Source organism: Neophocaena asiaeorientalis, unplaced genomic scaffold (genome assembly GCF_003031525.2).
Source record: "Neophocaena asiaeorientalis asiaeorientalis breed wild unplaced genomic scaffold, Neophocaena_asiaeorientalis_V1.1 scaffold244, whole genome shotgun sequence".
In the NCBI taxonomy this organism is placed as follows: domain Eukaryota; kingdom Metazoa; phylum Chordata; class Mammalia; order Artiodactyla; family Phocoenidae; genus Neophocaena; species Neophocaena asiaeorientalis.
The window spans coordinates 1-67,589 of NW_020173763.1; the positions used below are offsets into that span (position 1 = coordinate 1).

General features: G+C 38.6%; 1 protein-coding gene and 1 pseudogene across 1 annotated transcript; both read left to right on the forward strand.

The window, feature by feature from the left end:
* The first annotated feature begins 27,229 nt into the window (after positions 1 to 27,229).
* LOC112403730 (pterin-4-alpha-carbinolamine dehydratase-like) lies at positions 27,230 to 29,487 on the forward strand. The gene is made up of 3 exons (XM_024751342.1): positions 27,230 to 27,395; positions 28,895 to 29,276; positions 29,433 to 29,487. The coding sequence occupies exons 1-3, from the start codon at positions 27,230 to 27,232 to the stop codon at positions 29,485 to 29,487; spliced, it is 603 nt and encodes a 200-aa protein (XP_024607110.1).
* Positions 29,488 to 34,508: 5,021 nt separating this feature from the next.
* On the forward strand, positions 34,509 to 37,264 carry LOC112403732 (lysosome-associated membrane glycoprotein 1 pseudogene; annotated as a pseudogene).
* Positions 37,265 to 67,589: the final 30,325 nt, after the last annotated feature.

Genomic DNA, 67,589 nt, shown 5'->3' on the forward strand with positions numbered 1-67,589 from the left:
CAACCCAAAAAAAAAAAAAAAAAAAAAAAAACAAAAAACTATACAGCAATCAGTATCAAGTTGATTAAATTTAGCTTAAATATTTCTTCAATAAATTCTCAAAGTTAGACTATTTTAAGCATAGCTACAGTCATTTTTATAGAAGATAAGGGAAAGGAGAAGAGATACACAATTATTGGCAAATTATTTATCTAGAACTACCACACCTAGTGACTGGCTTTAACTTAGATATAATAAAAGCTTAGGTGATTTATTCTCATTTTTCAAATATTAGTGTATTAGGCCTGACCCATTGGTAAAGTGAAATTTTAATTTCAAAGTTCTTTCTCGGAGTTTTCAGGAGGAGATGTTTCTGTTTTTGACAAGGTACTCGGCTACAGTCTCCCTACTAGTAATGGTATAAACCAGGAAATCTCTTAGGCTGATCTAGAGATAAAATAGGGGATCAAACTAATCTAGGTGTTAATGTGACTCTCTGTCTTCATCGTGGTTAGGGAAAATCTTTGAAAATAGTATTACCTGAGAAAAAGTGGTTCTCTTCCTTTCTGAGTATCATAGCTATAACACCTCTGAAAATTAATGTTTGTTCTTAGGAGGTGTAGATGTTTGTGTGCGTGTATGTTTGCTTACACCATTGGAAACACCACCAATCCACAAATTTGGATTGTCAACACCACACCTGGCATTTTCCGCTACTGTGAGTACTAAAGATCATCCTAATGACTGAGAACAGCTATGTCGATATGACTTAGTTGTTTTCTTTGGAGGAAGGATGGGGAAGCAAAGGACAACTAAACCAATAAATAATTTTACTACTGGCTTTAAGAAATTCCTACCAATTAATTTATCAGAGATAACACTGCTCACCTGAGTAGAGAATTAGTTTATTAAGCAACAGTTTTGCTTATCACTTCAGAACCCTCACCTCCCTGTGTGCAACAATCCTAAACTGTTGTATCACAAATGTTGTTCAGTCCTAATCACTTCCCTGCCTTCAAAGATCTGCCTACGGACTTCTCTGGCTGCCTAGGGACTTCCCTGGCAGTCCGGCAGTTAAGACTTTGTGCTTCCACTGCAGGAGGTGTGAGTTCTATCCCTGGTCAGGGAACTAAGATCCTGCATGCCGCACGGTACGGCCGAAAAAAGGATCTGCCTAGACCTCAAACCTTCTAGATTTTCTCCTTCTGAGGTACTGCCAAGAAGACTCTGACTAGCTCACTACACTGAGTTGGAGTAAACTTAGTTTGTCTTTACTAACAGGCTGTCTGATGGTACTTTTGGGAATTCAACATCAGGCATTTCTTACCAAAGCCCCAGCCAATGTTCTCTTCTTATTTAACCATATGCATTTCCCTAATAAGGAAAAGCAGAAAAGACCCCAGATGTATCCCGTGTGTGTTGATACTGGTAGTTATTTTTCTAAAGTGATAGGAAAATGTATTCTCTGAATATCTGATAAAGGGGTTCTCTTCTTGAGTGGTGGAACAAGATGAGAGCAGGTCTGTGAACTGGTCCGTGATGTCATGCTTTTCCTTGGACTCTGGCAACAGTCATATTTACAGTTGGATTCTCCTCCCATATCAATTACCCACCTACTCTCTCTAGTTATGCCTGTAACCTCAGATCACAGCTACACATTGGCTTAATGGTGTTTTAGGGAATCAAGGGAGCAGATAGTAAAGGGTAGCATTGTCTCCCCTACATGCTCTCCACTGAAGCTAAGGCAGCAATAATGCCACTGCTCCAAGGGAGCTGTTCAAAAATGCAGTGATCAGAGGCCCGTGGAGAGCTAACTGGTGTGAGAAGCTGTAGCAGCGTGGATAGGCTCAGAAGAGGATGGCAGAGGATTCCTTCCCCTTTCTCAAATATAGTAGGAGGGCAGTATTTTCACCCAAGACAGAAATAGAAATTTGGAATAGAGTTATAGAGTGATAATTAGAGCATTTTGTTTGAAGTTTCTTGTTCCTTTTGTCTGGGAGAGAATAAACAGGGGACTACTGCAATCCCTGCTCTTAACCTCTGTCTCCCTACAGGTCTGTAGATGCCTGGAGGAGACACAGCAGTCACTGCCAAGGTGAAGTTAGGGGAAGAAGGTAGGTGATCAGGGCAGGGATGTCGAAAGGCTGCTGGATCGTTCTAGAGTTGGAACTACTAATAAGAATTCACTAATCAGCTCCTCAGCCAGGGGCACATAGGCAGCTGCTATTTCGATCAAACAATTATTTATCCGGACACAGGTGGAATATGTGGGAAACATCTCAGCAGCAGAACTTATTTTTCTTCTTTTAAAAGCAAGATGATAAATTGTCTCAGAGAATTGTTCTCATCTTCTTCTAAGAATATATGTGTATATAAAAATAACATGTTAAATGCAACACTACAGAGTAGACTGAGTATTAATGCAACTCTGCCTAACCAGAAAAAACATTGATTTTTTTTTTTTTTTTTTTTTTGCGGTACGCGGGCCTCTCACTGTTGTGGCCCCTCCCGTTGCGGAGCACAGGCTCCGGACGCGCAGGCTCAGCGGCCATGGCTCACGGGCTCAGCCGCTCTGCGGCATGTGGGATCTTCCCGGACCGGGGCACGAACCCGCGTCCCCTGCATCGGCAGGTGGACTCTCAACCACTGCGCCACCAGGGAAGCCCAAAACATTGATTTTTAAAAAAATACATTGGTTAGTGAAGGTGTATATAATCTTTGCTACCAAATTAATTATGCATTGTGCAATAATCCTTGTTTCAGTAGTCATCTAAATGTTGATCTCCTATGTGGTGTCTTTTGTAACTAATATTGGAAATTCAGTAGACCTCAGGAAAAGTTGTATTTCCCCTCATTTTTCAGTTACAAGGTTAACTATATATTTTAAACAAGAGAGCTGCATATGATACCATGAGGAGAGTGCCAGTCAGTGAATGAAGGAATCAAAGTTCCTGCCCTTTCTCAGAAATAAATTGTCATGACCTTGGGAAAATCATTTAACTTCTATGAACAACAGTTCACATTTTTGTAACACTCAGAGGTCTGATCTAGATCGGGGTTGGCAAACTTTTTCTATGTAATTAATATTTCAGGCTTTGTAGGCTATCTGGTTTCTATTGCAGTTTTTTACTCTGCTGTTGTAGTGCAAAAGCAGCCGTAGACAAAATGAATGGACATGGCTAGATTCCACTAGCACTTTATTTATGGACACTGAAATTTGAATTTCATACAATTTTCATATGTCATGACTATTATTTTCTTTTGACTTCCTTTCCAACCATTTAAAGATATAAAAACTATTCCTAGCTCATGAGCTGTACAAAAACAGGATATGAGCTGTACAAAAACAGGATATGAACTGAATTCGACCCAAAGGCCCTGGTTTACTGACCCCTGAACCACATCCCTCTTGAGAACAAAATTCCCTTTGGCTTTCTTGGGGCTGAAATGGAAAAGGAGCAGGCCAGTCCTGAGGTAAAGAGTTAAAATGAGAATCAAGAAGTTTTTAGAGAAGTCGCAGAAGACAGCATAATGGAGTGATGTTTTTGGAAGGGGGCAACAAGCAACTAGATGAGGAAAGGGATGACACAGAGAAAAGGAGTAACTCAAAAGAGTAGACTTGCCTGACTGATGGCTAGGATATGTAAGTAAAATATCTCTGGCTTGAATTGAAACAGAAATAAAACTAGAAAAAAAATAGGAATAGGTAGAGATGACAATAGATAGGATATTATGTTTTTGTGCATGTATGTTTGCATGTGTTAGCAATAATTAATACACAGAGCTAACAGAAAACATTGTGAGTAAGTGTGGGGAAGGTCAGACATGCCTAATATGTGCAAGAAAAGAGGAACAAGGATGTGAACACAGGATGAATAAAAATCAAAACATTTTGAGTGAGCTTAAAAATGAGTTGCCTTATTGTACTGCAGTTTAACTTGCTTGAGAAACAAGTTATATGGCAATAAGGCGTGTGCTAAGAGCAGGTTGGCATATTGGATAATGATTTCTGTATATGTCAACAAGAGGCAAGAATACATATTAGTTAAATGGTTAATATCAAAGCAGACATTAATTTCATCAACTGGCTATAAAGGAGTTGACTCCTATTATCCCCATCTGGGCAATGTGCTAGGTTATGCTTTCAATATGTTTATTTTTAATAAACTTACTAGAGTGTCTTGGGTCTGTGACATGCCTTATTCATCTGGCCAATGACTTCAAGGGTTTCAGCTTGATAAGCATAGGTATGGATAGATATTTATCTATTTTTCTATCCAGCAGCAATTATTTTTCCTTTAAAAATTTTTATTGGAGTATTATTGCTTTACAATGTTGTGTTAGTTTCTGCTGTACAATGAAGTGAATCAGCTACATGTATACATATATCCCTCCCTCTTGGACCTCCCTCACACCCCGCATCCCACCCATCTAGGTCATCACAGAGCACCGAGCTGAGCTTCCTGTGCTTTATAGCATGTTCCCATTAGCTATCTATTTTACGCGTGGTAGTCTATATATTTCAATCCTAATCTCCCAATTCATCCCACCTTCCCCTTCCCCCACTGTGTCCACATGTCTGTTCTCTTCGTCTGCGTCTCTATTCCTGCCCTGGTAATAAGGACATTCCAAAGGGATGTCCTGCTCTGGCCACATATGAAGATAAATTATGTTGCAAAGGAGTGAAATAGTTCCTAACTGATTCAGGAAAACTGTATTCACTATGACATTATATTAAGGATGAAGAAAATGTAGACACAATGGAAATGTTCTTACAAATGTATTTCATAAATAAAAGTAATAAAGAGCACTAGAACGTGTACCCTGAAGGAAGTTGTTTAAAGTAATAAATAAGTAGGATTTTGCCAAGTGCTGATTCAATGAAGAAATAGCAACCTTCGTAAGAATCATAAACATTAATTTAACTCCCTCTTTACTCATCAGATATACTCAGATGTATAATAAGAATTAATAAGATGTCATTAAGAAAAAAATTTTTACAACTTCACAGGGAAAAATTCCTGACAATAGATTTGTCTTAATGTAGGAATTCTTCTAATGTACTCTTAAAAGTATTCATCAAGGAGAGGAATTATCAACTAGACAATAACAGGTACTATATTAAATAAATGCATTTATTTTCCCATTTTAGAACTCTGCTAATAAGATTTAGTGGTATGATATACTGGGTCTTTAACTCATTCATATCTCAGCCTTATCTAGATTTAAAATGGATGAGAGCTCAATAACGGGAATGTTTGCCAAGGTACACCTTTGTTTTTTAGCATCTGCTGAGTGAAGGAGCACCTATTAGGTTGGTGAGTCGTTAATGTTCTTGGAATCGTATTACTATGTTAAGTTATGGTGCGTAATGAAATCATTTAGTTCTCTGCCTATGGTTTGTGTTACAACAACACGACCATCCCTAGAATTCTTGCTTCCCTACAACTTAGTGTTAGTTATTTATGACTAACAGACAGAAACTTGTATTTCTCCTCTAAATTTTTCCTCATCCAGTCCATTAGGAATACCTACTCCTGGTATTGATCATTCCTGAGATATTTGATGAAAAATATTTCATAGGAGAATGATTTATAACATTCTAATCCTTAAAACATTTGAATATTATAATGTGGTAAATCTGGAAGTCATATTCTTCACCCTTCTCAGGGTACGTTTTCATTGTTTGCTGGGGGTTGTAGTTGGTTGCTTAATGACTTTTCTAAATTATTTTTGTAAAATATTTTTTGTAAACTAGTTTTTGTCACGTGTGGTGTCTGAAGTCTCTGTTCCTTAAGCTTGTGATCAGCTAGTGTTTTGACAGAAATTTCCTTGAATACTTGGGTTCCCACCCACCACCCCCATAAAAAAAGAAGGAAAGAACAAAAAGAAAGAAAAGGGGAAAAAAAACAAAACAATTCTACCATTCTCTGCGGATTGGCTCTATGTTGTGGCACTCCCTCAGTGCTTAGCCAGACTATTTACAACTATGCCTTAGCGTTAGTTCTTGCTTGTGCATAAGGAGCAGCCAGAGGTAGAAGCTTAGGCTCTTGGATTTTTCCAAGCAAGCATCTTACCGTGGGTATGTGTGTGGCTCTCTAAATTCCTCGTATATGCAAGTGCTTTTCAGTGCCCTAATTTCCAAAAGAAATTCTCTTCCCAGCTTTTCCTCCCATGCATGCCTATTGTTTGCCTCAACTATAATCTTTTGTCCCATGCAGCAGAAGCAGCGAGCTGTTCATTTGCCTTGCAATGTTTTCTAGGACTGCCTTCTCTGACACTTTTCTGCCCGGAGACAATTCTGTGTTGGGAGAAACAAAGATAGGTGCCGTGCATCATTCCTTCAGGTAGCCCCAAGGCAGGTAGAAATAAAACACTGTTCTTTGAGAATAAGGTCTGCTCTGATCACTCCAGAGCCAGGGACAAAGGTCCCACACTGGGAACATAGGCTGTTATACTTAAGACTGCTAGTGAGCTGAGGAACAAGTGGGGCAAGGCGAAGGAAGAATGCCCAGAGCTTTCCTGCTATCTTAAAGTTGCCTTTTCTTGATCAACATTTGTTTTGTTGCTGTAAAACCTTTTACTATTTCCCAGAGTTCTTCCCTTTGATTCTGGAAGTTTTCACTAGTTTTTCAGTGTTTTTGTGGAGGAAAACTCGGAGCTACCATCTCTGGCATGTTTGCTGATGCCACTCTGTTTACACTGATTTTTTTAAATTTTCTATCTTACATAATCATTTAAGGCTACAAATTTCCCTTTAAGCATTTCTTTCACTACACCCCACAAAATTTGTTGCATTGTATTTTCCTTGTCAATCAATTGGAAATGTTTTCTAATTTCTCTTGTGACTTATTATTTGACCCTTAGGTTATTTAGAAGTATGTTGTATAATTTCAATATATTTGGTGCTTTTCCAGAAATCTTTTTGTTATTGATTTTTCACTTAATAACTTTAGGGGTATGGGAACGTGCTATCTAAGGTTTCAGCCTTTTGAAATTTACTGAGATTAATTTATTACCCAGCTTATTGCCTATATTAGTGAACATTTCATGTAGAAGCCAAAATGAGTATGTATTTTTTTAAATCACATGCATATTTAATCAAGAAACTAAAAATGAAATATTGCCCAAATAAAAAGTAAGTGCATGCTCAATTATCACGTTCCATATTTCAGAGAAGAGGCATTAAGCATTTATACCATAGTTTATTTACAAGCATATCTAGTATTTTGAGTTCAGGAGTTTGATCTTTTTTTTGCAGAGATTGCACTTCTTAAAATGCCCCTCTCCATAACTGTTACATGGATTATAGAACGACATTCTATAAATTTTAGTTAGATCAAATTGATTGCTCATGTTGATCACATCTTCTATAACCTTATTCATAGTTTGTTTATTTATTCTATCAATTACTGAGAGAAGGGAGTTGAATTCTCCACATAAGTTTATGAGTCAGTTTTGGTTTCATGTATGTGTTTAAAGTTCTGGTATGATGGCTATTATATCTTTCTAACGAATTGGGCTTTTTTATCATTATGAAATGTCCTACTTTATCTCTGGTATCACTCTGTGTCCTACAGCCTACTCTTTTTGATGTTAATATGTCCACACCATCATCTTTATGAACAATGTTTATACTGGTATAACTTTTTCCAACCTTTTTACTTTTGAGGTGTCTATGTTTTCATAGGTAAACTGTATCTCTTGGCACATAGCATATAGTGGGCTCTTACTTTTTTATCTAGTCTCTCCATCTGCCTTATATTTGGAGGTTTAAATCTTATACCCTAATGCATTTGTCAATAGTTGGTAAGAGCTTCCTGCTGGTTTTGCACAGCTGTGGCTGACTTGCCTCCCAGGTGTCTTCTGTGTCTGCCAGCCCTTGTTCCTTCCTTTTCTTTGAAGGTTATTGATCCCTAATAAATACCTTATACCTTCATCTGTATCACAATGTCTGCCATATAAAACTTTCTAGTCTTGTTTTAATGCCCCCTTAATTACTGTATCCACAGACTAAAAGTGATAGTATATGTTTTTCTTCTTTAAAATCTGAATGCAAAAAGCAAGATGTGATCAAATGAAACTAGTATTTACTAAATATCTATTAATTTTAACTTGTAATTTTTGGATTTGTTCCTTAAGGAAGTTGGATTTGTTCCTTAAGGAAGCTTTCTTTTGAACTTTACTTCGACCATTTTTTAGATTACATACTGGGAAACATATCATACAAAAGTAAGTTTGAGTAAACGGTTGAGTGTTATGCATTATAATAGACCAAGCTTATTTTAAATGCAGGTATTGCTTTAATGGAGTTGATTATTTTAAGCTGAAGAGAGTTTGAGAAAATGGCAGAAACAGGAAGAACGCTCTGACCTTCTCCTGCCCTTCTCCCTGAAACAGGTTATAAGACACTCACGGTAGAGGTGCCCTCCCTACACTCAGAGGAAAGGAGTATCCTTATCTCCAAGATGGAGGGATACCAAGAAGAATCAGAATAAACAGGGCTTGCTAAGCTTCCCCCAGTTTCCTTAGCGCTTACTCTTGGTCCTATCATATTTTTCCATGACTTTCCACCATCTGTCAAAACTAGCATAAAAACACTCATGCTTAACCATTTCTTTAGGACTTCATTTTCTTATGAAGACTCCTCCTGTGTCATGTAAAACTTATTAAATGAATTTGTATGCCTTTCTCCTGTTAATATGTCTTTATCAGTTTAACTTTCAGACCTAGGCAGGGACACTACGAGGGTCTTGGAAAACTTATTTTCTCTCCTACAGCTTATTAGAGAACACATGATGTAACAGAGACCACCTGAAATCTATTCTCACCTAGGCATTTATCCTTTCTGATCTGCAGTTTTTCATCTATAACAAAGACAAGATTAAAGAACAATAGCATCTATCTAACTTTACAGAATTGTTGTTCACATTTGATAAGATAATATTTGTGAAAGCATTTTAACAAAGTAAAAACACCATAGAGGGCTTCCCTGGGGTGCAGTGGTTGAGAGTCTGCCTGCCGCTGCAAGGCACACGGGTTCGTGCCCCGGTCCAGGAAGATCCCACATGCCGCGGAGCGGCTGGGCCCGTGAGCCACGGCCGCTGAGCCTGCGCGTCCGGAGCCTGTGCTCCGCAACGGGAGAGGCCACAACAGTGAGAGGCCCGTGTACCGCAAAAAAAAAACCCAAAAAAAACCACCATAGAAATGGTTATAATTTTTAATGTTTTTTTAATTTAGAACAAGAAAGAAAATTAAAGGCAGCTCTATCTCCACTGATCCTTAATTATACATTACTTGAGGGAAGACTGTAAATTTTAAAAATATTTCTATCTTCTAGTACCTAGTAGAGAGTGCTTAGGAACATTTAGGGGAAAATGATCTTACCCACTTGAAATTATCTATTTCATAAATGAGATAATATCTGAGACAAACCTTAAACACTGAGCAGAATTTTGACAGAGTTGTTAGGCAGGTCTTTCTAGAGTGAGGGAATAGCATAGAAGCAGGATAAGAGAGAATACATGGGTACAGCAGCAAACTTAATGAGGAATTCACCATAGATATTCTGAGACATTTCCTAGCCACTTTTTCATTATTTCTAGAGTCAATATAAAGTGGGCCTAGGGTTATATGGGGATCTTCACGCTAGATCACCACAGAGCACTTAGCTCTTGCCCCATTAAGGTCCCTTTATACAGGACTCAGCGCTCTCTCTCTCTCTCTCTCTCACTCTCACTCTCACTCTCACTCTCACTCATCCTCTCTCTCCCCCTCTCTCATCTGTCATTCCCTGTTAAGTCAGTTGAACCAGAACTCCCCACCCTCAATACCAGATCATCCTGTCCTGTCTCAAGCAGGAATCATGTTAGGTAGGCTTAGATAGAGGCCCCCTTACTCCTGATATTTCCTCATAGTAATTTTCCATCCACTGACCTCCATCCAGCTCCTTGTCTAAAAATTCCCACTTGTCCATGCTGTATTCAGAGTTGAGCCCATCTCTCTCTCCAGCTGTAAAACCCCATCACAATGTTCCCTATATCTACCATGATGGTCCTGAATAAGGTCTGTCTTACCATCTTTAAAAGTGTCATGGAATATTTTTTTCTTTAACATAGGTTATTCTTCTCTTTTCTTCCCAATCTCCCATTTATGCCTCATCTATTCATAGGCAAGGTCAGGAAGTTGAGAGATCACAGTTTGGCTAAAGAATGAGATTCTTGAGGAAGATCAATAGTGATAGGGTGGAAAAATAGGTGAAGGAGTCTTAAAAAAATAGGCAAGTTAGGGTAGACCAGCTATATTGATTGGTAAGTGGGAAATTGTCTTCAACTGAAATGGTTACATTTTATCCTAAGGGCCAGAAGAAGATGGAGAGCACTGAATTCTGCATCTTAATGGCTTTTCACATATTTCCCCTGTCTGTACTTTACAGAGAGTAAGCCGTCAAGTGTCTCAGGTCTCTCCAGATGGGATCCTGTTAACACTCAGCTGCTATCAACCAGAGTTGGATGAAGTGTAAGGCCAGTCAAACCACTGCGAGGTGTGCCAGTCAGTCTATGAGGAGTGTTAAAACAACAAGAAAGCAGTAACAGTGCAGCTAGGGCTCTACAGAGAATTCTAGTTAGAACATGGAAACGTAGTCCAATCCTTCATCTACCAAAGTGGAAGTGGTAATAATAGTTCTTATTAGTATTATGGTTTTGATTTATAAAACCTATTTGTCGGCACAAATGTTCTTCTTATTAAATAAGTATGGAAGAAGTATTTACAGATTATCAATTTGAAATAATGTCAAATGATTTTTCTGTTTAAGGGCAATCATAGGTTCTGGTCCATCCCTTCATCCAATTCAGGTCAGAAAAGGGGCTTTGACATGTTTCCAGTTGAAAGAGAGCAGGGAAGTTCAAATTCATGACCCTTTTGAAAAATACCAGGTCTAAATATGAGAAAACGACCAAGTGTCTAGACTTATAACAATTTTTATAGAACAAGATAAAGGGAGTATCAAACAACACTCTTGAAGCAATGCAGACCCCTAAAAAGACCTATCACAGAAACCAAACTAAATTTTTAGAAACTGTTCAGCAGATGTTTCTTAAAAAGTCATGTTCTCTATGAAGAAAGGGCAGTAAGTGAAAAAAGAATGAGATTCAAAGGGATCTATTTAAGGGGCTTGTGATGAGGGAAATCAGTTACATTATCATCACCTCTGGATTAAGCCTGATGTCTTAGTCTTCTTGCTATCCTCCCATTCCCAACTAAACACACTATAAAAATATAGTAGATATCCATCTATTTGAATTAAACAGTAATAAGTGAAAAGGAAGACAATTATGCCAGAGAAAAAAACCAACTTTATATGATCTCATAGCAAATTCTTTCAGCTTGCAGCATCTCATCTTTTCTTTATTCAGCATCAGAAATAATGTCAAGCTCACTCTCCTGGGGGAAAGTAAGATTCCGTTTTCACTATTTAATATTAAGAATGCTCATTATTTTGCATAAATTTTAGTTCAAATGAATGTTAATTAAACATTTAGGTGATGATGAAATTGCAGGGCTTCCTTCATTCTGAGACTTCTAAAACTTGTATAATGGTTTCTGAAACAAAAGAGCAGCTAGATTTAAAGTTCTCAAATAAGCTCAGTGATAGTTTGTATCAAAGAACACAAAATATTAGTAAAATTTTGGCTCCCTTAGTTAAAAACAGCAGGTGGCACTCTTGAAGAGATATATGTGGGGACATTGAGCAGGTGAGTGTGTTAAGGATAAAAGAATGAAAAACAAAGCATAAAAAGTTTTAACCTTTACTTCTATCCATGTCTCTGTGTAATCCTCTTCTACTAGAAAATTTAGATGTCTGTAAAGTATCATCTAACAAGTTACATATTAGCAACAAGGGCGATTGTTACTTTGCAAAGTAGTTAATAAAAAAGTAGGGTACTTAATTTTGATGATATTTTCTGAATTCATACTACTAATATCTGTACAACTATGAACAGTTGAATAGTGAGCTTAAATATTTAAGCTGCCTTACTTTGATTAAAAAATAATGGTGTGAGGGAGGGATAGTAAAGAAAGCAATTTTAGGAGATAGCCAGCCAAACATGTATTTAAATATGCAGACACTGACTCTGTATTTTAGTCTCTAGTCTTTCATTCGAGTTAATTTCATTACACTCACAGTGATACTGCAATTTCTCTAGTAGACTGGATTTTTCATCCTTTAGATATTTCTCAAATATAGATTCTGATGGATACTTCAGTTGTAAAAAGCATTAAGAGTTGTCATTGATCTCCTCTGGGTATATGTAGCCTATAACAAATGGTTCATTCACTAATTAGTTGGAAAATGTAGATACAACTACATCTTAAAAAGGATATATATATATATATATATACATATATATATACATGTATGTGTATATATATATATACATGTATACACACACATACATGTATATTACATACCTAAATAGATATACATGATAAAAGAATTATAGAGCAATAAAATATAAAAATATTCAGCTAACCAAAATAAACGTAAAAGGTATTTATAGCTGTTTTAAAATTAAAAAGTATTGCCACTGCCCTGCCCAAACTGTAACTTTTCCTATCTTCAATGCATCTAAAGGGCATAAAGTGAGAATGTGTTTGGTGCAGCAAAGCCACTCCTATGAAAGGAAAAACAAGCCACATAAGCATCCTGGTATAGCAGGTACTCAAATGCCTAGTGAATTAGGACATCCAGCTGTTCAGTGGCAGTGATAGAAGCATCATGGACAATGCTGGGTGTTCACACAGAACGTGTTCTGTTAATAGGGAAATCCCAGAAATTATATGTTGCTAACTCTAAAAAGGAAAAAGCAAGTGAGGGACATAGCTAGCTATCTCTTCCTCCTCTCTGTGCTTTTCTCTCCTCCCCTCCTCTTCTCATGGAGGATGAACAAAAATTGGGTGGCAGTTAGACTAACTTGGAGAAAGAGACCCAGGTAAGCACTAAAACTAGCTGACTTCCATACCTCTCCTGAAAGCTCCCAGGCATTTTCCAGAGTGCAAGACCTGTGAATTTGGCAAATCGGCTAAATTGTCTAGTTTGTTTTGTTGTGTCCATTTTCCTATTCTGAGTCCTTCTCTGACTTCCCATTTTGAGCCCATTTATACTTTTTTTCTTTCTCTTTCACACAAAGATCAAAAACCTGCTGACTCATAAAGTCCACCTTTTCCCTGTTAAATTCCCTTACTTTCAGCAAACAAAGTCACAACTAATGTGAATATAGGGATTATCAGTAAGGTTAAATTGATAAAAACTCACTTTAGGGAACAATCGTCCATCCCTGTCATCCTACAGGCACATTATTTCTACTCATCTCCTTCTATTTCTTTTCACTTTCCTAGTTAACAAGAGACAAAATGAACATCCAAGTCAAATGCTTTCATTGCCTGCTGATCTTTCTCACTCTCGATAGTGCTTTTTTTTTTGTAGCAGAAGACTCTAAAAACTATGAATTCATGATGGGAGTGAGTGGTGGTGGTAGGGGAATTTGTAGGAGTGGGCACAATAAACAGGGAAACTTGAAATCTTGAAATTTGTGACAGAGTGAATAAATGTGCATAGGGATTTTGCTCTGCTAGAGTTTAGAAAGTGTAAGCTCTGTTTTATAGCCATCTACGCTGAGCAGGAGATAAAGCCAAAAAATACGTCCTAAGCATTGTGCAGTTGATATCAAAGGGAACTCACTATATTAAAGCACAGAGTGATCTATTTTTCAAGGTGCAAAAATAAAATAAAATCGTCAGACACAAAGAAGTACCAGACAGGTCTTGGGGTATCAGAATTTTATATGATGCTGATAATGAAAGCAACACAGAAGAGGTTATACAAAGAATTAATTTACATTTCCTTTTTCCTCAATAAAACAAGGAATTTTCAGGACATCAAAGGAGAAACCCGTTTATTCCCTAATTCACTTGTTTATTCATTATAACATAATGTTTATGAGTACCTATTATATTATTGGTAGCACCTGATAGTTGGGATAGCCTTGGGGCCCATCCCAAGCTACCTTCTCACCCATTCACCTTGTAAACAAAATTTCTCTATGTAAATCAACATAAAATGAAAATATACAAAATAATATCAAGGAGACAAGTTCTTCATGCTTGTTATATTTTTGTTGAAAGTCTAACAGATTTAAAGAAATAGTGTCTGTCAAAGAAAAGTTGATTTCAGTCATGGCATTATAGAAGACATGATCACAGAGGCAAACATTAGTCATTCACATCTAAGAACCGTCCAAAGAAAGGGGATCCCTAGTCCAAGAATTTGAGTTACTCAGTCTAGTGGCAGATATGTATTTTGTGGGAAAAGATACATTGGCCTGATGCTTTTAAATATTCATTTCAAATAATCAACTTTCCCTGTTGTAATTTTTCTTTCAACATGCAGAAATTCTCTGTAATGCTACTTTTCCTATAACTTACAGGGGGGGAATCCACTGTTTGAAAAATTTTAAGTGTTTAATTCTGTTAGCACTTATACTTAGCATTGTGCATTGATGAAATTCACATTCTGATTTCTCTATATTTGTCTCATGAGTCTTATTTGAACTACTGATACTTCTAAAGTCTGATCAAGTCCAGAACACCTAAAGTGATATTTTTAGACTGTTCTGGGGAACACAACTGTCCCAAGAATTATAAAGAGGTGTTTCTGAAATTAGTATTCCATGCTCAGATAAGTTTAGAACTTGATTCAAATTCATACTCTGTGCCCACTCACTAGCTATAGGACCTGCATCAAATACTTAACCCTTTCATAATTAGAAAAAAAATCTCCATTTTAATCATTATATACATGTGAGAATTGTGAAAACTAAATAATAATAAAAAAGGTAAAGTACTTAGCTAGTATGTAGCACTTTGTAAGTGCTCAGTAAATGGTAGCTAGTAGCCATAACAGCAGTAGCAGAAACAGCCCTTAAGTTTCTCTACTTATGTCATTATAAGCCATTAATATTATTATCACTAATACAGTTTTGTGTGATATTTTATTAATTTGTACTTACAGTCCCTTATGTAAGCTGGAAAATAATATTAAGCTTATTTCTAGAAAATTCTTCTAACAGATTTCAATTCACCATCAAAAAACCTGGGAAGGCTTCCCTGGTGGCGCAGTGGTTGAGAGTCCGCCTGCTGATGCAGGGGACACGGGTTCGTGCCCTGGTCCGGGAAGATCCCACATGCCGCTGAGTGGCTGGGCCCGTGAGCCATGGCCGCTGAGCCTGTGCGTCCGGAGCCTGTGCTCCGCAACAGGAGAGGCCTCAACAGTGAGAGGCCCGCGTACTGTAAAACAAAACAAAACAAAACAAAAAACCTTCTGGTAATTAATCAGAAACATGAATGGTAGTGTTAGCTTATAAAGCATATTAATAAATGTATGAAGGAAACATGACTCATGAGAAAAGTAAACAGCTCCATTGACTAAATTATAGTGATAAAACCAAATGCTAAAACATTATATGGAGTCATATGATAGCATTTATTGGGGCAAATGTACATACAACCACTGATGATAAAAGCAAAATATTAACAGGAAATATGGGCAAGGATTATAGTTTCTGAAGGTTGGGATTAGAAAACTCTAAAACATCCCATCAAAACATTCACTTCAAATTAGAATGATGTTTAAAAAGCCAATTTGCATTTCAAACAATTACTGATAAATCAAGATTTCTCCATTAGTAAGCTCTTTGATTCATTATATGAATCATAAATACAGTTACATCGTCAAAACAAGAGTGCTGAGTATGAAAGAAACATCCTCACACCTTGTAAGATTGCTACTTTTTCCTTAATGCCCTTGTTTTTTTCACATCAATAAATATAAAGTGCAATGTGTTAAATTAATCTGAATTTGTAACTCATAACTAAAGTTTAAAAGCAAACCATAAAAATGTAAAATTTGCATTAAGCAAATATTACCAAAAACTAATAATTTTTCTATACCTTGATCTACAGATTCTGTAGGTTACTAAGAAAATCATCAAAATAACAGTAGTTACAAATGACACAAGAGCAAACAATTGTCACATGAATACAATTAGTAAAGAGAAAAAATTTTTCAATCTTGTTCTATATTAAAAACTGAAGGTAAACATAACAAGGTATGAAATTTACTCATTAAATCAGCAAAAATAATAGAAACTTCTAGAGTAATAGTACTCAATAATGGCCAGATTGGCTAAAAAGAACATAGGCTTTGGTGTCTGACAGTTTAGACTTGAATCCTAGAGCCCTAGAGCTTTCAACTACTGTGTGATTTTTAATAAATTCTTAGCCTGTCTGAGCTTCTTTTTTCTTTTCTTCAAACCTGGGGATAAAAATATTTTCTTCCTAGGATTGTGATAGGAAGTTAAGAAGACAAGGATCATTTCTGATATTTTCTCACCAGTGACTATCAGTATCTGACATATAGTTGATATTCATTCAATATTTGTTAAAAGAATAAATGGATAAACAAGCAAAGAAACATGAAAATTAAGACTGGTAGGCAAAGAGATCCCATAAATATTTATTGCGATATATATGTATATACTTTTCTGCAAATGTTGCGATAAAACTTTATATTGCTGATAGCAATGTAAGCTGATTCAACACTTCTGGAAATTAATTTGAAAACTTGTGATAAGTGGCACACAATTTTTCAAATGCCATAATCATTCCTCTGGGAATTTACACTCCCAATTTATCAAAATAAGACAAATGCTTTATGTAAAAACATCTTCAATATAGTGCTAAATAGAAGAATGAAAAGAATTTAAGCAACTTGTATGTTCATCAGCTAAGAACTTATTGATGAAAATCTAGTATATTCAATCACTTGAATATTTTATAGATCATTTAAAAGATTTGCATGAAGTTCTTACGTCAAGGTGGAGCATATATTTTGTTTAGTTCTGGTTTGTTTTTCTGGTTAGCACTGTTCACAGCTTACTGTGCTGTATCTTATTTTTTTATTAGAAAAATATAGGAAATGTAAAATAAAGAAGTAAACGTAACCCCTAATCCACTAATTTATAAAATTATCATGTAGAGTATAAAGCAAATGACTTTTCCACCATCAGACATCCAGTGAGACTTCTGCAGAGATGATCACAATTAGCAGTTTGTGATGTTTCTCTAGAAGTTAAAGGTTATAGGATATGTGTTGGTTGGAATCATCAGGGAACAAAATTGTGTATTTTCCAACTATATGACTATGGATAAAACTTTATGCATGTAGATATAGGCATATGAAAAAGTGAATGAGTAAAATATCTGCAATGAGTACTGGGATTACATTGATTTCTAAACTTCCTTCAGTGTAGTTATAATGATTCTGCAAAACCAAATTCTCTACAATGAAACAATTGCCTCCAGTAGACATAGGCAAAAATTGATATAAGAAGTAAAGCAATATTATCCAGCTAATTAGAATTTGGGGGCTATTTTTGTTATATAATACAAACAGGAAACAGAAGATTAAAACACTGTTAAGGGTCTGGTAGATGAAGAATGGTGCCAATATGGCCTTAATCTCTAAAGCACATTTATGTTATCCAGGGGAGTGCTTGTGTTCAAACTGTACACAACATTCTGAGCATTATCAGTTATTAGTGACTGCTAAGTCATTCTCAATATGAATGTTAAGACAGGCACACCAACAGTGAATCATATAATACTGTCACGGTATTATTATATAATAATATACTAAGCTTGTATGACATCAGAATGCCATTATTACTTGAATAAATTTGAGTCAGTATAGCTAAGAAGAAGTGTTTTCCAAGATAGGTGAAGTCTCGGTGTGTAATGCTGGAAAACAACACAGATGGACAAACTATGATATAATTTTCAGTGGTTTATTTATTCAGACCATTTATAGGTGTCTGACCATTTATAAAATTAAAAAATGGGGTCAACCGAATAGCCAAAGCAATCTTGAGATAAAAGAACAAAGCTGGAGGTCTCACACTCCCTGACTTCAGACTATTCTACAAAGCTACAGTAATCAAAACAGTATGTTGGGCTTCCCTCGTGGTGCAGTGGTTGTGAGTCCACCTGCCATTGCAGGGGACGTGGGTTCATGCCCTGGTCCGGGAGGATCCCACATGCCGCAGAGCAGCTGGGCCTGTGAGCCGTGGCCGCTAAGCCTGCATGTCCAGAGCCTGTGCTCCGCAACGGGAGAGGCCACAACAGTGAGAGGCCTGCGTACCACAAAAACGAACAAACAAACAAAAAAAAACAGTATGTTACTGGCACAAAACCAGACACATAGATCAATGGAACAGAATAGAGAGCCCACTAATAAACCCATGCACTTATGGCCAGTTAATCTATAATGAAACATTGCAAGAATGTTTTGCAAGAATATACAATGGGGAAAGGACAGTCTCTTCAATAAGTGGTGCTAGGAAAACTGCACAGCTGCATGTAAAATAATGCAATTAGAATATTTTCTCACACCATATACAAAAACTCAAAATGGACTAGAGACCTAAATCTAAGACTGGAAACCATGAAACCTCCTAGAAGACAACATAGGCAGAACACTCTTTGACATAAATCATAGCAATATTTTTATGGATCTGTGTCCTAAGGCAAAGAAAACAAAAGCAAACATAAACAAATGAGACCTAATTAAACTTAAAAGCTTTTGCACAGCAAAGGGAACCATCAGCAGAAGGAAAGGACAATCTAGTAAATGGGAGAAAATATTTGTAAATGAAATGACCATCAAGGGGTTAGTATCCAAAATATATAAACAGGTCATACAACTCAATACCAAAAACCAACAACCCAATCAAAAAATGAACAGGAGATCTGAATAGAAATGTTTCCAAAGAAGGCATATAGACGGCTAAGAGGCACATGATAAAGATGCTTAGAATGGCTAATCATCAGAAATGCAAATCAAAACCACAATGAGTGACCACCTCACACCTGTCAGAATGGCTATCATCAAAAAGACCACAAATAAGAAATGTTGGTGAAGATATGGAGAAAATGGAACCCTAGTACATTGTTGGTGGGAATGTAAATTGGTATAGCCACTATGGAAAACAGTATGGAGTTTCCTCAAACAACTAAAAAACAGAACTACCATATGATCTAGAAATTACATTCCTGGGTAATTTCAGAAGAAAATGAAGACATTAATTCAAAAAGATCATGCACCCTAACGTTCATTATTATTTATAATAATAACATGCAGGATTATTTATAATAGTTAAGATAGGAAGCAGCTTAAGTGTTCATCAACAGATGAATGGATAAAGAAGGTGTGGTATATATAAAAACAATGGAATATTACTCAACCATAAAGAAGAATGAAATTTTGCCATTTGCAACAACATGGAAGGACCTGGAGGGTATTATGCTTAGTGAAATAAGTCAAACAAAGAAAGACAAATACTGTATGTTATCACTTATACATGGAATCTAAAATATGAAATGAGTGAATATAATAAAACAGAAGCAGACTTACAGATATAGAGAACAAGCTAGTGGTTACCAGTGGAGAGAGGGAAGGGGGGAGGAAGAAGATAGAGGCAGGGGATTAAGAAACTACTATGTATAAAATACATAAATAAGCTACAAGGATACATTATAAAGCACAGAAAATATAGCCCATATTTTATAACTTTAAATGGAGTATAAATCTATAAAACTATTGAATCACTATCTTGTATATCTGAAACTAATATCATAAATCAACTATACTTAAATAAAATTAAAAAGTGGGGTCAAAATTGTTGATGGGTCCAACCAGCAAACATTATTGACTCAACAGCAAGAGTATTTCTTATGTATCCCAGTTTGGAAGAGTTTGCTGGTCACATGTTGCACACCGCAGCCAGGCTTACACAGTATATTTTATGACCATATATGTCATCTAAGATGATTTGGGAGTAATTAAATTAAAAAAAAAAAGTAAACGGAAAACCAGTTGAGGCTGGGTTACACAGTAGGAGAAGGTGTTGACTAATGCAACTGAAAATCCAGAGAGGCAGGCTTTGAGTTTGATAGATCTAGCACTCTAAGAAGGTTCTCAAGCCTCAGTGTCCTTCTGTCTCTCTGCCATGACCTCCATTGTCATATTCCTTCTAATATTAATCCCTAGAATGGCTGACAATTGCAATGGAAGACGCATGGCTGTTTGTTCATAGCAAATGTAAGAGAGAGTGGCTTCCTGAAATTCTTCCAGAATAGTGAAGAGGATCTTTTCTACAAACTCCCTGCAAATCACTGTAAGAATCTCAGGATTCTGAATGTTGTGCATGCCTGTCTCTGAGCCAAAAACTAAAAATGGGAGTGGGATTAGCTTTAGAACTACCAGATCCACTTTCTAAGGGGCACTTAAGCTACATGGCTGAGATGCAGGTAACTAAATATTAGGATTCGCTGTGGAAGGTGAAGGAGATAATGGATTCTAACTACTGAAAAGCGTGTCCACTATAACATCCCCCAAAAGAAAATGTTCCCATATTTTTAATGTCAGTGCAAGTATGAGGAAAAAATTATGAGTCAAAGGATACTTTCCAATACATAAATTGTTGTCGGAAGTTGTTGTCAAGCAATAGGATTTAGGAAGGTCAAAGATGTGCTTGTAAATGGAGATTTCCTGCCCTGCACACCTCAGTGGAACAATCAGAACTTCATTATCTGTACTTCAAGCTATGCCTCCTTTGCTGCCTTGTTCTTGGGGAGCCTGTCTGTTTTCTCTGAGCAGAGATTGCTCTCTAAATGGCATGGCCCAGACACTTTCAAACTTTTTTGTTGCTGTTTGACTGTAGTATTTAAAACCATATTTATTTTATTTTATTTGTCTTTGGTGTTTCAGTCTTTTATTTTCATTTCTTTTATTCCATCTTTCTTGCTATTTTTACTTACCAATTCAGCTCTAGTATTTTATTTTCCTTTTTAACATCTTTATTGGAGTATAATTGCTTTACAATGGTGTATTAGTTTCTGCTTTATAACAAAGTGAATCAGCTATATATATACATATATCCCCATATCTCCTCCCTCTTGCGTCTCCCTCTCACTCTCCCTATCCAGGGGCAGGACAGGAATAAAGACACAGACGTAGAGAATGGACTTGAGGACGCGGGGAGTGGGAAGGGTAAGCTGGGACGAAGTAAGAGAGTGGCATGGATATATATACACCACCAGATGTAAAATAGATAGCTAGTGGGAAGCAGCTGCATAGCACAGGGAGATCAGCTTGGTGCTTTGTGACTTTCAAACTTTTAAATGACTAAGTCATTTGAACCAGCAAGCATGACGTTGCTGTCAGCTGAGCTCAAAATTTGCCCCACCAAAAAATACTCCCTTAGCCTTATGTAGCAGGAGTACTTTGTGCTCTTCAACTTTTTGACACTGACCTAGTGCTTACTAGACGAGAACTTTCTCCAGCTTCCTATAAATTTTGGCCATAATTAAATGGACATTGGTTTCCAAACCATTCAATAATTTTTATAAATTTTTTCATTAGTCTGTTCTGCTACAATGAAATAGTTGAAGAACTAAGAACCTCCATATTATTAAAGACTAACTTTAAAAAATTGTTCTAATGGGCAGGAAGGTGTTAAGTTCTGAAGAATTTAAGAATAAATACAATAAATTCATTTACCCTATAGAACATTTCTATTTTAAAGCAGTTTTATTGCTCTTAGAACATAATTGTAAAGTTCAAACATCATTGATCAAGACTAATTCAATTACATTGCTTCTTATACATATCACTCATAACATATTGTCACATTAAACAAAGCAGAAAACCCTCAAGTTAAACAACTGTATTGTCTACCCAACTTTTTTTTTGAATACCAATGCAATGCCTTTTCCTAATCTCTACTAATTGTTTCTCTTTCTTGTTTATAACTAACAACGTTAGCATGAACTAATAAATAAATATACAAAGGATAGGGCTCCCTTCACTTAATCACTTGAATCATATCCAATTCTAGTAACAAAATGTCCCACTTGGGGAAAAATAAATGCCTCAAGTGGGTTTATATTAGATCTCCATCGGTATTAGTTTACGGTGAAGGCTACATAGAAAAGAGGTGCAAAAACGCAATGGCTCCAATGGAGATAGTTTATTTCTCTCTTACATGTAAAAGTCCAGGAAGGGTAGTTGGACTTTATGACGTCACCCAGAGATGCTGATGAGTAGGGCTTGCTCTACCATCCCCCGGGGCATTGTCCTCATCTGCACATTGAAGTCTGATTGCCATTATGTCCAGTTCCCCCAGTGGGAAGAGAGGAGGTACAAAGTAGCACTCGTGGTGTGGTAAGACCCAGCCTGGAGGTGGCACAGTGCCTTCTGCTAGCATTCCACTGGTGAGAACTCAGTCACATGTTTCCTCTGGCTGGTGAGAAAGAGTAACTCTGAGTGACCAACTATGGTTTTAACTCTCTTTTTCCTATGGAAGGAGAACAGAACAGATTCTAGGGGATCAGTGGTCTGTAACACTCTTTATAAACATTGATATTTTGCATTTATTTTGTCACATATCTGAATGTGAGAAATAAGACCTTGGATTTTGTAAGTTTGAAAGAAAAAAATGAATTTAATATTGGATTATTTTTGTTAACTTATTGATCATTTCTTTTTAGCTGTGATAGTATTCTTTGATGAATGTGAGTTCTGAAGAAGAAAACTACTAGTATTTATTGAGAACTCACTCAAAATTTCCTTTAAGTTTAAAAATGGAAGCACTCTTAATTTATAAGCAGAGCTGAATGAGTAAGTTGTCTAACTACTCAAAATACACCCACTGCTACTCCTGTCATGAGTGTGGATCTAGTCAGGTGTGGTGATAGCTTCAAGGCAAATGCTTTGGAGGCACAAACCATTTCAATTTCCCTGTTTCTCCCAACTCACTGCTTTATAATCCCTGTTCCTCAGATATAATTTAGTTTAGAAATGTATTTATTTAATTCTTTTAGCATTTTTAAAATTAATTTTTATTGGCGTATAGCTGATTTACAATGTTGTGTTAGTTTCTGCTGTACAGCAAAGTGAATCAGTTATACACATACATATCTCCACTCTTTTTTAGATTCTATTCCCATATACGTCATTACAGAGTATTGAGTAGAGTTCCCTGTGCTCTACAGTAGGGTCTTACTAGTTATCTATTTTATATATAGTAGTGTGTATATGTCAATCTCAATCTCCCAATTTAACCCTCCCCTCCTTTCCCCCCTGGTAACCATAAGTTTGTTTTCTACATTTGTGACTCTATTTCTGTTTTGTAAATAGGTTCATTTGTACCATTTTTTTAGATTCCACATATAATATGATGTGACATTTGTCTTTCTCTGTCTGACTTACTTCACTCAGTATGACAATCTCTAGGTCCATCCATGTCACTGCAAATGGCATTATTTCATTCTCTTTTATGGCTGAATAATATCCATTGTATATATGTACCACATCTCCTTTATCCATTCCTCTGATGATGGGCATTTAGGTTGCTTCCATGTCCTGGCTACTGTAAATAGTGCTGCGATGAACCCTGGGGTGCATGTATCTTTTCGAATTATGGTTTTCACCAGGTATATGCCCAGTAGTGGGTTTGCTGGGTCATATGGTAGTTCTATTTTTAGATTTAAGGACCCTCCATACTGTTCTCCATAGTGGCGTCTATCAATTTACATTTTCACCAACAGTGCAAGAGCGTTTCTTTTTCTCCGCACCCTCTCCAGCACTTATTGTTTGTAGATTTTTTTTTTTTTTTTTTTTTTTTTTTTTTGCGGTACGCGGGCCTCTCATTGTTGTGGCCTCTCCTGTTGCGGAGCACAGGCTCCGGACGCGCAGGCTCAGCGGCCATGGCTCACGGGCCCAGCCGCTCTGCGGCATGTGGGATCCTCCCGGACCGGGGCACGAACCCGTGTCCCCTGCACCGGCAGGCGGACTCTCAACCACTGCACCACCAGGGAAGCCCATGTTTGTAGATTTTTTGATGATGACCATTCTGACTAGTGTGAGGTGATACCTCATTATAGTTTTGATTTGCATTTCTCTAATAATTAATGATGTTGAGTGATGTTGAGTGATGTTTAATTTCCCTGTTTCTTCCAGCTCACTGCTTTATAATTCCCTGCTCCTCAGATATAATTTGGTTTAGAAATTTAAATTATTACATCTGCGAAAAACTGGATTTTATTGCATTTTTAGTTCAAAAGTAGACTAGAGCAAATGCTTTTCTACCATAAAAAAGGTGAAATTGAGAAAAAGGATAAAATAATAAGCAAAATATATTGAATGGACAATTCTGAAGAAACATTTCATTTGAATTAAAATTTGATTGGGAGAACAGATATGTGTGTAGAGGAGGGGGTTGGGAGAGTCAGGGAGGATAACCCCCAGATCCCTGGGCCAATAAGAATAGATATCCTTCTAAGCAACAGTGAATTGAGGTTCAAACACCATTCTCGTTAGCTGGAACCCTTTTAAACCTAGAACAAAACTATGTGAAATTAGAAGGAAGAGTGATAGGGATTCTAGCATAGAATTTCTAGAATTCTGTAGCTCCAGAAATCATCTAAGGGAATATACTGGACCTCTGTCAGCAACTCTGCTTTTATATATTTAGCTTGAAGATGTGCAAAAATTAAACACACATACACTATATTTTTTTAAATAATCTTTTACCTCACTGTACTTTGCTAATATCACTTCATTGACAAAATAGTTTACCTTATTACAGAATACTAGGAAACAGTTCTTATCTTTGCAGTTTAGAAGGTTAATAATGATTAAAAGAAAAGTTAGTGAACTACCTTTCCAAGTTACTCAGTATCATCCTTTGGCATAACATTGGCGAATCACAACAAGGAAAGGGATCTGCAGTTAGGCGCTACCACTAGTGAAATGTTCTCCTTTACATTTCACATACTTCCTATACTGTGAATCTACTTCTTTCTGTTATAACTACAGCACAGAGAGTGATCAGTTTTGGCAGTTTTCACCTTTGTAATGAACCATCTATGTACCAAGCCATTGTTATTAAGCCGCTCAGCTTTGCTCACGCTGAACATTTTCCTTCTGTTGAGAGATGTTCTTTTGGCCCGCTCATTTGAACTACGTATATAAGCAGTGTGAAGTCTATAAGAACCCACAGTATCTTAACTGCACATATTTCTTTTAATAATCTTTTTAGAAGAAAAACATGTTACAGCTTCTTTGGACTGAGTCCCTGGCAAAAGGACAAGAGGGAAGTTTTTCCTGGTCTGGCATGAATTCTGAAAATTCAGGATCTTCCTGACTGGAGACCCATATTGTTTGCCCAAGGACATGCCCATAGCCGAGTTTCAGGTTCTGCAGGGAACACCTATGTCTTGGTTGTACTCCAAGATGTTCTAGAAACCTTGGGAAACGCAGCTAGTCCTAAGCAAAGTTTCAAACTGAGAATTGTCTGACAATTTTCCATTTCCCACTTATTTTTTTTCTCTCCTCCAACATATTTTATACCCAGAAACCCCAGGCTCTCATCGTAGTTCTCATTTATCCCCACTTGTACTATGTCAACCTGTTAGAGGCTAGTTTTAATTATTATATTGGAAAAGGGGTGACAAAAGATAGCTAATTTTAATGACCGCATCATTTGCTATCACATATTCTAAAGGCGAACGTGATGAGCACAGATCTATTGCTTCACTCAAAATAATCGAAATTAGAGGTTAGATTTCAGACAGAAGTACAAGCAGGTGAAGACACATCCTAGAGAGAGAGTCCTTTGCCTTATCTTTTAAGCCCAACCACATGGGCTCTGACTTCATCTAAGCATGCGTTTGGATCTGCTCGGAAAGCGAAGTAACTTATTTAAGGTGTGGCTGGTATTTCATGTTATCACTATGTTACTCTAATGCAAGCAAATTGCAGGGATGCAGGAGCCCTATTAATCTCTGAAACATCCTCCAGAAGCTCTAGCGAGAGAAAGGATCCTGTTGTTCAAGAGAAAGGGTTCTGTTCTTTCGGTAAGTCTGTGAGAATACTGAATTTGGATCATGTTGAAATAGGCAGTTGCCAAAGTGGCCAAAACAATTACTTATTTATGGCTTTCTTTTTAAGATGTATATTTAGGCAAGTGTCTGATTCTAAGGTACACATTCAGGTACCACGCTGGGCATAGGGGAATGTGATAGATGCCTCCTTGGGAAGAAAATGGAAGGGTGTTTCACAGATTAAATTCAGAAACAACCAACAAAAAGGCTTAGGGAGACATGGCTTGTCCAAGGAAAAGTGATTTATTAAAAAAGTGATTTCATAAAACTGGACACCAAAGCACTAAGGGGAGGTTTACATAAAATAGTAGATACGGTCAGTATCTGTAAGATAGAAGTTTGATAATATAGGCCATATAATGTGATACAAAGACATGTAAAACTGACTATAATCGAATCTAAACTGTGAAGTTCTCACGGGTGGCTTCTAAAAGGGTATTCACTGAAGTCACATGAGTTGGGAAGTCTCACCGTAAGAAGTTATGTGATGGATAACAGGTTATTGATATATGAGAGAGAGTACTATGTTTTAAAAAATGCCACAGTGCCATCTGACGATTCAAGTGGTCTGAGACTCTGTGTTAACTCTTGTCACTATTTACCTTTTTGAGTTGTGAGAATTCCAAGACAATGAGGTATAATGGAAAGGACATGGAAATTGGAACTGGGAGGCCTTTACATCATAAGCTGTTTAGTCTCTCTGAATCAGGACTAGAGTGTGTAAGAGCCTTTCAGTTGTATAATTCTGTGATTTTGTGAATATGATGTACATGAAAGCACGGCCAAAATATGCTGGCATAAAATCATAGAATTTTAAAGGAGCGTTTTATCACATTATGGTGAGTGGGTACATTTTAAAATGTACTTTATCTGTGAGTTTATTCTCAACAAGTTTCTAGTAATGATTAGATATTTCTCCTGATACTTTGTCTATCCTTTGTCAAAAGAAAACCATATATGTGTTGCTACAGAGCTAAAAATAAAAAAAAGAAGTGGTGAATGGATAATTGGGGCAGTCTGAGTCTTAAGCCCATTCTGAGATTTGAGTAGCCTGCCGGGGACCTAAATCTCTGACATCAGCGAGAGTAACATCTTCGTCTGTGTGAGCATAATAAGTCCCGTGTCAGAGTCTTAGGGAACGTGAACAAACACAGAGATACCATCCACTTCATTCTTCTGTGTAGAGATGCCCATCCAGTTGGGCCTCATCTGGCTTGCCCTTACTAGGGTAGAGAGAGCTTTCAGGCTGGAGGGCTCAAGCGTCTCAAGAGGACAGCTGCAGCCCACAGGATGGAAGTGGGTGGAGGGGAAGATGGCTGTCTCTAGAGCAGACCCTGCCTCCTCCTTAGCAGGTTAGGAAAACAGATGCTTATTAGCAGCAACAGGAGGAACTGGCAGACCGCCTGGGGATGAAGTACGATAACTTCCACATGCTTTACATCATTCCAAGAACATCGCTTTTAAAAACACTGTTGAGGTTTTGCTTTTTTTTTTTTTTTTGGTTTAGAATTTGTTTTTAGTTTTAATTAGAGTATAGTTGCTTTACAATGTTGTGTTAGTTTCTACTGTACAGCAAAGTGAATCAGCTCTACGTATACCTATATCCCCTCTTTTTTGGGTTTCCTTCCCATTTAGGTCACCTCAGAGCATTGAGTAGAGTTCCCTGTGCTGTACAGTAGGTTCTCATTAGTTATCTATTTTATACATGGTATCAATAGTGTATATGTGTCAGGCCCAGTCTCCCAATTCATGCCCCCCCTTCCCCCTTGGTATCATGCATTTGTTCTCTACATCTGTGTCTCTGTTTCTGCTTTGTAAATAAGATCATCTATACCAGTTTTAACACTGTTGAGTTTTGAAAGAACTCTTTTTGGATCTACTTTAAGATAATTTTTAATCAATGTATTATAGCTTAATGGATAAGAGTTCAACTCTGATTTGGAATCAGACTCCTTGGCCTCAAAACGCACTTTACCATTTACTTTGAGCAAATGATTTAACCTTCTTGTGTGTCAGTTTCCTTATTGGTAAAATGCTGATAAAAAGGATATGTACCTTATAGGATGGCGGAGAGGATAAAAGGAGTACTTAGCAAGCGCTTATCAGTAGAATGACCAATATTTATTAGTTATTATTATTATTTTTATGTAAAACAAACAGATTTCTGTAACTAAAACCTCAGGCAGCTGATAAATGTGTCTATTAAGTCCAAACTCCACTAGCATTTCATTTTCTTTTATTTCTTTTATAGTCAAGGTCAGATGTACTATTCCAGAAATCTTTCAAGCTTCTAATTGTTCTCAGGGCCATCTACCGTTGTGCCTGTCATTCAAGTTTTTTTGGTAATTCCCCATTTTCTCTCTCTTACTAGCTTTGAACAAACTTGTAAAATGTGTGAAACCAGTAGACGCTAACCCTAACCCCATTATCTCATGCTCTGAATTATTAGCTTTAAGCGTTTTTCCTTGCCTATCTTGTTCTTTATTAAGCATCCCACCCAGGGAGGGATAAATTGGCAGACTGGGATTGACATATGCAGACTGCTATATATAAAATAGATAATAAGAACTTACTATATAGCACAGGGAACTCTACCCAATACTCTGTAAATGACCTATATGGGAAAAGAATCTAAAAAAGAGTGGATATAATGTATATGTATAACTGATTCACTTTGCTGTACACCTGAAACTAACACAACATTGTAAATCAACTATACTCCAATAAAAATTAATTTAAAAAAAACAAAAGGTTGAGAGTTACAAAAAAAAAAAAGCATCCCACCAAAGAGCCTTCTAATGATATGGTATGAAACTTTCATTTTATTCTCTCAGTTATTATAAAAATTTAGATGGTAAGTATCTCTTAGAAATATGGAACTATAGGACACACTCGTCTCCTCCACTGCCACCTGCTGCGGCCGGCGTCCACACTGCACACAGCACGGCTGGCAAAGCCCACAGGCTAAGTGCTGAGGAGAAGTACCAGCTGCTGTCAGACCTGCGGGCCATGGGTTGGAACGAGCCGGAAGGCCAGGATGTCACCTTCTGGCAGTTCCATTTCAAAGACTTCCGTAGGGCTTTTGGCTTCGTGGTGAGAGTGGCCCTGCAGGCTGAGAAACTGGACCACCATCCTGAATGGTTTAACATTTACGACAAGGCCCACATCACCCTGAGCACTCACGCGTGTGCGGGCCTTTCAGAACTGGACATAAATCTGGCCAGCTTCATCGAGCAAGTAGCAGAGTCCGTGACATAGACCCTGCCCTTCCTCTCTGAGTTCTTCAGGGGAAAGGGGGGACTGAACTGGGGATCCAGAGAGGGAACTGGGGAGCCCCGAAATGTTGCTGCAGTCAAAACTGACAAGTCGATCCTGTTGCCTCTGTTTAGAGGCAAGTCTCTGCCATCGAAAAAGGCGAGCATCACCGCCAACACCAGAACTTAAACCACTTTTCCCCACACCACTCTCTTCCTCCTTGGGGCTCTTTTACGTGTACACTGATTTGAATCAGTTCTTCTCTTGCTTTACAACTTTCCAGCGACAACAACGATTTCTTTCCAGGCAGTGTCTTGCTCCCTTCCTGATTCATTTCCCAAGAAGCTGTGATGGAAAAGTGTGTCTAAGATAAAGTCTGATCTTAGAAGCCAGAACCTTAAAGTCATCCTCATCCTATGTGACAGACATGCATGTGCTATTATGCCTCCAATAAAAACACTGTTTCACTTGGAAAAAAAAAGAAATATGGAAGTATAAAGTTCAAATTTTCCACTCCTTTATTCTGCTCCCACATCTGCCTGTGCCTCAGTTCTCTCCATCTCCAGGAGATGATCAATAAAATAGATGATCATTGAAGCCTCCCAAGAATTGACACTGTCTTACAAAGTCCCACAAATATCTTCTAGCTAGTGCTGTTATAAGATAAACTTCAGATTCTGTGGTTTTGCACATTTCTCTTCTTAACGCACAACCTGTCTTCTGCTCCTATTCTTGCAATCAGTTCTTAGAAAGCAGTGAGTAGAAACCTCTCACTGGTGTTAACAAGCGAGAAATGACAGCTTTCTAGTGTTATCTCTCCTAGTAGATACAACATTAGCCTAAAATAATTCATGATGATCTCACCATGATGGTGGGCAGAGGAAATGACCAGTATGGATGCTGGCAGCTTCTCAGGACCATATCAGTGATTATATGCAGGCACTACTTATTCTATCAATGATGTCTCTAAGCAAATTATCTCTGAAGATAAAACACGTTCCTTGTTTAGGTCAATTCTGCCTGAGATGATATTTTGCACAAGCTTTACAAAAGACCCTGTTAAGACAAGCTAGTTTTACCTGCAATAGCTTTTCACTGTAACTTTTATGGGTGACATTGGGAACATACATTATGTGTTGATAAACGCAACGAATCACTTTTTATCATTTTAAAATCACTTCCACTTTTACAAAATCTATAAAGCCATAGTACCTGGAATTTTATTTCTCTTTCACCTAGAACATCTTTCTAACAGTCAAAAAATTACCTGAAAGGGGCAAAAAAAATATGGAATGAGAAATATCACTCTTCTGTTCTTCAGAAAGAAGAATAATAAGCTTTTCTAGAGTGCCTATCACTCTCCAGGAAGTGTGTTTGGCACTAGAGATATATATGCATTTCAATCAGATTTTCCTTGTTGTCAAGTATTTTATAATTTTTAAGAGAAACTTAGAAAAATATAAAAGGATACAATCATATGTTAAAAGTACATGTAATCAAAAAAACACATATAATCATGTAAGAATGCAAGTGTGTTCAAGATACTATGAGTTCAAACGAGGGACATTTAATTCAGACTGTAGATACCAGAAAAGTTTTTCAGAGCAGGTGACTTTCACTGAGCGTGTGTGTGTGTGTGTAAAATTACCTAGATACAAAAAGTGGGCTCTCATTCCAGGAAAACAGAACATAAGCATTGTCCATGAGAAAATAATTAGGCCAAATGGTTCCAGTATCCCATTAGTTGCCCTAACATGGGTTGGAAGATAAAGATAGCAGAACGGAGACCAAAGACTCCTTAGGTGTCCATGAAGCCATGGGTTGACCATAAAACAGTGTAAGATGAATGAGTAGTGTCATGGACCCTTCTTACTGTCATTGCTGCTCACTGATCCCACTTCTGCCTGTGCCTCACTTCTCTCCATCTCCAGGAGACTGACAGTCTCCACTACTCTACGCAAATGCCATCCCTGCTAAAGTGTCCCCATTTAGCACCATCAGTGGCATTTTGGAATTATCTCAAGCTATGAAAAGAACCAGAATCAACTTACAGGTAATGTAAATCCCCCCAATTATTATCATGTCGCTTCCATTCTCTGCTATGTACATTCTTTATAAATACAGCGTTCTTTCCTGTCGTGTTGGAAATGTGAGCCCACTGTGACTAAGGTCATATTTAATACAGACCCAACATTTTCTTGGCACTCCCTAAGTGTTAAATAGCAATGAGAGGAGATGAAGTAGTACAAGAACAAGAAAGTGATTAAAATAGATCCCAATCGATTCCAGCTGCATTAGAAACATAAGGGGAAAAAGTGAACACTTATTATCAAATTATAAAACCGAAAATATGTCTAGGAAAGTGTGGGCTATTTCAAATCATTAGATAGTTTTGAACTGAAATCCCTTAAAACTATACAACAAAAAACTATTTTCCAGATGTCCCTTATACCGATACGGAGAACGTAAAATATACTTCCCTTACAATTTGGATTTTTAAACATTTATTTATAATCATATTAAAATGTGAAGTTTTACTCATTGTTTTAGATATTTAGTCAGGTGAATATCTGACTAATGAATAACACATGGTACAGGAAAAATATATATACATTTTAATTTTAGGTCTTCTGAAGCCCATTGTTCATTTCAGGCTGCCTTACTGAGAGTCCTTGCACCAAACGCCTCTGGTTGCATTCCATTCAAGACAAAGGCATATTTTAGGGATGTACCTCTCACAAAGAGGTATTGATGGACCAGGAATCAGAGTTTGGACAAATGAACATTTCATTATAACACAGCCTAATTGTTAAAGCTCTTCTTATTGAAAAGAATAAAAATGTCAGTATTCATCACAGTAGCTCAGCAGGAACTCCTCCTCTTTTTCCCCACAATGCACAGTAAGAATGGCAGTTTTAAGCTTATCATTGAACATTTTGGAAGTGTTGGTTCTTCCTTCCTTTTGCTCTAAATACGCTAAGAAGTATTTTAGTAACAATTATGAAAAAAATTGGTAATAATTTTAAGCTAAACTTTATACGTGGAATTGTGAAAAAAAAATCTCAGCGATCACAAGAAAATGCAAGTTAAGAGCTGCCTGGAAGGCCTGCTTTTTTCATTTTAGGGCCCTGGGATGGTTTTTATGGGATAATAAGGATTCATAGGACCACCCTAAAACTCAAATAAGATGAAGACATAAGTACTTTAGAAACTATAAAGGTTTTATAGAGCTAAGGGAATAAAATTTGCATTGGTAATTCTTATCTCTATACAGCTTTTAAGTTTAGTATCTTTTCAGCTTCTCCAGGAAAGATATGTATTGATCACTGCCCTAAGTGTAAAAACTGAAACAGGGAAGGACCAAGATACAGTGAAGGTCACTAATCTGGCACTCAGAATTCCTGTTATTAATTAGATGATAATGTTGAGTATGTCATGTAAACAGCTGACAGCTCAGTGTGTCCTAGTGGTGAAAATGCGGTGGGTAGACTAGATGAAGAACACAAATGCATGGCAACCAATAGCCCTCACACCTGAGTGTGCATTGCTAATTGATCATGGAAGTGGTCTGGCTAAGACAGTGTGGTCTCAGAATCTTTGTTGACAGTACGCCAATCAAAGCTGGCTCTCCAGGAGCTAGACAGTCTCTAAGAGTTTCCTTTTCCAGGTCTAAGAACCTATCGTTGTCACCTGTGAATGTAGATCAATTGCATTATCCATTCTCACCTTTATTGCTGCTCCGCCCTCATCTCCTGCCTCTCTCTCTCACTCTGCCTGCGCCAGCCACACTGGAGGTGTGTCTTTGTCTCACAAACTTTGCAATGACTATACCCTCTGCCTAGAATACTGTACTCCCACGTGTCCACGTGCTCACTCTGTTTTCTTCCCCAAGTCTTCACTAATCTCAGCCTTTCAACGGTGTTCACAGGAGTTGGTAAACTATAAGCCATGGGCTGAATCTGGCCCCCTGTCTGTGTTTGTATGGCCCACAAAGTAAGAATGGCATTTACATTTTCAGTTGAGAAGTACATAAGTCAGAAGAATTCTATTCACATGAAAATTACATGAAATTCAAATTTCAGTGTTCATAAATAAAGTTTTATTGAGACACAGGCTGTGTTTGTGCTAAAATGGTCGAGTTGAATGGTTATGGCAGAGACCACATGGTCCACAAAGTGTAAAGTATTTACTATCTGGTCATTTACAGAATAAGTTTGCCTACCCCTAGGATACACTTAACATTTTGTTAATTACTGGAAGTACTCACCGGCAATCCTGATGCCCTCTCTTTCCCTCTCAATTTTTAAAAATAATATTTATCACATTGTACCATACACTGTCCTTGTATATTATGTATACTGTCTCTCCATAAGAGCACAAATTCCATGAAGTCAGAGGATTTTGTCCACTTTATTATCTGATATATTCCCAGTGCCCTGAACAGTATCTGGTACATAGTAAATATTCAATAAATATAATTCTGGAATGAATGAATTATATGGAAGATACCTGCATTACGTAGAAATATATTAGATGGAGTAGTCGCAGGAGACTTCAGGAGAAGATGATATTTTAGTGTTAAAGGGTACAAAAGACTTAGGGAACATTTTTCCTAGAAAGGGGTACTGAATGAAAGAACATGTGTGTAGGGTAGCCTAGATGTAATGCAGAGCCCGGGAGGTAGAGAGGAGGTGGAAAGTAGGCTGAGCCCGGGTTATGGAAGACTTGGAATGTCTGATTAAGATGCTTGGGTATAATCTTATAAAAAATAGATATTTCAGGAAGATCTGTCTGATAATGATATGATATATACAGTATGAGTTGGAGTGGGTAAAATATATGTGAGAATTGTAATAGCCTGGGTTCAGGCTTCTAAGATTGGACAGTGGCAGATGAAGTGAAAGAGAAAGGACACAGGGAGAAAGGAAGGAGTAACCAATGGTACCTTCACTATTGTGACCTTTGGTGACAAAATGTTTTTGTCAAAAGTTGAAAGGCAGCAGAAAAGAGAAAGCATTAAAAAATAAAAACCAGTCTGCTTCAGTTCTTTGTAGTTTATTGAATAAATATGCATACAGTTCCCAGTTTAAGACTTCTGTAGATTTTATGCCTCAGAGAAGGCATATATGATGATAAACCTGACAATATAAACTAAACCAATTAGATTTTAGTAGAGTTAGATTAGTTGAACTATTCAGAATGAAGTCAGAATGGGTTTCACTCAGGTAGCTTTTACTTGTGCCATTTGTGTTAAACAGAGATAATAAATCCAAATATACATGATAGTGCCTAGATTTTTTTGGTAAAAGTAATAGCATGACATAATTCTAAGTGAAAGACAAGAAAATATCACATACAATTTGATTCAGTTTATGTAAAATTTTATATATACTTTAGATGGAATTTTAGGCTGTATTCTCTTCTCCATATTTTCTGTATTATTTGAGCTTTTTTTCTGCAATGACTATATTATTTTCTTTTACAATCACAAAAGAGCTATTTTTATATTAAACTATTAAAAGTGACAGGTTGGATGTATAGCAAAGATCTCCATAGATTTGTTTAGATATTAAGAACAGATTCATGCTACAAACTATTTATTTGCTATGAAGAGAATTAGGAAGTATTTAGCAAAGTTTGAGATAATAATGTTCAAATAAACTGACTGTCAAGTACATTTGCAATGTTTTTAGTCTAGTAAGAACAGGCAATTGACTGATTAAACTAAGATTATGAATTTTGGAAATTAGACCTCGGTCCAACGGCAAAGAATCACTTGTTGCTTGAGTCATCTTTAAAATGGATTATGGTAATCTATCCTTAAAGGGTTATTTAAAAGAATTAATATAAAGGATATAAAACACCTGTCTAGTGAGTAGCTGTTCCAAAAATGATAGCTATTATTATTAATAATTGGATAAGTAGTAAATAAAATAAATCAGAGTTTGAGAGTCAAGCTACATTTACTTAATCCTTTACTTAATTTGTTCCACTTAATGCCATGAAGTACTGTGCTAAGTGCAGGTGAATACATGTATTATCAAGGGCCTGCCCTGTCTTTAAGGTATAAACAATGCGTTTAATAAGGTGTTACAGATGCTATGACTCAAGTTCCTATACGACAGAGAACTTAAATCAGGCCACCTCCCCAGTGAAAGTTCAGCATCTAAAACTATGTGCTTTGGTGTACCCTGATGCTTTTCACTAAAAATATATGTAAAAGCACTTCTATTCGGAAGCTGTTCTTTTATTCATCCATTCATTGAACAGTTATATATTGAGCATCTTCCATTTTCAAACATTCTTCTTGTAGCTGGCCCTATACCAACAAAGACAAACAAGATTTCTTCTCCCACAGAAGTTTCAATCTAATGAAGGCAGAAAATTAAACTAGGAAAAAAACAGAGAAGATAAATTCAGTCAGTACTATAAAGAAAATCAAACACGGTGGTATGATGGACTAGGCTAATTTAGCTTAGTTAAGTAAGGCTTTTCTGAGCAAGGAGTATCTGACCTGAAACCTGAATGATGAAGCTCCTGTCATGTAGAGAGAGAAAATTTGACAGGAGGGAATTCCAGACTCAGGAAATAGCTAGTACAAATCACCTAAGGCGGGACCAAACTTAACCAGTTCAATAAACAGAACTGTTTAAAACTATGGTTGAAGAAACAGGGGAAAGAGAAGGAAGCTGTGAGGTCAGAGAAGTGTTCTCAACTATAAGCTTGAATATGAACTCCCCTATGTAGCAGAAAGTTACAAAGAATCCTGACATTTCAAAATCAAGGATTTAATTCAATATTCTAGAACACTTGAGGTCATCTACTCTACCTAAGCGTGTAATTCATTTATCTATTCGATCAACAAGTATTTGGGGACTTCCCTGGTGGTGCAGTGGTTAAGAATCTGCCTGCCCAAAGGGAATGCTTCTGTCTCCAGTCTCCTGATAGCTTTTGGAAGAGGCCATATGCTGACCGTCCCAAGTTTCACAAGAAATGCAACACGTTAGTGTCCAGCTGATGCGTTTTGTTTATAACTTGTCAGATACAGGGATTTTCTCCAATTCGAGCTCCAGGGCAATCAAGACTGTGGAATCCGTAACCGACACCAAGGCAGACATAAATAAAAGGTACAGGTGTGTGAGCAGCAAACAGATCCGCATGCGCAACGTGACCATCGGGCTCCGTGACGCCACACTCCAGGCCTACCTCTCCAACAACAGCTTCTGCAGGGAGGAGACGCGCTGTAAGACTGGCCCTCCCCGCCCACCCCGGCGGCGCCGCCCCAGTCCTCGCCCAAGAGACCCTCGGGGTCCAAGTACAACGTGAGCGTCACCAGCGGGACCTGCCTGCTGGCCAGCATGGGGCTGCAGCTGAACGTCACCTGCAGGACGATGGACAACACAACGGTGACCAGAGAGTTCAGCATCAACCCCAACAAGACCACCTTTGGGGGGAGCTGCACAGCCCAGCTGGTGACCCTGGAGCTCCGCAGCAGGAACCAGCTCCTGGCGCTCCAGTTTGCGATTAACGCAAGTTGCAGCCGGGTTTTCCTGCACGGAGTTCAGCAGACGCTGACTCCGCCCGATGCCGGAGACCCCGCCTTCAAGGCCGCCACCGCCCGCTGAGCGCGCTGCAGGCAGCCGCCGGGAACTCCTACGAGGGCAACGCTGAGGAGCTCGTGCAGGTCACCTAGACCTATTCAGGGTGTGGGTCGGCGTTCCGCGTGGACGGGGACAAGTTTGGGCCTGTGGAGGAGTGTCAGCTGCGTGAGAACGGCATGCTGATCCCCATCGCCGTGGGCGGCGCCCTAGCAGGGCTGGTCCTCAGCGTCCTCATCGCCTACCTTATTGGCCGGAAAAGGAGCCACGCGGGCTGCCAGACCATCTTGCCGGCCGCCCGCACCCGCCTCGGATCAGCAGCAGCTGCAGGGCCTCGGGCCGGTTCCCTGGGCTTAGATTGTTTTTGAGGGAGGCACCCTTTCTTGCAAACTGGTTTTCACATCTGCTTTATCCAATGTGAAGTTCATCCGGCCACAGTTACTATTCACAAAAGAGCAACTATGGAAATGACGGTGTTAATTTTGCTAACTGGGTTAAATATTTTGCTAACTGGTTAAACATTAATATTTACCAAAGTAGGACTGGAAAGGGGGTGGAGGGTAAGAGAGCTTTTCTAAATGGGCACTGGCTCCACTGTCATTTGGCTTTTTAAGATTCGGGTGTTTGATCGCTTCACTCTTTACTCAGGTGTAAGCCTTGCAAAGGGAGAGTCTCTGGTCTTAATGCTTTGATGGAGGCCGGTAGCTGTGAGCCTGACGCGCTGAAGAAATCAGTAGGAACGAGAATCGTAGAGCAAGCAGTAGTACGAAGAAGCAGATCTGAGAGGCTGGCCCCTCGAGCATCGGTACTCCAGGACGCCGGGTCCTCGGGCTTTCCACTCTCTGCCACTCGAGAGCTTGCACCTTTTAAAATAGAAAAATGGGCGTTGTTTTTATTTACTTTTTTGTAAAGTAATTTTCCTTCTGTTGGAGGTTTGGGGTGATCCTTTGTCTGCACTGTGTACAATAATCGTTTCACTCTGATTCATCACTTGCAGCTGGGTGGCCTGTGTGCTGAGGAGCATCCCCTCCTGCGACGCGTTGCCCTAAGGATGCTGATAAAACGTCTTTTTGTTTTAAAAAAAAAGAAAGAAAGAAAGAAAGAAATCCGCTTGCCAATGCAGGTGACACGGGTTCGAGCCCTGGTCGGGGAAGAAGTTGCCGCGGAGCAACTAAGCCCGTGTGCCACAACTACTGAACCTGTGTTATAGAGCCCGCGAGCCACAACTACTGAAGCCCTTGTGCCTAGAACCCATGCTCTGCAACAAGAGAAGCCACCGCAATCAGAAGCCTGCGCACCGCAAGGAAGAGTAGCCCCCACTCGCGGCAACAGAGAAAGCCCGCAGACAGCAACGAAGACCCAATGCAGCCAAAAATAAATAAATTTATTTATTTATTTTTTTGCGGTACGCGGGCCTCTCACTGTTGTCGCCTCTCCCGTTGCGGAGCACAGGCTCCGGGCGCGCAGGCTCAGCGGCCATGGCTCACGGGCTCAGCCGCTCCGCGGCATGTGGGATCTTCCCGGACCGGGGCACGAACCCGCATCCCCTGCATCGGCAGGCAGACTCTCAACCACTGCGCCACCAGGGAAGCCCATAAATTAATTTTTTTTAAAAAAAGAAATATTTGTAAACACCTACCAAATACAAAGCCTTCAAGAAATTTAACCCATAGGAAAGCTCAGGTGTATACACTTTGTGTCAGAAGTTAAGGTCTCATACAGACAGGGAGAGATCACTTCTTGCTGGGCAAATCTGAGATTTTGTGGTTAGGTTGGCATTTGAGCTAGGGTAGGTGGGTAGGATTTAAACATAAAATACGATGATGCTGAGGAACACAAGAAGGCATTCTAGGAAACAACATGAGTAAAAGCATAGAGATAAGTTGTTTAGGTAATAATAGCATGCTGTTTGAAATTCCTCTTATAAAACATCTTTGAGTTTTAAAATTCAACAGATCATTGTGAAACCTAAACTTGACCTTTTCACATTTCTGTCTCCCACTTTCCTTTGTAAGAAATTACATGTGTGTGTTAATCAGAATTCTGTGAGCTGCATCACAGGTGTTCTACATGCATTGAGCAGTAGAGTGAGATGAGATGGATAGGCCTTTCCTCCTAACTTTAAAATATAGTCATGCTGGGTCTTCTGCTAAACAGTGAAGTGCAGGAGGAAAGGCCCAAAGTGTGAGGGTCATCAACTACAGAATTCCACAAGGTCTGACGATCACCAAGGCTACGAGTCACTGGCCAGCCCAGTGCCCACCAGGCCTGGTAAACCAAGAAGTGATGTTAAGGAAGTGGAAACTGGCTGATTTGTATGAATTTGTTTAATCTGTTCTCAACCAATAACATGATTTACATCAGGTGATGTGTTTATGACACATGGATTCAGAAAGGCAGTCATTTGGTTATGAACTCATTGTTTCCTTTTCAGAAAAATTGACCTCACCCATTAGCCCTTTTATGTAGTCTTCCTAAAGCTTACCACTATCTCCATAATGCCTCCTCAACTGTTCACAAATGTTATTTCACAAGTACCGATGCTTCTCAAATGTCAGGTTTGCAGGGGTTTTATTGCCACATTTCAGGTTGATTAATGTAAGAACAAATAAATAAGGGCTTAAACTGTTGATGCCTCATGGACAGGTACGGCTGAAGATGGCTGCCAGTAGATAAAATAGTTGGCGATAGAACAAGGTTATATTTATAATAAAGACACAGGTCTTAGGTCCTAAGTAGTAACTCCTTTACATCTATCCATTTATACAACTTGCAGTCTTCTCCCCTCTTGCAGTTGTCAGGCACCTGACATATATCAAACAATTAATACAAATAGGGTTGATGTTTGGGCAAATTGGACAAGAGAAAGATTTTAAAATTTAATTCTAGGGGTCAGTGGTAAAAGGCAGAGTTTTCATGAACATGAATTCCCTAGAATTTCTTCAGCTCTGTCAGTGTCAGCAGTACTTCCATGTATTGATTCAGGGAATGTTTATTGAGGGCTTACTCTGTAACAGTCACTGTGCTAGAAGGTAAAGATCCAATGTGACAAAAGAGAGAGTCCCTGCATCGCAGAATTACAGAAAAGGAAACTAAAAGGACAATACAACTGATGAGGAAACTTCAGAGGACAGAGAAGTAGCAAACCTAGGCTTTGAGTCTCAGGGCTCTCTCCTTGGAAGAAGTACCATATAGGCTGAGACATAGATGAGCAGGTGTTAGTGGGTTGATGGACAAGAGGGTCGCAGAGGTGTGAAGACATAGCTCTTTCAGGAAAGCTACGGCTGGAAAGTCAGGATTGGGGTCCCTGCGTAACTTCACGTAATATAAATTACGTTACTCTCTAATACTCTCTCAATGTGCCCTCTACTTTTCCTACATAATACTTAACATGACATGCAACTCTATATTTATATAATTTTTAAAAATGTCTATCATTCCTCTGCTTGTTTTGTTACCCCACTTTTGGGCACATGGTAAGGCACTCATTTGTTGAATCAACAAGCAGCTGAGAGGTGAGGGAGGGAATAGCAGAAAAGATGCTAGAGAGACAGCCAGGAGACAAATTAAGCAGGGCTTTCTTGACCGTATTAAGGAGTCCTGAACCTTCATTCTAAGAGAAGTAAGAGATAAAGAGCTTTGAGCTACTCTTTGCATTTCAGAAAGATCACTTTGACTGCAATGTAAAAAAACAGATTGGAAAAGAGCCAGGACTCAGTCTGTCAGTTACCTGAGCCAGCTGAAATTATATCACTGGGAGTGGACTTAAAAGAGAGTTAGGATGAGAAATTGAAGAGGTTTGGTGATGGTTAGATAAGGAAGGGGAGAACAATGGAGTTCTCCAAAATGACTCATAGGTTTCTGCATGGGACAGCTAAGTGAATCATGAAGTAAAGCAGTGTTTTGGTTTTGTTTTTGGTGACGGAGAAATGAGATTCAGTTGTGAGCATATTAAGTTTAAAATGCCTGTAACGTCATCTAAGAGATGTTCAGGAGGGAGTTGGATGGATATCGGTCTCTGAAGCTTATGAGAGAAATTTTGGCTGGGGTTAGAGATTTGTGAGCCATCAGAAGATAAAAACATGAAAGTTGTCCTTTGCTGATGCAGCTGAAAGGATTCTTGCAAGTCCTGCTTCCATAGACACTCTCTTAAGGGTCCTCTTCTAGGCTGACTCCAGCCAGTCCACACACACAGAAATAAATCACAGAAGAAGATTTATAACTTTGGGAAAAATCACATGGTCTTTTTCAGGCACTGTAGAGGCCATTATGACGGCAGAGCCAACAAAGTGGCAGCTGGACTCTATAGGTCTCTACATCGCAGTTCAAAGTTCGTCCTTTCATCTCCTTGCTAAGTAGTGATCCTGTGTCACAGTTTTATTTGAGCCTGTTTGAGTAAGAGACACATACATCAGGAAATCTGTCGGGGCATTGTTATCCTACAATGCCACGCTGAATTAATCATGTCATTCTATTTACACATGTAATTCCCTTTGACCAGAAATTGAAATTGCTTTTCTTATTTGCTACTTCTCAGCGTGGACCTCTCATTTCATAACTGCTGTGACCTGTGTAGCGAAAGACTCTATGTGCCTTGGATGTGTTTTGTTTGATTTGTTTTGTTACACCGACAATGTTTAAAATAGCAGTTTAACTTGTAGGTGTTGTACTTAGGTACAATACAAGTACCATGAAGTTCTTTCATCCTACCTATCTCTGGCATTTATTTTAAATGCACACCTTCTGCAGATATTTGGTTTGTGACCCTTACCCTAAAATGTTAAGATCAACAACGAAAGCACATACGTAATACAAAAGTAGGCTAGCAAAGGAAAAGATGAGCTAACGTGTGATGGGCATGGGAAGGAGGAATAGTTTATCAAAACCGCCCTATATTTTACAGAACAAAAATGAATTTGCCATTTTTCCAGGTAGACCTGGCAGAAGAAAGTACACAATAAAAGGCATAACATGAATGAATGAAGCATTTTCAAGGATGGATAGGTAGTAAGGTGTTAATGGTATAAAATGTTTGCAGGCAATAAAGAAGCACCCTGAATGCCATGGTAAGGGTTTTGGGATTTCCTTAGACAGAAGGGAGTGAGGAAAGTATTTGATGCCACAGAAGAAAATGATCATTCCTTTTAAAAAGAGCTCCTTGGCAGCATTATAGATCATGGATTTGAAGGAAGTAAAGCCAGAAGAACTATTAGGTCATTTTCCATGGCATTCATGTCGACACAAATTCGGAATCTATGCTACTAGTGAAACCTTGATCTCTGAAATCATTTACTATAACTGCCTGCTCTTTAAGTCTCCCAGTAAACACACCCTCGTTATTTTTTAGGACTAATAGCCCCTTAATCTTTCTTCCTTGTCCAAGCCTATTCTCCCTTCTTGGCTTCACTCCTATCCTTATTCAGCCTGCAATGTGGGGATCAACGTTTTTGTCTGCACTCTCACCAACACTTCTGATTCCTTTCGCCCCTCGACCTGAGCCCAACCTTTATCTTCCAATCCTCTTACTCACTCTTAGTTAACTTCCTCTCTCTGTGGTTTCTAGTTTCCCACAGCTGGAAGCTAGAAAAATCTCTCTAGAGGCCTGTTAAAAATTTTAGAACCTCAACCCAGGCCCAGAGAAACAATCTCCAATGAAAACTGGCTTTTAAAATAATATTCTAGTTGATTCTTTTCATCTGGTAAGTTTAGAAAACAATGCATAGATAAGTCCATAATTCCCCAATAGCAACTCCTCTGAGTTTATTCCAGAGCCTTAAAGGTGCAGCTCAGCTCTTCTCCCTAATTTGCCTAAATTTAATGCCGAAAGAATGAAACAACTTAATTATTCTTTATTCTCTTGCAAGGATTCTTTACCCTTCCTGTCCCTCTTATTTCACAGCTTAACCCATCTGTTATAAACTGAACGTTTGTGTTCCTACCACCATGTCCCATCCCCCAATCCATATGTTGAAGCCCTAACTACCAATGTGACTGTATTTGGAGACATGACCTTTATAAATGTAATTAAGGTTAAATGAGGTCATAAGGCTGAGGCCCTGATCTGTTAAAATTAATGTTTTCCTAAGAAGAGACATCAGAGAGGGGTCTCTGAATCTCTGAGAGACTCCCCTCACCCCGACCCTGGCTTCTGTCTCTTTCCAAAGAAAGGCCAAGTGAGCACACAGCAAGATGGCAGCTGCCTACAAGCCTGAAAAAGAGCTCTTACCAGAACCTGACCATACTGGCACCCTGATCTCAGACTTCCAGCCTCCAGAACTGTGAGAAAGTAAATTTCTGTTGTCTAAGGCCTCCAGTCTTTGCTACTCTGTTATGGCAACCTGAGCAGTCTCATAGACCGTCCTTTCCTTATTTATGACCCAGGCCCCTCTTATCTCCTCTGAGACAAGCATCTATTTAATTCCTACTAAGTGCACAGCAAGATAAATTTGGTTCTTGTCCTCATGAAGCTGAGCCTGGGTGGAGAGGATAAGATATTACAAGGTTAACTCTTCCTTTTAGTACTTCTCTTTCTCTCTCTCTCTTTCCTATATTTAATCTCTCTCCCTCCATCTGTCTTCCTTCTCCTCTCTCTCTCTCTCACTCCTCCATGCACAACTCCCTCTTTTTTGGTAGTACTCCCTTCTCCTTGATCCTTGGGCCCTCTCTCTCTCTCTCTTTGAACTCATTCTCAAAAAAAAAAAAAAAGAAAAAGAATCTCTCCCTCTTTTTAACCTCTCAAGTTACTTGTCGATTCCCTTCTTTCTACAATATTCAGGATACTAAAAGAATTAGTGATCCTATCTTAGTATAATCATGTATTTATATTGTAATTTTGCAAATATTTTCAGTAAAATAAACATTTATCTGAGCTGCACACACACAGAGAAAGAATAGTCTTCAAAATACATTCACCTTCCTCACTGGCTGTGTCATAAAGAAAGATCTTATACTCTTATTGTTTTTGTCTTGTTTTATAACCTATTGAAATGTTGACCTCTCCCCACTTGGGCTCATTTCCCTCAGTTCTGATCACTACTCTCCACTCCCTACCAGATAAAGTCTCAAGTCGGACTCCAATTGACACCTTCCACCATTTCTATCTCAAACCAAGGAATTCACTGTCATCTTTCATACTGTCTGCTTTCCTTTGACCTGACATGCTTTTCCCACCTCTGTTTCCACATGAAAAAGAAACTCTTGCTAACCTATAAGACCAAGCTGACAAATCACCCTTTTGGAGAAGCCTTACTTGGCCTTTCCATGGCTTATCTCCTCTTGGGTTCCCAAAACACTGGAAATAATTGTAATGACATGTTTATAGGTTTAGTAGACAGGCAGTCCCCTGGTTTTTATATTCCTAGTTCCAGGTACTTATTTAATATTTACTAAATATCTAATGAATGAATAAATTAAAACAAGCTACCTTTTCAGTTCTATCTTGTACCATATAATCCTGTGTTCCATTCAAATCAAACTAGCATTAACATTTGTTTCTTAATACTTTCCCAAATTCATCCCGGAACATACTGACACCCTCCCCCACCCTGAGACTTGCTTGCCTCACTGCAAAGGCAGCACCTTCTTTACCCATTAAATGAAACTTAAAATGAATATTTTTGCTGTGACAGATAATGCTGTTTTACTGAACCTAAGTCACCAGTGCTGGATTTAAAGGTAGAGATGGTAGAAAGATGTAAAATCAGAATTAAAATGTTTCTACATTTCAACTTCAACACTACTGTTGAACAACAACAATTTTTTTGAACAATTAGTGTAGCACCAAACACTATTATAACTGTTTTTCATGTGTCACTAATTTCATCTTCAAAAAAACTCTATGAAGTAGAAATTATTATCATTTTACAGATCAGGAAATTAAGAGACAGATAGATGGTCAATAACTTGTGTAGTAAAATGATCTAGGCTCTAGAAAACTAAGATTTGGATCCAGACATCCTAATTCTAGAACCTGAGTTTTTGACCAGGAAGATTTATTCCATCACCATTTGCTCAGTCTGAATAATCAAATTTCATACATAATCAAACTGCCCTCAAGCAATATAAAATGTTAATTTAATGAGATGTCATCTGATAACTGTAAGACAGGACTGTCTTATTCACTTAAAGATCAGTATTATGGCGAATATGAAATCCATTGAAATATAGTATCTTATCTGATGATTGCTGGGATAGAGAACATAAAAATTATTTTTTGCCACATTACTTATAGGTGAAGTAATTCTGCAAGATGTTTACAGAGCATGATGGAGGAAAAATATAGATGTTTTCCTGAAATGAGTTGTTTTGCACAAAGAAGTGGCTACAAACCAACAAATTACCAATTAATAGAGTCTGATTGCCATGGAGTCTGTCCTACCATGTGTTCTGTAATGACTCAATTATCCTCCCACTTTTCTTTACTTGAACTACAGTAAGTCCCCTACATACGAACCTTCAAGGTGCAAACTTCCAAAGATGGGAACGTGAGTTCACATGTCCAATCACGTAAGTTAGTTCACCTGTCTGGCATACATTGTCACGACCGTGCATCCTCTACAAGTGGTTGTACTTTTGTGTACTTTACAGTACTGCATAGAGTACAGTAGTACAGTATCTTTATTTCGAGCCCAGGATGTCCGGAAGCAAGCATAAAAGCAGCGGTGATGTATTTGGTACTGCTAAGAAGTGCCAAGCAACAACAACGGAAACAAAAGTGAAGGTAATTGAGAGGGTAGAACGAGGTGAAAAAGAGGTAGATGTCACTCGTTCATAAAGATGGGAACGTGAGTTCACATGTCCAATCACGTAAGTTAGTTCACCTGTCTGGCATACATTGTCACGACCGTGCATCCTCTACAAGTGGTTGTACTTTTGTGTACTTTACAGTACTGCATAGAGTACAGTAGTACAGTATCTTTATTTCGAGCCCAGGATGTCCGGAAGCAAGCATAAAAGCAGCGGTGATGTATTTGGTACTGCTAAGAAGTGCCAAGCAACAACAACGGAAACAAAAGTGAAGGTAATTGAGAGGGTAGAACGAGGTGAAAAAGAGGTAGATGTCACTCGTTCATATAACATGAATCATTCAACCATCAGCATAGTTCTAAAGAACAAGGACAAGATCATGGAACATGTGAAGTCTGCTGTGCCAATGATGTCGACCGTAAAACTGAAGAAGCATGGAAAAGTGATGAAGGAGATGGAGAAACTTCTCAGCGTGTGGATGCAAGATCAGCATCAGCGTCAAGTTCCGCTCAACTTAACGCTGATTCAAGAGAAAGGTAAAAGCCTTTACGAAGACTTGAAGTAGAAACACGTTGAAGAATCAGAGGGCGCATCTTTTAATGCCAGCTATGGCTGGTTTCATCAGATCAAGGCCAGAGCCAACCTTCACACGTAAAAGTAAGTGGTGAGGCAGTGAGTACAAATAAGGTAGCTGCCTGGGAATTTCCTGAAATGCATTGAGAAATTATTGATGCAGGTGCATATTTACCCTAGCAGGGTTTTAATGTGGATGAGACAGGATTGTACTGGAAGAGGATGCCAGACTGAAGTTATATCAGTAAAGAGGAAAAGTTGATGCCAGGCTATAAAGCAACAAATGATAGGCTAACTCTGTTGTTTTGTGGCAATGCTTCCAGCGATATGAAGCTGAAGCCTCTCTTAGTTTATCATCCAGAGAACCCAAGAGCCCTTATAAATGTAACCAACAGCTCTTCCTGTTGTGTGGAAGAGTAACCCCAAAGCCTGGGTTACACAGGCCATTTTCCAGGACTGGTTTTTCCACCACTTTATCCCTGAGATAGAGAAATACTGCTTAGAGAAGGATGTCCCATTCAACATTCCTTTGCTGCTCGACAGTGCTCCGGGCCACCCTCCATTCATGGACAACTTTCATCCCAACGTCAAAGTACTGCATGTGCCACCGAATACCAATGTCACTCATCCAACCTATGGACCAGGGAGTTATAGTGATTTTCAAGAAAAAGTATTTATTTCACAATTTTTATCAGGCAGTAAAGGTGAGTGACGAATCTTGAACAACCTTGTGACAATTTGGAAGCACTATAACATCTACAAGGCCATAAAAAACATTGACTTTGCTTGGCGTGAAGTTACGGCCATCGTCATGAATAGGGTTTGGAAGAACTTTTGCCCGCAGTTTGTTCACGATTTTCATGGATTTGAGAAGGTGGTTGAGGAGTCCAAAGAGGTCTTCAGCAACTTAGTGAGCCTCAGTGAGAAGCTGAAGCTAGACCTGCAAGAAGACGACTTCATTGAACTTCTTGCTGTGCAACATGAGGAGCTGACTAATGAAGACCTGATGGAATTGGAGGCCCAGAGACAGGATGAAGAGAGACAAGAGGAAGAAGAAGTAACTGAAGAAGTGAAGAGATTCATGACACAGGAAATGACAAGGGGATTTTCTTTATTTGAGGAGACACTGTTAGTTTTTGAGGCACAGGACCTGAAGGTAGAACCATACACGAAGGTTGCAGCAGCCGTTCAGAACGCAATCCAGTGCTACCGTGTCATCTATGATGAGAAAAAAAAGCTACTACCCAGACATCACTGGATCGTTTTTCCAAGAGGGTAGATAGAATTGAATCCAGCAAGGGACCAGAACCTGTGCCATCAACGTCAGGTGTGAGTGAAATTGCAGCTTGCCCTCCGTCTCCTACTGCTGACGATCCTTCAGCTCTACCATCTCCCACCTCCTCTCCCCCCTCCAGTCAGTAACTCTTCTTGCCTGTTCACTCGATGCCAGCCCCTGTATGCCAGCTGTTGTACTGTCCTACTGTACTTTTCAAGGTACTGTGCTGTAAGGTTAAACATGTTCTCTTTATTTTTCGTGTTTGTTTTTTATGTATTATTTGTGTGAAAAATATTATAAACCTATTACAGTACAGTACTATATAGCCGATTGTGTTAGTTGGGTACCTAGGCTAACTTTGTTGGACTTACAAACAAATTGGACTTATGAACGTGCTGTTGGAACAGAACTCATTTGTTTGTAGGGGACTTACTGTACTGCAAAACTTTCCTTCCTATAGCATCCTGTGCTGTTATTTGGGCTTCATTTGATGAGAACACACCTCTGAACACAACAGAAATGTGGGCACTAGGATAAAAGGTTGTCTTCCAAAAGCTACAGAATGCACTCAAATTAATTTTAATTTCTCATAGAGAATTCTAGGATGCCAAAGAATACATACCAGTTGGAGAAATTCTGGCCTAAATGAAAAACAGGCCATTTCCAGGAACACATACCCTGTTCATGAGATCTTACCATCACAGAGGCTACAGTAGAAGATGAGCAGAAATAAGGAAACAAGGGTCAAAAGAAAGTGAAATCTCCTTAAAGACTAGAACACAGCTTAATAATTTGCTCATGTGTTTATCTTCCTGACTCAGGCCTTGCTCTTACCCCTAAAAGACTCAAGGGAATGGAAAGATAGAAAACCTATTGAAAGGGCACAACACAAAGGCTTTTAAAGCCTTCTGAATCACAGCCAAAGCTCCATCCTCCTAGCAGACTAGTGTTTGTGTTTTTACTCTTCAGAGGTGAAGGAGAAGGAGTGTTAGATCCCCCCTAAGTTACTAGAGTTTAGAGTGCTGGTCTAAAGGTGAGTGAGTTAGGAAACAGACAATGTGGGGGGCGGTTAAGAGTCCTGGGCTTCAATTCGGGAGGCATGGAAACAGGCATTAACTCCTGGTGTTGACTGGAGGCAAATTATTTCATTTCTTTGTTCATCATTTTCCTTTTCTTTCAAACTTGGCAGTTGGACTAGACCAGAGGTCTCTGTTGTCTAGTTCAGATTTGAGGTCTTATGATTCTGTGAGATGGTTGCAGAACATGATGGAGGAAATCACAGTCAGGATTTCACGGGACGTCCCTGGTGGTGCAGTGGTTAAGAATCCGCCTGCCAATGCAGGGGACATGGGTTCGAGCCCTGGTCCAGGAAGATCCCACATGCTGCAGAGCAACTAAGCCCGTGCACCACAACTACTGAGCCTGTGCTCTAGAGCCCACATACCACAACTACTGAGCCCGTGAGCCACAACTACTGAAGCCCACGTGCCTAGAGCTCCACAACAAGAGAAGCCACCACAGTGAGAAGCCCACGCACCGCAACAAAGAGTAGCCCCCGCTCGCCACAACTAGAGAAAGCCCGCAGGCAGCAACGAAGACCCAACGCAGCCAAAAATAAATAAATAAAATAAATTTATTTTTAAAAAAAACGGTTTCGTCGACTCAAGCCACAGTGCTACCCTGATGTCTGAGTTGTAGGATATCATTGAGGTATTTTAATAAGTAACCTTCTGCCCTCTTGGGTACAGTTTAAGACATACCCTCTGGTCTGCTGTACTCAGTGGGATATACATTGTGTTCCAGTTTAAGTTTTTGGAAGGTGGGTGGAATCTTTTCTTCTTGGGAGCAAGCTGTTCCACTTTGACTTCTAAAGGGCTTCATGGAAATGAATGTTAAGTTTAAATCAGGAAAAGCAATTTTAACACCACACCCTAAAAAAAAATCATCTTTCAGGGAGGTAATGTTTCATCACGTTAGTCAAAAAGCAAATCTTATTAAGATAATAACTTGTCATCTGTGTGTTTAGTCCTTATTTCACAATATAAGGGTAAAAATGCTACAGTGTGTGTGTGTGTGTGTGTGTGTGTGTGTGTGTGTGTGTGTGCATTTAATGCAGTTGTCAGTGACAACTAAAAGTAGGTATTTTGACCCAGGAAATGTCAGAATCATCAATCCCAAGTTATTGTCATTCAAGATGCTCATCTGAAGTTCTACAAACCTGCCTGATGATTAGGGAACTTTGGGGAACTTTGTGAAGCAGATCATTCCTGGCTTTGTCTCCTAGGACAGTTTTTCCCAACTTCTCATGCTCTGTAGAATCACCTGGGGAACATTTAAAGCTCCAGATATCCAGGCCACGTGATAAAATCTCTAGGGCTTGGCCTGGGTGTGAGTATTTTTTTTTTTTTTTTTTTTTTTGCAGTACGCGGGCCTCTCACTGTTGTGGCCTCTCCCATTGCGGAGCACAGGCTCCGGACGCGCAGGCTCAACGGCCATGGCTCACGGGCCCAGCCGCTCTGCGACATGTGGGATCTTCCCGGACCGGGGCACGAACCCGTGTCCTCTGCATCAGCAGGCAGACTCTCAACCACTGCGCCACCAGGGAAGCCCTGGGTGTGAGTATTTTTTTTGTACTTATTTCTGAAATATAATTGACATATAACATTATATTAGTTTCAGGTGTACAATCTAATGATTCGGTATTTGTATATACTGTGACTTGATAACCACAATAGGTCTAGTTAACAACCATCACCATGCATGGTTAACAAATGATGTTTTTTCTTGTGAGGAGAACTCGTAAGATCTACTCTCTCAGCAGCTTTCAAACATACAGTAGAGTACTAGTAACTATAGACACCATGCTCTACGTTACATTCCCATGACATTTTATAACTGGAAGTTTGTACCTTTTGACCTGCTTCACCTATTTCGCCTCACCCCCTACCCTCACCTCTGACCTCAGGCAACCACCAATCTGTTCTTTATATCTATGAGCTCTTTTGTGTTTGTTTGTCATTTAGATTCCACATATAAGTGAGATCATATGGCATTTGCCTTTCTCTGTCTGACTTATTTCAAGGGCATGAGTATTTTTTAAAGTTCCCCAGTGATTTCAATGTGTAGCCAAGGTTGGAGTGATTAGAGAATGATCCCAGAAATCAAGGGTCAAAATACTGACCAAGAATCAGTATTTTTAGCAATAGCTTATAGGTAATTCTTATGAACACAAAGTTTGGAAGTTATTAAATTTGATATACAAGGATATATTTCAAGTTATTTAAAGAAATAACTATCCACATTTGACTAACTTCAAAATATATAGTTCGTAATATATATAATATAAAGTTTCTCTTATTTGGGATAAGAGATGTTTTCAGAACCCATGTGGGGTTTAATTGACATTATGTTCCGGATCCTGACCCCATATCACACCTGTCTTCTGGTTCACTCTCACTCTGGTGCACCTAATTAATATTCTAAGCAATGATTCTGTTACATCAGAGCTTCCCAACTGGCAGTTGTTCTTGAAAATGCAGTGAGCCACACCCTAGACCTTTTGAGTGGGAATCTCTGAAGGTGGTGTTCAAAAATTTGCATTTCTAACCATTCAGAAATTTGTATTTCTAAGCCTCCTGGGTGGTACCTGGGTACGGCAAAAGTTACAGACTACGAGAGCCAGAGAAGACAATGAATGGTGTGAGCACAGGAGGCAGATACTAATATCCTGCTCTCATTTCCTCCAGTCAGGGCACCTTTCATAGAGGCAAACTAAGCCACTCTGCGGTAATACTAAAGGAAGCTTTTGAAAGTGTTTGGCTTGTGGACCGTGAGCATTGTACATATGAAAGGTAAATATGACTCACAAGTCAATGAAATCGCACCTTGTTACTCCACAAACATACTTAACTCTGTGTAGACATTTAAGTGGGAACATGGCCTAAAATTAGGGAAAGTAGGGTTATCAATACACACGCACTTTGTAGCTCCTTGTTCTTGCGAGGTTTCTGTGTAGCGCAGACTTGAGATAATAAATTCATTTTCTAGAAAAAAAATCTTAAAATTTTGATTATCATCATCCGGTTGTATATTGAGGTATTTTCTTATGTTCACCAAAGATGCCCCCCCCAAAAAAAAAACCCTCAGAAATAAGTGACCTAAAGTTAAATACTTTTATAAAATACCCACTTGTTTAACATGTCTACCCCCCTAGAATGTGGGGCAGTGCAGGAACCGTATATTCTGTCTTGTTTGCCATTGTGTAACTAGCCCTTGGCGCTCTACCTAGTGTATACGTGATTAAAATATTTGATTATTTGAAGAGCAAATGAAGGCTATATATATCACTTGTTGAAAATTCTCCAAATAAGACAATTTTATAAAAAATTTTCACTTAAACTTATAACTAGAATGGTGTGGAAAACAATAACAGCAGCAGCAGTGACAATCTAGTAACTTTAAACTTGGAAATACAAAGTAAACTCACAGATCTCCTTATGGTATATATTCTGGATAGGAAGTACAGACATTCTAATTATCTATTTTAGATGTGAAAAGTGATGATTCTTAACTCCCTCAGCAAACATCTCAAAGCCCAAATTAGGAGTTGGACTAGTTGCTATTTTTAGCTTTATATTAGCTATGTAATTAATATTAGTTTTTTTGTTTTTGTTTTTTGCGGTACGTGGGCCTCTCACTGTCGTGGCCTCTCCTGTTGCGGAGCACAGACTCCGGACGCGCAGGCTCAGCGGCCATGGCTCACGGGCCCAGCTGTTCCGCAGCATGTGGGATCTTCCCGGACCGGGGCACGAACACGTGTCCCGTGCATCGGCAGGCGGACTCTCAACAACTGCGCCACCAGGGAAGCCCAATATTAGTTTTTTAATATAGCTTTCTATCTATGTAGAGATCTATGTTTATATATCTACAGATATAGTTGGTTCTCAGGCTAGCAAAATATATATCTGAAACAGGAGGGAAGGACGCAGGGCACAACCTTTGAAAGAATGACATAGTCCGAGGACCTGACATAAACTGACGAGAACCAAATGGATCCAAGATGGCAGACAAGTTGACTTTTTCCACTAGACCTTGAGCCTCAGTATATGCTCACGTCAGCAAGCTAAATGACACACCCACGGGCGCCATGACAGTTCCAAGACCGACCACAAGGATCAAAAAGGGGGTGGTGGCCCAATTTTCTGGAAATCCCCACCCCTTCCTGAAATAGCTGGAATACTCCTCCCACTCATTAGCCTATGAAATTACCCACTCCTCTAAAAAGTGACAACCCCATACGCTGGGGCCTTTTCTCACCTTCTGAGATGGCCCACACTCTGTGAAGTGTGTTTCTTTCTAAATAAATCCACTTCTTTCCTATCATTTTTGTCTCTCACTAAATTCTGTCTGCAATGAGACATCAAGAACCTGAGCTTCATTAAGTCCCAAAACCAAGTGTGTGATCTCAGTTGGAAGACTGTGGGTGTTGGCCGGGTTTGAGTCCCGCCTGCATGGGTGCAAGTCCCAATCTGAGGTGCACGTTTTCATATCTATATATAGGGCCTATATGGGAAGTGAAAAGATTATTTAAAGAAGTCCATGGGGTTGCATGATTTAAATTTGACAATTTCCAAGTTTTATACTTAATTTGTTTTTGCTAATTTATTTCTTTGCTGGTATTATTTAGAAATTGATGACAAGTTAATGAAATTTCATATAGGTTAGCATAGTAATAATAGTATTTCACATGAGATAATAGCAGTGGCTGGTAGACTGGCCCAATTCTAGTTCCTGACTATCATTTAATAGCTGTACGTATGACTTTGTATGGGTCAAGGTCCAGTCAGGACAGAGAACACCAGTAGCTTGACTGTTACTTCGGTGTAAATTGTTATTTAAGTTAAACGAAGTAGAAGTCTAGATTTCTCAGAGGTTGCAAGTGTTGGAAGCGGCCCTCATCTCTTAATACTAGGGGAAAAAGAGATGAAGTTATTGAAATTTGGAACCATAGGGCATGGGACCCAGACCTCCGAGGAGAAGAGCTTAATGAAGCTGGTTCTGCAACGGTTGGACAATTGGGGCTTCCTTGGTGGCGCAGTGGTTGAGGGTCCGCCTGCCGATGCAGGGTACACGGGTTCGTGCCCTGGCCCGGGAAGATCCCCCAGGCCGCGGAGTGGCTGGGCCCGTAAGCCATGGCCGCTAAGCCTGCATGTCTGGAGCCTGTGCTCCGCAACGGGAGAGGCCACAAAAGGGAGAGGCCCGCGTACCGCAAAAAAAAAAAAAAAAGAGTTGGACAATTGCAGACTGGATTTTCATGCAGGTAGAGAAAGGACTTCTGCTGGAGTGAGAAACTTTCAGGGCTAATACCCATAGCACACACATGCAGACAAGAAGCCTAGAGGAATCCCACATGAAACAGGAAAGAGCATGTACCTTCCCCTTCCTCTCCCTCCTCCCCACTTCCAGTCGCCCTCACACGCCCCCTCTTGGCAGAGACTAACATAGACACAGCTGGAGAAGCAGAAACATGGCTTCTCAGCCTGAGAATCACAAATCACAGGGGAGAAAGGCCAAGAGATAAGTTAATAACTGATGCAAGAAGCATAGTGATAAGTGTTGCATGGTAGATAAGAGGAGACTGGTAGGTTGCCCTAATTTAGTTCCGGACCTCATCACTTAATAGCTATGTGATCTTTGGTTACTTATACTTGATAAAATTAATTTGCCCTAGATATAAAATAGGAAGAGTGTTAACATCTTGGAGTTTTGTGAGAAGTGAATTCAATAATGAGGTAAACTGCTTATCATACAGGCACAGATGAGTGTGTGACAAATGTGAGCTATTATAAATTTTATTTGCATTATATAGCAAGATAGTACCTTGATATATTTTGAGTAAAAACTGCTGACTTACATAACAGATCAGTGGTTTTCAACTTATGAGTCTTCAGTACCTGGGAAGGCTTGGATTTATAGTAACATTCCTGGAAATTAATATGCATATTTCAAGCAATAAGATTCTGAAAGTATAACTACAGTCATTCATTAATTCGTAATCTTCCCATTATGTGCTGTGTCCCTGTCATTGTAGAATTTACAGTTTAGCAGAAGATAGAGACAACTGAACAATTACAATAAAGTAGTATAAAGGCCAGGATAGGGAAAGTATAGGGATATAACAGAAGGGCAACCAACCTCAACAAGGGCTCATAGGATATTTTCCAAGGAAGAGAAGCTTGAGACCCGAGTAGCCTAGCCAGGCAAAGTTTGCAGAGAACACAGGCACTCCACATACTTTATAAAATTAAAAATAAAGAATTTATAAGCAAAAGGTTTTGCACCACTAGTGACAATGGAAAATCTAACATTCAAGGAACATATTAAGATCTTCAGATTGTACAGTGAGAATGTTTAATCCTATTTCTTGAAAGGTTTAAGACAATGTCATATAATTTTTTCAATCCTTCTAGAGAATTCAGTGGAGTGCTGAGTAGATAAAGCTCAATATATATTTGTTGGAAAGTACAGGTCTATAGTTTTGTACTGTTATGGCTCAGGGTCTGTCTGGTGAGATTGGTATCCATCATACACTGGGGTTATCAGCTGAGCGCCCTGACATTTTAGAACAGAGATTACAAAGTGGGGAAGGAAGTGAATTGTGTTCTATTAATCCATTTAATAATAATCCAGTTTATATATCATATATACATAATTTCAGAATTATATATATATATATATATATATAATGAATAGCTCTGAACTCTAACACACAACAGTAGTGGGGTGATGTTTCCAAGGCTGTTGCATCACATTTTTTTCCCTCTTGGTCCCTGGTTTTGATTGTACATCCATGTGTTATAGAGATCAAAGAATTATTGCTGCGAACATCTTGGTGGAGTTATTGTTTCAGTGTGAAATGACTCTAGACGTTCCTGACTTCTTTTTATCGTTGAATAACAACTTGACTACACAAGACAATTTTTTGTATTCAGTTTTCATATATGATGCTATTTGTTGTACAATATCATTGGCCAGAAAACCTAGATGTCTTAGTTCAATTGCAGATCTGCCTTTAATGATCTCTTATTCTCTGAGCTAATAAGTCATACCTTGCGTTAGACCATTATTTCTTTATAAAATACATGTGATATTTATCACCAGCCTACCTCCAAGAATTCTACAAATGATTAGTGAGACAATAATTTCAAAGCTGTCTGGTGTTCTCTGGGGAAAATACATTGCATGAAATTAGCATTAAATAGAAGAGTGCATCGATATACAAATGAGAAATAATGATAATCCTTTACCTTTTATATACTCTTAAACCTTATTAAGAAGTCAACAGACTATTTTTATAATGTCCTCTATCAAGAGGGAAAAAATGATGAAATAGAAATGTGTCTACATATGTGTGTATATATGTTTTGAGCAGAAACTAGCTTGGGGGAGAATAATTGGAAAACACAGAGATTCTTGACGCCTTAATTTCTGTAGAGACAGTACACACATGCAAAGTGGGACTAATCATAGGATACACAGAATAACCATAAATTGTTCAGTAATCAAATGAGGAAAAAGACTCAGAAAGGGAAAGTTATTTTTCCAAAGTCACACAAATAGAGAGATGGCCAAGAGAGGATAATTTGCTCCCCTTCCACATTAAATCAGTAAATAACAAACACGTGCCAAGCATCCTTTTTGGGGAATGTAGGAGTAAGGTACAGTTCCTCAGGGATATACAGGTTAGTATGGTTTCCAGCTCTTCATACATTTATATTGTATTAAGAGAAGCAATTTGAAGAAAGCCATGAATGAACTGGGGGTCCTTGTGATAAAAATACGTCATTTTGAGACATCCAGAGTGATGTATTTTATATATTTATATACATATTATATATATTATATATATAATATTCCTATATAAATTGGAAAGTTAACTCTTTTGGGAGAACAAAGTAGGGAAATGCAACAGGTTAAAGGTGAACAAAATCTGTTGTGAAGAATTTTTGCACTAAGAATAAATATTCATCAAATTAATACAAGCACAGTACACCAAGATACCATAACAGTTACACTTTCAAAAAACCTGACCATCTTTCACTATTCTATATTTGTCTGCTTTTACAATGGACTAAGTTAAAGATAGGAGTAGCTCTGCATCTAGAGGGCACACTCACCTATACTAATATATCCCTTTCTTTGTGAACTAAATTTCCCTTTTCACAGGTGTAGTTAAAATTAAGCCTAGTCATTTTGTTAGATAAACTAGTTACTGCTACTTCCGGGTAATTTCCATAAAGTACTGGTAAGACATAATTCGATACCTAAAGTTCTAAATGACTTAGTGGTCTAATTGCTTATCTTAGTGCTTAAGACATCTACAGGGGAGAGCAAAGCCTTTAAACCATTAGGGCTGTGTCAACTACCTTAGTCACTTATTTTGTAATGTTTTAATGGTTGCGATCTCTATTACAGGCCAAATCCACGGTCAGATTTGCAATCCTGATCTATGTAATCTGTATTGCTTCTAAAAACCTAGGCACTTATTCTATATTACGAAGCTTCTCTCACAGGAATGTATCTTTAAATGTGAAAGTAGTAGGCAGAATGAAAAATATAGGTTCTATTATGATACAGTTAAATAGGCTATTCTTCTATAAGCTCACTTTCTAAATACTCTGTGTCAATAGTAAGACTACGTTTACTACCAGATAATAATCATAAAATCATAATTAAAAAACCTACCGTTTCCAAGCAAGTGTTCTTCAACCTATTATTTATTTAAATTGACTGAAACTCAAGTATCCAATAGCATTTATCAACTGCCTATTATGTTCTAAGCAGTAGGACAAATGTATTTAATAATTGCGAATCTCGCTTCAAAGATATATTTTCCAAAAAAATTATATTGACTCATAGGTTTGAGGCTAATATTATTAAAAATTGATTTGATTTGAAAGTGGCTATACATATACAACCTGATTTTAAAAATACTTTCAAATGTAACTACCTAAAAACACAGCTGTCCTTCAGCTATGCTTTGGGATGCCCTTCAACTCTGTTTCTATTTCTCAAAGTAGATTTGAAAGTTCCCATTTGGAACTGTTTTTAGAGCAGGTTAACAAGCCACAGTAAACATGTAAGTGTCAAACAGTAATCAGTATCGAGGCTGCAAAGAACAAAAGAGCTTTATGTGGGGTCTTAAGTATTGCAATGTGAGAAACACAAATTTGGCTAAAATTGAGAGTGTTCAGGAGAAGAGGAAAAGTCAGGGTCTTATACAGACAAAAGCCACACGATTAAGGTTGTCTGGCAAGAATTGTGATCGACTCTGACCACGAGTCAGGAAATATTTCTCCTTAAGGAATCATGAGTAATTTTAGGATAAGGATCTGAAAGTATCTCGAGTTTCTGGCAGATGTTCTGGATGCCTTCATGAGGAAAATAAGTGGTCAAAAAGATTCTGAGATGTGCGTAAGTCACCCTTTCTCAGTGGCCTCCCGACTCCATTTTAAGAGAACTCTCCTAGCAATACCAACTTCATTTTGATTTTCCCTTTACATAAGATGTTTCTTAGTAGTCATGTTTTTTTTTTTTTTTACCAAAATATGACTTTACCATCTTGACTTGATCAGTTCACCAAGTTTGCTTGGCTCAGAATAGCATTTATTTCCAACAAGCAAATTCATTCACAAAAGACAAAGATTTCTCATCATTGAAAATGCTCCTGAGAATTGTGCCACAGGCCCTGATGGCAACTTTTCAAGATTAGTTCTAGCTTTCCTTGACTAATGGCTACTGTAGACAGTTTCCCAAGGTAAGGGCTTGGTAGGAGATGATTTATTTGGATGTCTAAGTTCTGGTATTTTTGTTTAAACAATCTGTTTCATTAATTTATGTTACTTGATTAGGCATTGTGAGTTAATGATTTTCTCTGCTATTTACGGTTATTCACAGATCCTATAAATTAACACAGCTCTTATTGCCACTTCACCCAAGCTTTGAAGGGATCATTTGAAACTCAATAATGAAGCATTAAAGGATTTTCAGGTATTTTTATTAATTAATGAAAACCAAGGCTAACAAATGTCTCCTGTCTATGTCTTAATGATCTTGTGTGATATTACAGACACTAATGGTTTCCTTTGCAAGAGTTAGTTAATGGTCTTATGCCTTTATTAACAGAATCCCTCTCTTCTATGAAATGACCAGAAAGTGGGTGTGAAGAAAGGTGGAATACTTTAAGGAAATACTTAAGGGGAGGGGACTAAAAGAGAAAAGAGGACGCAAGAAAGAATTTCTTATTGTTTTAAGAATGCATGCTTCTCATTAACTTTATGTACACTGCATGAATGCTTGCATGGTGCAGGAAAAATATTTCAGGAACAATCTTTAATACTATTAATGGGAGCTGATTCTGCAATCCACTCCATTTTTCATTACCATTTTAATGGTTTTAAAAATAAGCATTTGTTTAATTTGAATAATTCTGAAGGCTCTGGGGCAAAGGACCTGTCCCTACTTGTTACCCTGGGGAAAGTAGGCCTGGTGCATAGTGACCAGGGAATGTGGGAGCCTGATAACAGAAGTGGGCATAATTTGTCCTTAATCAGCTGCTCAGGAACGAAAACTGACCAGACTCTAGCCAGGACCTCCAAACTGGGTCAAGGCTATGCTTTAAAAATTTTAAATATAATTTTAATTATATTACAGTAGTAGATGCTTAATACATATTTATTGAATGAGTTGTTTAAAGTTGAAAATTATTTATGGTGCATTTTTGAAATAGAAAATTTTTCCATGTTTTATATGTTCTAGGACATAAATACAGCTTTATACATATGATTAGATTGAACATCGGCACAACTCTGCAATACACGTACAGGTTATTGGATATTCTCCTATGTCCACTCTTTCTGATGGACTTTAAAATAATTTTCTTGAGTGCCAACATTCCTAAAAAAAAAAATCAGCATTTGTTGTAATTAGCTACAATTATTATATGGCTATTTTTCAGTTATAACTACAGAATCCAAATCAGGGTTAATTCTAAGATATTTCAAAGAAACCTGTAATCATAATTTACACCGATCATAATTTTAACACTTCTATTATCTCTAAAAATTATTAGAACTACACAAATGCTTACAATCAAATTGCCTCAGTTTTCTCACCTATAATATAAAAGAGTAAAACAACTGATTAATTCTGAAATCTGGCTGATCAAAATAAAATTGGGAGCTTTTATTTTTAATGATTTTTAACATTTTTGAATAATTTTAGACTTACAAAACCTTGCTAAAATAGTACATCAAAGTTTCATACGCTGCACATCCATTTCTCCATAGTATTAACATCTCATATTAATATGGTACATTTGTTACAAATAATGAACCAATACTAATACACGATTATTAACTAAAGTCCATGCTTTATTCAGATTTTCTTATTTTTTATCTAATGTCCTTTTTCTGTTTTGGGACCCCATCCAGCATACATTACATTTAGTCATTATGTCTCTGTAGGCTCCTGTCTGCTGTAGTAGTTTCTTAGACTTTATTTTTCCAAGACTTTTACGCTTTTGAGAAATACCAAGTATTTTGTAGAATGTCCCTCTATTGGAGGTTACCTGATGCTTTTTTCATGATTAGACTAGGGTTATAAGCTTTGAAGAAGAATACTGGAGATTTTTTAAAATATACATTTCTGTATTTCTAATTTTGTGGATCTAGGATGGGGCCTGAGAATTTAAAATTTTTCAAAGTCTCCTCAGGGTTCAATCATTACTTCTGGTGGGTGCTATTTGCTCTGTCTAGTAACAACCAGACAGTTAAGGATTAAGATCTGAGAATCTAATCTTTCTTCAGTTCTGAAAAATTCTCAGCTATCAAAATTTCTTTTGATATTTCATCCTTTCTTTTCTTCTGAAACTCCAGTTACATGTATAATTGAGTTAATGCATTCTCTAGGTCTCTTAATGTTGGTGCGCACGTATATGTGTATGTTTTTCTCTCCTCCATCCTGAATGAATTTCTCAGAACAATCTTCAGATCTACTAATTTCTCTTCACAGATGTATAGAATTTATTCCTTACAATTAATTTTTAAGATTTCTATTTCCTTTTGCATGTCCAAACTTTTCTTGAGATGTTTTTGCCTTATAAATTCAGAATGAATTTTTAATTTTGGTTTTTAATAGATGCTATTTCTTTACTAAGTGTATTTTAAAGTCGTTGTCAAATGATTCCATAAGTTAATGTAATTTACAAAGAATTTATGCTTGGAGAAAAGCAGTTTTTGTTTGCCTTTTTTTAACCTTAGAGTTCTTCGTTTGTCTTTGGATTTTAGTATATATTTTATCCTGACTGGAGAGGGACAACTTTTTTCTCCTGGTCTGGCCTTTCTCATCTAATAGTTTTCAGGTGCCTGTGATTGCCTTCACCTTGCACTCCTGAGCCACCAATTCAGAACCAAGTTTTATAACGGCATTTTAAGTCTCCTGCTCTGGGGAGATACTGAAGACACCAAAGGTCCATGCAACTAGAGTCGGCTAGCAACTTGATCTGATTCCTAGTTTTCGGTCCTCACACCCCCTGTAACCACTGTTTTCTATGTGGCTAGGTTTCTAGCCTTTTTATTCAGACTCCATTCACATTTGTGGGAGTTCTGGTCCAGCCCTTCCTTAGTTCCTCTTCCCGTATGGAGTACTGAATTAGTTATCTATTGCTATATCACACATTACCACAAACCCAGCAGACTGAAACAAGACACATTTATCATCTCACAGTCATGGGTCAGGAATATGAGCATCGGTTACCTGGGTCTTATAACCAGGGATCCTCAAGGCTACATGCCAGGTGTTGGCCAGGTTGCCTTTTGACTGGGGAAGAATATACTTTAAAGCTCATTCAGTTGTTTGCAGAATTCATTCCCCTGCAGCTGTATGACTCAGGACCCCAACTTCTTGCTGGCTGTTGCTTGGAAGCCACTCTTAGGGCCTAGAAGCTGCTCTCAGTTCTTTGCCACGAGGACTTATCCCATATGGCCGCTTATTTCCTCAAGCCTGCAAGGAGAGTCTCTCTTCTCAAGAAGGACCCTCTTCTTTTAAGGGCTTTCACCTGATACCCTTAAAGTCCTACCCACACAGAATAATCTACCTTTTGATTAATTCTACATAACCTGATTTGGGGCCTTAACTACATAAAGGCCATATTCTAGTGGCCAGAAGCAAGTCAAGGTCCCACACACACACAAAGGGAGGGAATTACGGATAGCATGATGTCAGGAGGTGAGACTCATGGGGTTACCCTGGGGTCTGTCTGCTACAAGCACCTTTAGTCCCCAAACCACCATCGATGCATCAGTATCTAGTCCCAGAAGACACAACTCTTGGCCCCAGCTTGGCTTTGCATTTCTGTTCTATTACTAGTTCATGAAGATGTTTACCTTGTTTCTCACTTCCTCTATGTCTATCTAATTGGTGTGTTTTAAGCCTTTTATATTTTATCAGGCATAAATTTGTGTTTGAAACAGAAAGGTTTTGTAAAAGCATGAACATATGAAGCCATCTTACTCCATCAAAAATTTTCTACCTTATCAGGGTTAGGACAAGTTTCTGAAGCCCAGGGTATGTTTTAATGGTAAAGAAGTATTTATCCAAATGGTTTGGAGAAGATGGATTGGTAGAGAGGATTATTTTTGGTGTGAAAGGATAGGGAATTGGTCAATATAACTGAGGCACTTAAAAATTAGCCATCACATTTTAAAAAACAATTGTAAAAGTAGTCTACATCTGCTTTACAGCAAGAACCTCAACTTCTAATTATACCCTGGAAAGACCCACTCAATCTTGATGTCCTCACACTACAGAAATAGTGCTGTCACTGACTAGGTTTTTTCCTACCTGGCTTGCCCTTTGTATGGGATATTCCATCAGACAGTTCTTTATTACACAAAAGTAAGGGAGCCAGTGAATGAAAAACAAGGCAAGAAAAGAGATACTCAAAACAGGATTCCAACCATAAAATCAAATACACACAGGTAACATAATGATGTGAACAATAGGGTCAAAGTGCTTAGTGTTTATTGTTTTTCATTGATACAGAAACCTACTTTCTTTGCATACCTTGGGAGGGTCAGGCTTAGGCCTGACACTTATGAACAAAAATATACTTAATAGTTTCATCTGGGAGTTAAAGCCTGACCTGAGAAAGTGACTGTTTAAGCACCATGATTTTAAGATAATCATATGAAGTGAGTCACAAAATATTGCTAATACCAATTCTGCCAGGGCAAGTCCTTTATTTCTTTTCTGAAAATAATACAATTAGTTCTTTATGTTAAAAGGCAGAGTGTATAATTCTAAAAAAAAATGTGGATTCTGGGGGTCTTCTTTAACTTGCCCAATAAATGCAAGTTGACTAGGCAGATAAATTAACATTTGCTTAGGGAAGCACACAGACCATGATACCAGGGGGATGTAATCTAGGTCATAAAGTTTTGATATTTTAGAATTATGTTCAGTGGATCTTAGAGCCACTGTACAAGGGCGATTAATTTTAAAAAATGGATGAAGATTAGTATCTATGAAAGTATAAAGCAGATATGGTAAACATGACCTCATTCACCTAGTGCTGGAATATTAGAATTAGTTGGTATTGCCTTGAGTTTGCAGGGTATTAAGGGCAAATAAATTATGATGCTATAATTGTAATATATTATGAAGCTCTTTATTCCCAGGAAGCACCACAGGCTGAACATAGAAAGGCTGTACTATGTAACACCCACGAAATGGGTAGGAAAGGAAGCTGTTGCGGACCCAGGCTTAGCTATGTATGATGTCATGTAGTACCACTTGTTCTCTTTTAAAATCTTGGCTAGTATCACTGACAGAGACTCAACATAGGGCTACATAAGAATCCAGGATAGCAAACTTTCCAGTTCTGAAAGGCCAAAGGCCTTAAGACAGATATTCTATCTCCATAGTTTCCCACAACTAACTCTGAACAGGGTTCATCATGAAGTTTTAGAAATTATTTTTAAAGATTTAACTTACTAGGTACTAGATTAGAGACTAAAGTTTTATTGATGACATTTTCTAATCATGAAAAGAAATATTGCTTTAGAAGGACATATAGAATAAGCTAGTGATGTCTAAGCTAGTGATGTCTATAATCATGTAACCAAAATTATTAAAAGTACAAGTTTTTTTTTTGGCTTGCCCTTTATATCAGGTATTCCTTTAGACAATTCAAAAAATGTATCTTTTGATGAGCATCGAGTAGTTATCCATCACTTCCACAATTCTAGAAATCCCTCTTAGTTTCTCCAATCCTTCTGTTACAATTTGATCCATAGATCAACATTTTCTAAAGAAACCTATAATGCATAATAAAACAGAATTAAGATGAAAAAGGAAAAAAACTGCATATATTAAAACTTATAAAAATGAAAATACTTGCACGTATTAAAAAAACGGGATATGGCACTAAGTAGAGTGTATAGTTGAAACCGAAAGCAAGAAGCTGATGTCTGCAAGAAAATAAGAGATGATGGAAAAGGAAAAAGAGCCAAAAGGAGAAGGTGAAGAGGAAGTGAAGGTGAAGGTAAAGATAATCTGCCAGTTTTTATGTTATGGACTTTGTGTATGATCTTCATTCTGTTTGCCCTCAGGTTTGGTGTTCTTACAGTAAGTCAGAGTCTATAGGAAACAGGAATTAAACAAAATAATCGCAACAATTTTAAACTGGATACACAGAAAATTAAGCCCCTCTCATCACTAGGTACCTCTGTACTGTGACTTGCCTATTTAGCAGCTGTTCTGGGGGGTAAAAGAGGAGACACAGCAAGGCAGACTGGGTTTATGTGCTTTTTGAATTCCAAGGGTTCCCCAAATAGTCAGGTTGGATTTATGTACTTCAACATTTTCTCTGACCAAGACTTGAACTCCACTAGTCTGGGTGGACTAGTGGATCTAGTCTGAATAGACTAGTGGCTCAGGGTGTGATCTTTGACTCAGAATTCAATTCAGTTCCCAGTTTTGCCACTTTCCAGTTTGACTCCCCAAACTTCTGCTACTCTGTCTTCAACAGGAAAAAATAATAGTACCTACCTCCAGGATTTTTAGGAAGATTAAATGAGATCACTCATTAACTTAGCATTGTGCCTGGAATTACACTTTGAAAACTCAAGTAGGAGCCATAATAATCATTATTATTATTATGGAGAGCAGCATCAAATTAGGCCTAAAGACTTTTTGTGTGCATTTAGACTCTCTATGCTCCTCAGAGGTCCAAAGTAGACAATCACATTTCTTGGGAACTAAGCAGAGCTCAAAGGCCTAGTTTGTGAAGCCAGTGATGTTTCCAGTCATAAGGTACCCCACTGCAATATATTCAGATATTTGGGACTATTAGCAAAGGGGTTTTGGAATGTACAGCCACCCATATTTCTCCCCATGATTAAACTTAAATTCATTCTGCTGTATTCTATACTATTTGGTCTATATTACAAAGCAAATGATATAAAACTGTACCATTTATAACTGATTAAAGTCCCAGAGTTCATGGTTAATAATCACCAGGCTGAGCTAGTATTTCTCATAAGTCATTGTTTATCTCCCGATAAAATCATATGGGCCCAAACTGACTAAAGAACCAAAAGCATTTTTTTTTAATTAAAAATTTTTAAATTTTTTAAATTAAAAATTTAAAAATTATCAGTATACTGATACACTTGGTCTACCGAAATAATGAGGGAATTTTAATATCACATTTCACATTGGCTAGGAACTTCCTTACTACAGATATGCTGTTCAATTCAACATTCTATAAACTAAAGCTGATAGGCAGAATTTTGTGTGAATCTGGATGGGAGCTTGGAAGATGGATTAAATATGAAAAATACACACTCTACCTTCAAGAGAAGGAGCAAATGCTTTCATTATTTACTTTATCTAGCCATTCAGTCAATAATATGAAGTGCTAAGTGCTGGTAGATTTTTTAAAAAAGAGAGAGACACTCACCAATTTTCTTTATACTTTCAAGCTCCCAAAATGCAATTCAACTATTTATACAATGACTGACTTAACTTGTTTTAAATTATGGGATGTCCTCTGTGTGCAGAGCTGTGAGAAATTCGATAATCATTATATAAAGAAAGTGGGAGGCAACAGAGAAACCAAAGAAACAACAGACATGGACATATCCACACATAATAGAGCAATGCATTTTCTTCCCAAAAGTCTGCCAAAATCCAATGGTCAGTTTACATGACTTTATAAGCAAAGAAATGTAACACAGATTTGTAAAAATTTTTCACACAATAAAATTTAACGTTTTCACTTAATTTCTAGTAATCTTTTTTGACCATGAATTTACAGATGCATTATGCAACAAACAGCTTGCAATTGCTTGAGCAAGTGCTTGAAGCTTGACACTTGAGAGAACAGAGCTTTCAAAGTAAATGCTTAAATTCTCTTATGTCAGATTGTTACCTATGTTCACATTTTAGGTTTTTCTAATGAAATTAAATAAAAAATAGAAGACAGTAATCTCCTTGGATTAGGTACAAAGGCTGAAAAAATATCCCCTGTGCTTTTCACAATATTTCAAATTTCTGATCTGCAAAGAAAGTAAGCACATTCTTTTCTGAAATCCACATCTGGAAGTCTATCGGTGAACATTCTTCAGTATATGGACTTCGGACCCTGCACTTATTAAACACAGAGTCATAAGTAAAATGAGAATAACAGTGTATGTTACATTTTTCCCCCATTTAACATTAAGTAATACTATACACAATAAAACATAATTTCCGTTTCCTTTTCTAAGAGCACAAAGTCCCAATCTACTTTTGAAATTCGGTTTGGAGCAAGAAAAGGATAGCCTGACTTGGCATTTTTCCCAATTCCAGTGATTAAACATATAACGTTCACGTGCAGTGGGGGCATCTTAGCTTCTGGAGCTTACACCCGACATGATTTTTGCTTTTCTGAAAGTTATGTCGTATATATATTTATCGAATACATTACCAATCATGCTCAAAGGAAAAGCCAACAACACTATTCGATTTTCCTGGTTCCCAGGAAGCTCGCACCCTAGGGTCAGACTCTTCAAGGCGCTTGGGCTCTCGGGTCTGAGGCGCCGCGGGAAGGGCCGCTCCAGCAGGCCTGGGTACGCAAAGGTGCTTCCTGGCTGGGACGCCAACTTGGCGAGGATCTGCTGTTGGCAAACACAGATTAGTCAGGATAAAGTCGCCACAGACTCAACCAAGCAAAGCATAAATGGCCCTTTCAGCACAAGCCTGCGAGGAGGGATGTTACCGAGCGCAGCAACCCAATTTCTTTTCTCCGGGATCCCCAAACTCGTGTTTTCGAACGCTTTCCGATTCACGAGGCAGGTGGCTTGATCACCTAAGTGCCCCTCACCCCCTTTCCTTCGCGTATTTCCTCCACCTCCTAGCCCAAGTTTGACTTTTTAATGGATTCGGGAGGACTGGGGCAGACTAGGAGGCTGGGAAGGGAGAGAAGGCGCACTACCACCACACCACGCGGATTCGCGCGGTGCTGGTGCGTTGAAAAAAGGCGGGCACGGGGACCAGACGGGAGGTTTAAGAGAGGGCACAGGGGACGCCTCGCTGGGGGAACAGGGGGCGGGGCCACGTGCCAGTTCCAGGGTTCCGAGCTCCAGCACCGGAGGGCTCGCGAGCGTCCCAGCCTGTCCGCCGACCGCTGCTCCGCCCGCGAGCATCCGGAGGGCTCCCGAGCGTCCCAGCCTGTCCGCCGACCGCTGCTCCGCCCGCGAGCATCCGGAGGGCTCCCGAGCGTCCCAGCCTGTCCGCCGACCGCTGCTCCGCCCGCGAGCATCCGGAGGGCTCCCGAGCGTCCCAGCCTGTCCGCCGACCGCCGCTCCGCCCGCGAGCATCCCAGTCCCAGGACTCTTAAGCCCTCGCTCAGCCCGGGAGCGCGTGGCACGAAGGCGCGTCCGCATCCATGCCCCAGCCGAAGGAGCAGGAGGTGCTCGCAGCCCCAGGCGTCTGATGCGAGACTGAGCACGTGGCTGCCCCCGTCGTGCCCCGCTGAGCCAGGCGCGACAGGAGAG

Coding starts and splice junctions, on each gene's coding strand:
- LOC112403730 (XM_024751342.1), top strand. CDS start 27,230: ATGCCCATCCAGTTGGGCCTCATCTGGCTTGCCCTTACTAGGGTAGAG. Junction 27,396..28,894: donor CCCTGCCTCCTCCTTAGCAG/GTTAGGAAAACA, acceptor ATAAAAATTTAG/ATGGTAAGTATCTCTTAGAA. Junction 29,277..29,432: donor AATCTGGCCAGCTTCATCGA/GCAAGTAGCAGA, acceptor GCCTCTGTTTAG/AGGCAAGTCTCTGCCATCGA.